Source organism: Nannospalax galili, unplaced genomic scaffold (assembly GCF_000622305.1).
Source record: "Nannospalax galili isolate Female #2095 unplaced genomic scaffold, S.galili_v1.0 scaffold1076, whole genome shotgun sequence".
Lineage (NCBI taxonomy): Eukaryota > Metazoa > Chordata > Mammalia > Rodentia > Spalacidae > Nannospalax > Nannospalax galili.
The window spans coordinates 255,777-323,109 of record NW_008338348.1 but is presented as its reverse complement, the minus strand read 5'-3'; the positions used below and the strand labels follow the sequence as shown (position 1 = coordinate 323,109).

General features: G+C 49.3%; 3 protein-coding genes across 7 annotated transcripts; 2 read left to right on the top strand and 1 right to left on the bottom strand.

Moving 5' to 3' along the window:
- Nucleotides 1-6,641: 6,641 nt before the first annotated feature.
- Zbtb49 (zinc finger and BTB domain containing 49) lies at nucleotides 6,642-28,609 on the bottom strand. Of its 5 annotated transcripts, XM_029563511.1 has the most exons (10): nucleotides 28,501-28,609; nucleotides 24,702-24,868; nucleotides 21,451-22,547; nucleotides 18,749-18,795; nucleotides 12,398-12,471; nucleotides 10,223-10,305; nucleotides 9,976-10,137; nucleotides 9,463-9,597; nucleotides 8,005-8,069; nucleotides 7,447-7,760 (listed from the first exon to the last, which is right to left on the bottom strand). In XM_029563511.1, the coding sequence occupies exons 2-10, from the start codon at nucleotides 24,851-24,853 to the stop codon at nucleotides 7,584-7,586; spliced, it is 1,992 nt and encodes a 663-aa protein (XP_029419371.1). In that variant the 5' UTR covers nucleotides 24,854-24,868; nucleotides 28,501-28,609; the 3' UTR covers nucleotides 7,447-7,583. The 5 variants fall into 5 exon arrangements, with proteins under 5 accessions (XP_029419368.1, XP_029419369.1, XP_029419370.1 ...); XM_029563508.1 differs by lacking the exon at nucleotides 8,005-8,069 and having other exon boundaries at nucleotides 6,642-7,760; XM_029563509.1 differs by lacking the exon at nucleotides 8,005-8,069 and having other exon boundaries at nucleotides 6,642-7,760; nucleotides 24,702-24,830; nucleotides 28,501-28,604.
- A 61-nt stretch (nucleotides 28,610-28,670) lies between these two features.
- On the top strand, nucleotides 28,671-42,048 carry Lyar (Ly1 antibody reactive). Its single transcript, XM_008833113.3, has 9 exons — nucleotides 28,671-28,815; nucleotides 34,112-34,286; nucleotides 34,990-35,104; nucleotides 36,823-36,930; nucleotides 37,037-37,120; nucleotides 39,405-39,825; nucleotides 40,134-40,220; nucleotides 41,096-41,181; nucleotides 41,743-42,048. Exons 2-9 carry the CDS (start codon nucleotides 34,165-34,167, stop codon nucleotides 41,875-41,877), a joined length of 1,158 nt encoding a protein of 385 aa, XP_008831335.1. The 5' UTR covers nucleotides 28,671-28,815; nucleotides 34,112-34,164; the 3' UTR covers nucleotides 41,878-42,048.
- A 15,635-nt stretch (nucleotides 42,049-57,683) lies between these two features.
- Nucleotides 57,684-67,151, top strand: Tmem128 (transmembrane protein 128). Its single transcript, XM_008833112.3, has 5 exons — nucleotides 57,684-57,837; nucleotides 59,862-60,003; nucleotides 62,720-62,878; nucleotides 65,590-65,697; nucleotides 66,769-67,151. Exons 1-4 carry the CDS (start codon nucleotides 57,747-57,749, stop codon nucleotides 65,687-65,689), a joined length of 492 nt encoding a protein of 163 aa, XP_008831334.1. The 5' UTR covers nucleotides 57,684-57,746; the 3' UTR covers nucleotides 65,690-65,697; nucleotides 66,769-67,151.
- Nucleotides 67,152-67,333: the final 182 nt, after the last annotated feature.

Here is a 67,333-nt window from a genome sequence, read left to right as displayed (position 1 = left end):
ATAAGCCCTGTAAGACATAAAATTGAATGAGTTTTTAACCTTTAACAAAGATCTCCATTTCATTTTAAAATATACTGTTTCCTACAGAAAAACTCATGCTTAATGCTACTAACACTTACATGTTTGCACATGCGTCTCTAATCTCTATGTATCTGATTATTACTAGTCATAGTTGGTTACACTTGGATCCTTGGCACCTGAGCATGGATATAAAGTCATTAGGTAGATTTCAATGGTAATGTTTTTCATATCTACTAATTAACATGAATCAAATTTTTATGCTTCTTCTTCAAATATAACTCATTTTTTTAATTTGTTAATTTTTTTGTGTGTATTTCATCAGAATATCCCAAACAATCTTATTCATCTATATACCCACTTCCCAAATGGCATCCTCCCATACCCCCCCCACTACTGGTACCATATACTCTGTCATCCCTGTTACTGTTCACTATGTTGTTGCAGCCCCTAGCCATTCCCCAGTTCTGATCCATCCGCTTAGTCTAGTCAGCCTATCTAGAGTTACTTGTTTTAGGAAGAACAGCTCTTCCTCATCAAGCAGCCATCAGTTGCCAATATTCCATGGCCTCCTTGATCAAGAGGACAGGTGACTCACCACAGTTAAAGGACGTTTTGAAAGATACTCCTAGTCCCCTGGAATGTAATTGACCTTGGAGGGCAAGGAGCAAAATCTGTCCTTTATTTGCCTCTGACCAGATTAGTATAGGCCTCAAAGTATGGCTGTTAAACATCCAAGAAGGATAGTTCTACCAGTCTGGTAGACTTTAATCTTTGGTTATAATTTCCTTTTGGGTGTTTAAGACCATACAGTTTGACCAGATAAACCAATTTATTTTTCCTCTTAAGGTCATTTGAGGATCTGTTCCTCAGGGGTCACGTGGGCTTGGGAGGAGCCCCTGGCTCCTTTCTTTTACCAGTTCCGCCTATGTGAAGATAAGTCAAAGGTCCTGCTTGACCATGGCTGGCTTTGCTTGGAAGCATGGAGGAGATGTTCCTCTGTGTTGACCCTCCTCTTTGTAGACTGGACACTGGTTCAACTCCATTTTTCTGTCATCTGCGTAACACAGATGAGGGAAGCCCTGCTGTCCCTGGGCACTGGACAGGGGTTAAGCATTGTTAGAGTGCTATTAACATCTATTAAAATTGGTATTAGTGTCAACAGTAAGGTTATTACATTTATATTAGGCACTCCTGACATTTACTTTCCTGTAAATAAGCAAACTGTTGGGAATGGGGCGATCTGACTCCCTAATTAGCAGCTATTGATCTCTTGCTGCCTGGGCTGTCACAAGCTAAAGGCTGGCCAGTCTGAGACCAAACTGAATGACCCTGGTGCCAGCACCAGCTGTCTTGAACACTCCACTGAACATTTGGAATAGCTGTGTAGGGATGGCCCCTGATGCCCCTGGCTCCTGAAGGAGTGGGCTCAGCCAGGGGTGTCTGAAGCAGTTTGTGCCAGCCTTCTGTAATCACAGCCTTCCTGAACCATTTCTGTCTTGGCCATGATTGGTCCAAAATACAAGCATTAATGATTGTGATGGGTGCTAAGAGGTAAGGCTGGGATTAGCCCAAACACTCCCTTCCTGGGTTGTAGAAGGAGGCTTCCCAGGCCACCGGTGAGCCGGCTGGGAGCTGCCCTCCTGTGCTGCCTCCCCCTGGTGTTGAAGATTAGGTCCTGGTGTGCCTTTGACCACTTTCCGTAGTTGAGCTGGTTACAAAATGACAGAAGCAGCAGAGAGTGGTGATGAGCACAGACATGGGCAGGGCCAGTCGGTGGCAGCCGTGGCCTGACAGCTGAAGGTGGCCAGCAACCTTGGAGGTAGTCCCCCTGGCTTGGCTCCCAAACAGCCTTGCCTGTGGCCAGAGCCCCGTTTTCAATCCCTAGGGCCTGGCTTCTCTGCACAGTACATATGAACGCCACTCGAGTCCTGCAGAAGCAGTAGGTGCCTGGATGCCGCTGAGGAGCTGGCCACAGAGGCCTCCCACGGGCAGCACAAGTGTCAGCTACAGCTTCGGACCCCTGCCCCCCACCCGCCTCCACCCCACCTAGCCGGTGTCTGTGGATGAGTGATCCCAACTTCACCTGACTAGTTCTTGACTGGCCCACACAGGGCACTGACTCCCAGACAGCGGCGAGTGCACCAGCTCACACCCTGTCCTAAACATAGTACCCTTACTTTGGGAGTGGCCTCAAAGTTGTGGAAAGGTCAGACAGTCAAACAGTTGGTGAGCGGCCAGGACAGGAAGGAGAAAGGAAACAGAAGTAGAGAGATGAGAGCAGATTGCTGATAGATGGCTATAAGGTCCCAGAAGAGTTCCAGAGAGCTGTCAGGTCCGAGAGCTCTGATACTGGCCTCTCTCTGCCAAGGCTCCCAGTGCTGGAGGAGGCCTTGGTGAGGACTGTAACGCTAGAGGACACCTCTTGACATTGCTGGCCTGGCTCCCCAAGCCACTGAAGGAAGGCTGCTGGAGAGTGCATCTGGAGAGCCTCTCCTTGCCTAGTCAGTTTCCATCTGACTAGCAAAGGAACCCTTGGCCAGATGACAGGTGACATACGTGTTAGTACTTAAGTGGTTTAAGAAGAAGAAGTTACACTAAAACAGAAGGCTGTAAGATGCTCCGTGTGCTACAGCTTGGATCTGGACTGTCCCCTGAGAGCACATGTGTTGAAGGCTTGGTCCCCTTTGTGGTGCTATTAGAGGTGGTTGAACCCTTAGGAGACAGAGTCTAGGAGGAGTAAGTTAGGCCATTGTGATGGGCCCTTGAAGGGGATATGGGGACCCCTGTCTTTCTCTCTCTCTGTCTGTCTCTCTCTCTTGTCTCTCTCTGTCTCTGTCTCTGTCTCTCCCTCTCCCTCTCCTTCCCCCTCCCCCTCCCCCCCTCCCCTATGAGGTGAGCTACCTTCTGTTATCGTACTGTGATGTTCTTTCTACAGATTCAAAGGCAATGGGGCCAAGTGACCATGGACTTCTGGAATGGTGAACCCAAATGAGCCTTTCCTCCTTGTAAGTTGATTTATCTCTGGTATTTTGCAGTGACGGCCAGCTGACTATACCCTACAGAAGAGTGAGTTTCAAGTTCTGTGTGCGTCATGGCAGCAGAATGTTCTTTCTGGGCCTGTCATCCCCCGGCAGGTGAGCCAGCCTTTCATCCCACTTGGCACTGACCATGGCCGTGGGCTTTGCTGCCAAGGTGCCCTGGGACCAGTGGGCCTTAACTCTGTTATTTCCTGGCTGGATAGTATTAAGTTTCTTGACTCTCAGGGCGTCAGTTTTCCCATCTGGAAACATGGCAATTGTGAGATCTACCTCATGGGGCTGTTAGGAACTGTGAATGAGTTGGCATGAGAAAAGGATTCACCATCATGCCCGGCACAGGACGGGCAGGCTCCGTATTGTTGTAGTTAGGCAAGTCCCATGCCAGGGCCCACGTCAAGGTCTATACAATGAAGAAAGACTAGGTCAGCATCCTCTCAGGTCCTGTCCTGGCCCTGACTGCCTCTGGATCTTGTAAAAAAAAAAAAAAAAAACTTGTTCAAGTGACCTTGATTCACAGAAGCAGCACTTGTAAATATCCACATGGTTCATAGACTTTACAGCTGGGCTCACAGAACTCCGAGACCCCCAGAAACAGGGCGCATTTCTAAGGTTCTTTCCAGCTCAGGCACTATGGTACTGGGACTCTGATGATCTCCCCAGTCTCAGCCTCTGCCCCCATTTTGCAACAAAGCCAGTGCTTGATCCTGACAAGATCCATAGGAACTCGCCACGGGCTGCTTGTAGAGGGTCACAGAGCAATAGAAATGAAATGTCACCGCATCCCGTAGTATTCTGGGGTGCTGAAGACCAGCGAGGAAAAGGAGTAGTTTGTCGCCTGGTCAGCAAGTGAAGGAACCCAGAACACAAGCCTGGTCTCCTGACTCTGGGATCAATGGATGTGTGTACACACATGCACACAAATATACACACAAGCATAAGCATACATACACAGAGTAGATGGCTTATGCTGTGTGCTCATCACAAAATCAAGGTCTTTTCATCTTGTCTGAACATTTTTTCATTTAGTGTAAACCTTGGGAATAAAGTGACAAAGGGAGACCAGCAAGGGACAGGAAGTATGTACTTAAAAGCTTTGGTCTCCGCCCCCACCCCTTTCCTATTTCTTTTTGAGATGGAGTTTTATGTATCGCAGGCTAGCCTTGAACTCACTATGTAGTTGAGGATGAGCTTGAGTTTCTGAGCCTCCTGCCTCTACCTCCCAAGTGCTGAGATTATAGGCATGTACCCTAATGCCTGGTTTTGTGTGATGCTGGAGATGGAACTCCATCTGGAATGTGTGCTAGATAAGCATTTTACCAATTGAGCTACATCCTCAGTCCAGCTTCAGTTTTAATTTTTTCCCTGAAGTTTTAGTCTATGAGATCTAATTATTGCCCCCATCAAGCAAATTTATTCCAGACCACTTACTGAGGCCTAGGCAGGTCTTATTCTTTGAGTCTATGGGAGAGCTGGCGCCTGAAGTCTTTCAATGAAAGTTCGATGGCTTGTACGGGTTTGGGGTGAGCAACTAGAATGGGATGGTGTTTAGAGAGGTGGTAAGAGTTGGGGAGAAGCGTGTGGGAGGAGGCAAGCTTAGCCCTGGAGGCTTGCAGCTTGAGATGTCCACTGGTCAATCAGACACAGATGCTGGAAGGCAGCTGCGCACAGGGGAACTCTGGGGTTCTGAGGAGAGGCCCAGGACAAGAGGGACATAGCACACGGGTGCACCAAGGTCACTAGTGGTGAGGAGGCCTAGGGGGTGGGCAAGAGCAGAGCATCCAGGGCCTGAGCTCTGGAGCACCTCATGTTTGAAGGTGGTTGGCATCGGCAAGGAGGGCGTCTGGTGCTCAGCCTCGTCATTGGAGCGGACGGCGGTGCTAGGGAGGAGGAAAGATCCATACACTGCTCAAGTGTATGGCCTGAAAGTCACCTCAGACGGGGACTGAATTGCAAAGGTGAGGTCATTGGTGGTCTGACAAAAGACGTCTCATGTAGCAATGGGCTGAAAACCTGAATGAACAAGATTGGGGGGCGGGGGGAAGGAGGATCAGCCAGGTGGACCAACCAACATTTCAATGAAAAGGTCTTTCAGAATGCCTCCCTGGGTAAGTGTCAGGCACTGCTCAGACAACCTTGAGCTTACAAACAAAAAGTGTGCTCAAGGGGGCAGCCTAGGGACAGCACAAGGGGTTGGGGGTCTTCAGTGAGTTGGGGTACTACAGATGCAGACACAGGCTGGGGGTAGCGGGGGTTGGGGGAAAGTTCCCGTTTGTTTCCGCATTCTGATGGCAAAGGGAGTTGAGGTCATCAGTAGATACAGTAGCCCAAGGAGCTGGAGGACATGCAGGACAGCACAGTGGCTGTGGGATGTGTAAGGGCTCAGAAGGGCTGTGTAGAAACCAAAGTCCAGCTGCACACAGGGAGGAAAGCCGGGCTGTACATCAGTGTGATGGATGATTGGGAAGAGAGCTGTGGCCTAAGGACTGTGGCGTGTTAGCCTGACTGGAGAGCTCCGTGGGGATGAGCTGAGGGATCATGGGAGTGTGTGACACACGGAGGTGAACAGCTACCAAAGCTGGGAGAGGCAATGGGAGGTGGGAGGGAAGTGGGAGGGCAGCAGGGGCCAGCATCCACTGACAACCATCATACTCCAGGTTCAACGCAGGCTGGTACCACACAAGGTAGCTCCGGCATGTCCTGGGGCAGGCCGCCCAACCCTCAGGAAGCTCTGGCCCTGTCCGCTGTGCCAGCCTTGGGGGACCATGGCAGTCAGAGGCTAGGGAACTGGGAAGGGAACCTGGATTGCACTCATGGACGACACCGTGCCGGGCTGCCTGTTCGCTGTGGAACCCTCACAGCCTCGCCGGGCTCTCGAGGGGCACCGTGTATTTCTGAGCTAGTTGCTAACATGAACATTCAAAGGTGCTCTCAAGCATTCTGACAGAGATCCACACTTGCTACAGAGGGCTGCATGTGAACACCCATGCTCACCTGGACATCCCAGCGACAGCCCTGTGGACACATGTTCTCACAGAGGCCCTCAGGTTCTCAGGGAGGTGAGAGGTCAAGGGCAGAGGCTGCAGGAGCTTCCAAGTGTGTCAAAGTATGAGCTCTACAAGATGCTCACCTCACACTGAAGTAGGCAGTCAGGAAGACCTGGTCCCAGGGGCCAAGAGGCTGGTGGAGACCCACCCAGGGGTGTCTGCTGGGCTGTTCTGACAGCTCTGCACCCAAGGCCAGGCTGGCGGCCCCACTGGGCCCAGTGCTTATCCTCCCAGCAGAGTTTTTGATACCGTTTTTGGGTGGTGCTGAGGATCAAACTCAGGACCTTGTACACTGATACTGTTTTTTTTTTTTTTTTTGGTCTTTTTGAGACAGGGTCTTCCTGTAGCCCCAGCTGTCCTGGAACTCACTATGTAGACCAGGCTGGCCTTGAACTCACAGAGATCCGCCTGCCTCTGCCTCCTGAGTGCTGGGATTAAAGGTATGTGCCACCACACCCAGCCCTAATACTTATTTTTATAGTGCTAGTCGTCAGATTAGCAAAAATGCTGGCAAAAATGACACAAAGTTGGATAGAAAGGCGAGCCCGTTTATTCACATTAAATTACAAGTTTCATACACAAATAGAATCTGTGGAAATATTTAAAAATATAAGATGCTAAAAATTTCAATCTTTTAAAATGCAAAAATAGTACCTGTATTATTATACATACATCTGTCATCTACCAGGACCAAACTGCACAGTAGTTGACACAAGGTATCTGTCTGTCTTATGTCCACCAGCTGTCTCTCACACCGAGGCTGCCAGGAAGCAAGCTCCGCCATCGCCATCCTCATCTGCCTCCTGGGGTGGGGCGGGTTCCTCCCAAGTTCAAGCTTATGGTCCTTCAGTTATGAGTGATCATCAGGAGGAAAGTCATCCAGCCGCTCTCCAAAGCTAGAGGGGAGCATCCCGAGCAGGACACTTCTCTCCTGTGGCTCAAGACCCAACGGACAGTGCTGGGGACACCAAGGTGGCATGTCACTGCTCCAGCTCATTTTCATTCTGCAGCGTCTTCATCGCCAAACCCCAGAGAGTCATACTGGAGAAAAACTGTCCCTCGGAGTTCCTGTATGTCACCGAAGGTGCCCGGCCACCCAGAGGGTCAGCGCACTGGTTGTCCAGAGCGGCCAGGGAGGAGCGGACCATGGCCGTGCCATCAGCCTGCAGGTGCTCTCCGCCCACCGAGGAGTCCACATCTGAGTAAGTGTAGGCCTGAGGCTGGCTCTGTAGCTCCTGGGGCTTGGCCAGCTTGGTGGGATCTAGACTCAGTTTCTCCTGGTCATTCATGCTAGGAGTGTGAAGCACAGAGCGTAGCTTACAGTAGGAGCCAGCAGAGTGACTATCAAATTCTGCCACAGAGCTCTCCACTGGGTGGACAGGAAGCTTGACTGACACTGGCATCAATGTGACAGACATGTCCTGGGAGAAGGAGTCAGAGCTCTGAGACCTGTCCAGGTCAGAGGTCTCGATGGCCTGGCTCAGCTCATCCAGCAGGGCTGGGCTCCTGGCGTCAGCTTTGCAGTGCATCTTCTTGTGTCTCCGGAGAACCGCGGAGCGGGTGAAGCACTTGCTGCAGATCTCGCAGGTGTATGGCTTCTCCCCAGTGTGCGTGCGGACGTGCCTGCGCAGGTCACCTGAGCCCCCGAAGCATTTCCCTGCACAGACAGAAGGAATGCTTTAGAGAGCCTTTCTAGAAGGATCTCTCCTCCCTCTCCTGTGATACTGACTCATCTAAGGGGAGCGGGTGGCCTGAGATCATCCTCACTTTGGGGAGTTGCCTCAGATGGGCCCTTGGGGTCTGAGACTCTCAGCACAAGTCCTCTAGGGCCTCATGGTCAGGGCCTGGCCACATGGCCAGTGCACCTGCTCCCACCTGGCTGAGGAGCAGCTCTTCCTCACCTGGTACTGAGCATTTGTGGTTGTTACTCTTTGAGTCTGAAATGGTCCCCCGCCAATGATGCTCTCTGGGGATGGTGTGCAGTCGTTAGGGCTTCACTGGTGAAGGCTCTACCTGCCCCTGTCTTCTCCCTTTCTCTCTGTTCTGACCCACTGTAGGTCGAACAGCCTCCACCACATACTGCTGCCTCCAGGAACAGAGCTGCTCCAACGCACCTTCCCCACCTTGATGAACTGCAGCCCTCTAAAACCTGGAGCCAAAACAAAGCTTTCCTCCCTTAAGTGGATTCCGTGAGGAGCCGTAGTCACAGCAATGCAGCAGTAACTACAGTGACAGCATGGCCCCGCCCACCTGGAACTGAACAACAACTTTCCTGAAGATGTGAATGTGGCCAGCTTCTGCCAAGACTCGATTCTACTCCTCAGGCTCTGCACCTTCTCTGTGTACATGGACTCCGTAATTAAAACAGGTAGGGCGGTGATGAGAGAGAACTCAGTAGATCCCCATGAAAGGCCTAACTTTCACAGAGGGCTACCTGAGGTAAAGCACCCGCTTTATATGGGACACAACTGGAACTTCTCACTCGCTGGATGTCACTCCGAGTGGCTCAGCTATGCAGACCTTGCACTGTGTGGGGGTCAGGGTGGGGCAGGACCCAGAAGAAAAGCCTTTGGATAAGCAAACTAGATGGGACTATCCAGACAACAAGCCGTGGATACTTCCACACAAAACCTGAAACAGCACCCACTGCAAATCACTGCCTGTGATCCTCCACCATGGTTTGCCCAACACCAGGCTCAGTGTCTTCAGGGATCGTCATAGCTACATCTGCCACACACTATGAATAGTGATGTTCCCCACCAGCTCTGGGCATAGTATGAATGCTTTGTCTCTCACTGAGCCCTCAAGATAACGCACACCTACAGAATTACGGGGCCATCTGGAACCACCATCTCTTTCTTTCTTTACTTTTTGTCTTTTTAAGACAGGGTCTCCCCGTAGCCCCAGCTGACCTGGAACTCGCTGTGTAGATCAGGCTGGCCTTGAACTAAGAGACCCACCTGCCTCTGCCTCCTGAGTGCTGGATTAAAGGCGTGCGCCACTGCTATTTCTAGGGTCCCTAGTGTACACGAACTAGTCATGGCTGTTACCTCTAAGACAGAACTGAATCCTGATCTCTTTTTGTTTTTGTAAGACAGGGTCCTACTATGTGTCGTAGTCCTGGCTAGCCTGGCATGTGCCACCACGCCTGGTGAAAGCTGATTTCTTGGAGTGATGGTGTGGATTTGGCTAATCTCCAAGCTGTCCCTGGCAGTGTTCCCAAAGCCTGTGATAAGTAAGATGTCCAGCGCAGTTCCAGCACTCAGTAGTGCCTGATCCAGGCTCCTACACAGGACTCTGAGCACCTCATCTGCTCTAAACAGACCATCGTAACGAGATCAGTGTCATTTCTCAGTCACCTACAACTCCATCAGCGTCGCCAAGCACTTGTCCTGGACACACACTGGTACATAGGCACGTGTCCTCCTCAGGGGAGAGCCTGGGGGTGTGTGAATCTTGATCCAACACTGTGGCCACAGGCTGTCGGTCTCCATCTGTAGCAAGGCACCTGGGATGAAGGGCTACCTGCTCACCAGTTTCCATGCTCAGTGCCCTCACTGAGGCCGAGACAGAGCCCCTGCTTTCTAATCTGTGACTCAAGTACCCAATGTGCTCTCCACACACTCCACACTTTTCCAGGGCCTACTCCCTCTCATCAGGACTGGGGTACAGTTCCTGATACCTCAAAGACACGCTGTCTGATATGTGGCATCATTCCTATGAATGGACTACGTGAGGAGGCAAAGACAGTATCACTTCCCCATGAGCAAACAAGTGACTTATGGAAGACACGGCTCAGCAGGCAAGAGCGGGCAGACTCCAGCACATGCGTGATGGGAGGCCCACCGGCTGGCAGCGGCAGTCAGACTCACCGCAGGCGGAGCAGCTGTAGGGCCGCTCGCCTGTGTGTCGGACACGGTGCTTCACCAGCTTCCTCTGCATGTTGAAGGACTTCCCACACTGGTCACATGTGAACACCTTGTCAGCTGTGTGTGTCTTTTTGTGTTCTTTCAGGTTACTGAAGTTGCTGAAGCCTAGAGAGAGCACAGGGTTAGCGGGCAGGACAGCTGCCTCCTTAAGCAGGAGAGGACCGGGCGTCCCTCTCTTACTCGCCTATACCTCGGCCGCACGTGTCGCACAGGTGTGGCTTCTCTCCAGAGTGAATGATGATGTGACGCTGGACATCACCAGAGGCCGCAAACCTGCAACGGCAGTGGAAAGTTCTATTGGGGCCTGGTGACACTGCTGAGACCTTGACAAGTGAGGTCATGCAGAGGAGACAGTCTATTTCTACCCCAGTTCAAATGGAGCCACATGTGGCCCGCCTTCCTCTGAAATGAGCACTAAACCCTGCCTGTTTCTGTCTTAGGGAAAGAAGAAAATGAAGCCAGCGTTCTGTTCAAACCCTTCTGCGTGCTTCATCACACACTGTCCCACTTGACAGCACAAGACCAGACTTCCTACAGCTAGGGAGGGACACAGAGTCTTGGAGTTCATTTTCCCTTATCTCTTTGAAAAATCATATCCATTTACTTAGTGTATGTGTATGTGCACCGTGGCTTGCATTTGGAGGTCAGAGAAACCTGGGGACTCTGTTCCTCTCCTCACACCCCATGGTCCCGGGGATGGAACTCAGTTGTCAGCTTGGTGGCAAGTGCCTTGACTCTGCCCCATCTCACCAGCAAGTCTCACAGCTCAGAGGACAGTGAAGCCCTATGGTGCTGCCATCTTGTTGGAATTATCTGGCTTGAAGGACAGCACCCATGTGGCAGTGCCGACCAAGGCCCATGCTGAGGGCTCAGGGTGAGTTCTGCCTAGCTGTGGCAGGGGCCCGCTGTGCTTGTTCCAGGGTAGAGTGCACAGAGGAGCTCCTTTGTAGACAGGGGACAGGCTGCCCTCCTGCACTGCCCTAGAGAATGGGCTTGCTGATCTCCCCAGCCTCACTGGAGACTCGCACATCTGTCCTAAAACGGGACACAGGGAACTGGCTGAAGAGGGACCCAGCCTTCACTTAGCACCTACTGCCAGCCCATAGCACACCAGGTATCACCTTCCCTCTCTCCACACACGGAGAGATCCTTTCGCCCCATCTTCTGATAGGAAACGGAGCATGTGCCAAGATGCCCGGAGTCTGGGCTGACAGTCACGCCCTCCTGGCCTGCTTTCCTGACTGCCACTCAGGACAGACACCGGGCTACATTCTGAGAAGGTGCTGCACAGAGATGATCTTACATGGAATTCACGGGATCCTAATTTTAAACACTGTGCAAAAGACACTCAGGGGCCCACAGCGAAGTGACGGTGTGAGGCAGCAGGTCCCGTGGGGCCGGGCCCCTAATGGGGCCAGATGATGGCGACTGAGCCCGACCTGACTGCTGAGGCGGCTGCAGCAGAAGGGCTGTGGTGGGTGGGTCAGCCTTTGTTCATTGTTTCCCACCTCCGTGGAGGCAGCCATATTCCTGAAGCCAACTCAGGGCTGGCATCCCCCTCTGCTGTGCTTAAAGCAGGTGCTGCAGACTGTATTGGAGGACTCTGACTCTAAGTGTCCCTGTACCCATCTCTGACCCTGAGGAGCTGCTGAGTTGAGTGCAGAGGCTTAGTACCTGCACTATCCTCCCCTCAGAGCACTGGGCAGACGGTGGGAGTAACAAATGCAGAATGATCAAGTAGTGAAATGATAGACTCTAAGCACGATGTGACGGGATGCCCACCAGGCTTGTGTGGTCCTGGCTGCTACCTATAGCCCAGCACAGCGGCTAGATGGTGAACTACAAGGGCCCTGGCTCGTTATCAAGAGGGGAAGGAGGGAGGGGAGAGGCTGTTGCCTGTGAAGTAATCACCTATCACACATCTCAACTCACCAAAAGAGGAAGATTCTCTGTTGCCATGTCAATGCTCACTTTCCAGGTCATAACCTACCTGCCAAGGCCATCCATCTGTCCTGGAGGCAGCAGGCCCGATCAGAATGGTGCAGGCCCCTTCTGCCACCACCTCTCCTGAGGTCTAGTCACTCAGGCTGCAAGCACTGATTCCCTGACTGCACAGTCCCCTCCTTCGAGGTCTTACTATCATGGGCATTTTTAAGATGAATGAATGTTTTAGCATAAGCTAATTTGTTTCGTGTGAAGTCGCTTTCCTTTCCCGAAACTCCTGTCCTAGGTTTTCTTTGCTCTTGTATGGGGCATGAACAGTCAGAGGTGCAGAGTGAGCCCTTATATGCCAGTGACATGAAATTACAACATTCTTGGACCACACACGGTCCCTCACAAACAGCACCAGGAGCCCAGCACTGACCTCTTTCCACAGACTTCACAGATGTATGGCTTTTCCCCAGAGTGCCGGCGTAAGTGAGTCTGCAGGTTACCTGCCTATAAAGAGAGGAAAAGAAAAACACCAATAACGAAAGCCTAGAAAAGCGTTTTATAAATTCAAAGGGGAAACTGACGATGTAGTCAGGTTCCCACAGAGCTTCAGATAAAGAGCAGGTAGGCTTAAGTCAACGGAAGCTCTGTATAAGGGAGCCAATTCAACCTCTGCCCAGCCACCTGCTGCACAAGGAGCCCTGGCTGTTGTCTTCCCAAAGGCTGCTGTGGCCCCCATAATAGGCTGCCATTGCCCCCCACAGGCTGCCATGGTCCCCGACAGGCTGCTGTGCTCCCCAGAGGCTGCCATGGCTTCCCACAGGCAGCTGTTCTGCAATGCCTCCTCATAAATGCACCTCCAACCCTGGGGAGGAACTCCAGTTCCCAGGCTTGTTTTTAACAGACCCTGATATATTTTACCTGGACCACCCACACACAGCATCATCTGGAGAAGAACTTGGACCTGCATATCTCCCCACTCACTATCTCTTTCTAAAACACATGCTTTCATTCAAAAGAAGGAAAAGACATTTCTAGAAAGTGTTTCCTCTGGCAGTGAGGTTGGCTCTGGCAAACTTGTCACATTTACTTTTGTATAAAAGCACATCGCTGGAGAGTAACAGCAGCATTATGGGTCTTTGTGTCCCTAATTTGTGCAACTAGCAGGGCTCGAGCCTGAAACAACTCACCAGATAAGTTCCATGTAACAATAACTACGAAATCAGCAGCAAACTAGGAAAGTACAGTGAGGTTACAGTGCAAATGCCTCCATATTTAAAAGGCTACGTGGTAACACGTCTGATTAAGGCTGGGAGGCAAAGCCTTCCGTTGCTGCAGTTGAATAATCTCAAGCTGTTAAAGTCCTGTTGCCAAACAAACCCACACAAATAAACTAATATACCCTCTGGCCGCACTCCCGCAGTGCGCAAGAGTCGGGAGGGACACTGAACAACAGACTAATTAAATTGGCTCTTTGTAAAATCTGTGAGTCATATCTTAAGCAAAATGCAAAGACAGTTATGGCACGAGTCCACCTGCAGGTCACAGATACAGAGATGTTGTCTGTGACCCCACCAAGGAAGACCTGAGTTAGATACCACATTTGAGACTCTGACAAACAGCTTAGAGAAAAAAGGGCTTTCAATAACCAAAGAGAATTTAGCAGAAGTTTGGGAAATAGCTGGCTTTTAGTAGAGTGGAGATTAATAATAAAATAACAAATGACAACAGCAAAATCCACTTGCTGAAATTCTAATTAGGCTTTTACACGCCACTGGCAATTGGTGTTCTATGTGCTAGCTGGAAAACAGATTTGTATGCCCAGAGCGGGTGTCCCAGTTACATGTTAGGCTGAGGGCTAGTAGCCTTGGTTCTTGTGAGGCTAAAGTCTCCTCTACCGTGGTGGAGACCAAGAGAGACTGCTCTGCTCCTGAAGTCAACATGACCGTCCTCTGGCAGGGACACAGCTCTGTGGACAGCTGAGGTTTCAAATACTAACTGCTTTAGTCAACTTCCAATTTCACAAAAACCAATCCTGTGTACCACGTTTACAACACTCTGAGCAGCGCACCTGCTGACCTGTTGAGTGGATCTCTATCTACGGTGTTCTATAAATATGTACTGTGATGGAAATGCAGTCTGAGCCAATTCTTAGCGAGGACCCCTCCCCCTGTAAGGTGTCCCTTATTTTCAAAGTAAACATAATCCAGCAGTCTTTCACCTTCTAGTGTAATAAACAGTAGGATGTGGTGGCGCACACCTGTAATTCCAGCGCTCAGGAGGCTGAGGCAGGAGGACTGCCCTGAGCTGTAGGTCAGTCTAGGATACATAACAAATACCAGGACAGCCAGGGCTACGTACGGAGACTGTCTCAAACAAAACAAAACACAGCGAAAGCAGCAGCAGCAACCTTAACAGTTTTCTTTTCCTGTTTCATACTGGAAATACATAACGAAAATAATGATCTTTTCCTCAGATAAAGTAGCGCACATATTGGGGTGATAAACAGTATAAACACAGATGAAATAAAACTGATCCAGACAAAACCACCAGAAACAAAACTACAGTGCACTTAGATAACTTACAGCAGACTGCATGGGAGACCCAGGCCTACGTCAGTGGACGCTAGGCAGCCTTTTGTTTTTGGTAGACTGCAGCCACACTGATGAGACCCCAAGTCACAGACCCGCAGCTGTGTCTGCGGACACTGCACTGAGCTCCACTAGCAGCTGTGTGCACGGCTCTGCTCCATCACTCATGGCTTGTGAAGCTCTATTACATTCATAGAGAAGTGAGCTAAAGCTCAGAGAGGGCAGGAAGTGGCACTGGCCTTGGGGTCACGAGCCTGGGACTGAATGAGTTAACTGGGTTTAGCTACTGACCTAAAGCAAACTTTGCTGAACATATATTTGTAAAAAAAAAAGGAATTTTATTTGTAATTACTTTTAAATTAAGGTAGAATTTTTTAACAGAAAACTCTACTAGAGGAAAGAAGTTAACATCTTATGGGCCAGTGAGATGGCTCAGGGCTAAAGAAGCTTGCCACCAAGCCTGGGAACCCCCGGGACCCACAAGGTGGAAGGAGAGAACCAACTCTCAGGAATTATTCTCCAACCTCTACATGAATGCAGACTCCCCCCACCCCCCAACAAATAGATAAATGAAATATAAAATATTAAAAAGTAACATCTTAGTTGAATATTATTATCAACTTTCTGGTACAGATGTGAACATCAATGTTTGGCCATAAAGAACCCTACCTAGCCTCCCTTCCCGCCAATGGTGGCTGAGTGCTATGTGACAATCAAGGGCTCACAAACCCAGAGATGGGAGGCACCTTGGACATTAAAGTCATCTAGTTGATGAGTTTCCAGTCTTTAGGATTTCCAATAATAGTAAAATTAAAAAGAAACCAAGGATTAACACATTTCCCCTAACAATATTATACTGACCAAATGCCAGGACTAAATGCACGCTAAGTGTGGGAATGGCCTAAACTGAAGGTTTAGTAACCCAGGACATGATCACCCAGATGTCCTGCTTTTGCATTTTTACCAAGAATGAGGGTGAGTGGTCACTCTGGCATTAGCCCAGCACCCCAGGACCCTGCCTCTGACTGCACCAAAGGCTTCTGGAACACACTGCCTGGTCCTGGGGAGCCGTCCCATCTAAACTCTCCAGTAGCTCTCTGCCTCTTAGAACACTCCTGCACCAGCTGCCCAAGGCTTGTCCTACCCCCCTGGGGAGAATAGCTCTGTTCTTCTCCAAAGGCAGCTGACACATGCTAGGCTTCCTCTCTCCTGTGGTTGTCCTAAATGTACTGGGTCCTTGTGTGCCTCACAGGAAGCACATAGACTCAGCCACACCCTAGGTGACCAGCTGTGGCATGAAGACCTTATGAACAGCTGAGCGTTCCATCATTGCAACTCAAGATGATAGTGGCTGATGGGATACAGCGCTGGTTAACTCATTATTAAAGCTGTGGTTAGCTTCAAATAAACAAAAAGACTAATCCTTCTTACTACCAAACCTTTAGGAAACAGGATCAGATTCTTACCAGAAAATGTTTTCTAATTTTTGAATTTTTAGCAAGGAAAGTCCTTTGGAGCTCACTAGTACTGGGCTCTCTGGCAGACCAGGAGGTGGCACCCCAATGTACTGTGACTGCCTGGTGCTCCTGTCATCCCCAGAGCATCTAGGTACCCCTGTGCAAACAGCACTCTCACCTCCTGCCCTGGCACACCGACGCTAGATGATCTCCAAGGCTCATCCAGGCACACTCAAGTGCTGCCCCAGACTCCCCACCTGCTAAGTGGGCATGACCACCTCTTCTCTCTGCCTGCACTGTGCCTACACATGCTCTGAGGGGGCATGGCAGCATGTCACTGTCCTTGGTCAGTCAACTTCTTCCTCTAAATGTTCCATCCCAACACGTGGCAGAGCTTACGGGCAGCTCAGCAACACTGCAGATTACAACACACACTCGCTGAATTAAGCTTTTTTAAAAGTTCACTTATGGGGGCTGGTGAGACGGCTCCATGGTTAAGAACACTGGTTGTTCTTGCAGAAGATCCGGGTTCAAATCCCAGCACCCACATGGCAGCTAACAACTGTCTGTAACTCCAGTTCCAGGGAATCCGATGGCCTCTTCTGTCCTTCGTGGGCATTGGACGACACGGGTGCACTTACCTACATGCAGGCAATACACTCAGACACATTAAAAAAAAAAAAAGTTCACTATGAAAATAAAACAGCAAGACCCACTTGAAAACCACAGCTAAATACAACTCTGCATTCATAAAAACCAAGAGCAAACACCGTCCCAGAAGAAAGCATGGGTCTGCCAGACAGAACCACTGGAAAGGATTCAGACCATGGGCGTGGACCTAAAGCAAAGTTCTCAAGCTTGGCTGCACATCAAATCACTGAAAAGTAACAGTCAGGGCCCTATACAAAGCAGGAACGAGGCATGTGGGGTGGGGGAGGCAGCTGCCAGGGTCCCCAAGGGTCCCATTTACTCTGCTGGCCCAGGGGAGCTACAGAAGGGTTCTGAGCAGTTGGAGGGACTCCCAAGTACAGGTGAAAGGGACAAGACTCTCCCACCTGCCTTGTCACCTCATCTTCCAACAGCCCCACAACGTGGCACTGTGAGAAGAGGACCAGGCCCAGGAAAGTGAAGGCTGCTGAGCACCAGTGCTCATGAACATAGACTCAAGGCTTTCTCTATTTTTCTTAATATTTATTTATTGGGGGAGAGGTGGCATGCACATACCAGAGCACTTATGTGGAGTTCGGAGGACAACTTGCAGCAATCAGTTCTCTCCTTCACCGTGTGGTCCCAGAAATTGAACTCAGGATGTCAGGCTTAGCAGCAAGCCCCCAGTGAGCTGTAGCACCAGCCCATCTTAGGCCATATCAAAGTGGCTAGGATGGAAATGCTGGGGGTGGATGGGCCACAGAAAGACTGGGGTGCAGAGCCATGAGGGAGGGCAGGTGAGAGAGCAAGGTGAGGCCCAGAGCACGTGCTGTGTGGAGCCTGTTCTAAAACCTGGCCTCATACACTCCTTATTCTCACACACTCCCCAAGACAAGTAATCCTTTATACTTGTCTATAGAACAAGAGACCATCTCATCTAAGGCCACAGGGCCATAAGCCCTGACAGAAGAAGTTCAAATCTGGGCCCCTCAGCTCCAGAGGCCAAGCTCTGCCCCTCAGGTGCCTGGGTTGGAGGCAGCAAATGTCTCCCCTGGAATGGTGGTAGAGAGATTCAAACTGAACATGCCAGGAGCTAGGAACTCATGATGGTGCCGCGACGTGGTGCTGTCCCTAAGTCATCACGTAGGGAGGACTGGGCTAACCACATGAGGCCTCGGAGCCAGTGAGGGCTGAGAGTGAACCAGGTGCGTGGGAACTTAGAACTGACATACTTGGTGGACACAGGGGACCTGGGAAGCTCTGGGGGAAGGGATGTATGACAAGATAGCGCTTACCACCCTATATTCTACAGGGTCTGCCCTCTTAGCCCCACCATACCACTCCCCAGTGGGACCAGCCCAAGGCCATTTCCCTGGCCAAGCAGAATTTCACACAGTACTACCGTGGATCTACAACACTGAGTGGACAGCAAGTCAGGCTCTGTCCCCTGCAGAACGCTGCTCTGGAAACCTGGGGTCCTGACCGTGGCCATGAACAGGACACTCAATTTCAGACAGAAAAGTAGGTGCCAGCCACCACACAATGGCACTAAAGATTTCCTGTGGGGGTGGGGACAACCCTGGATGCCTTTGAGTCCAGTCTAGCACAGCACCTGCCACAGGAAAGCAGATCGAATGTGAGACAACCCCAACGTGCCCACATGGCCTTCCTAGAGGTCAGCTAAACAGCAGCAGTCAGAGCAGGAAACAAAACAGACTCAGTCTGTTTCTGTCCAATATCCTACCTATAGTCCCCATGATAACAGGACTGTTTGACTTGAACCTAGCCCAGTATACTGTGTGGCTCCAGTAAGCCATGCTGGGTGTGGATCACTGGAAACTTCATGCACAGAAGGCACAGACTGGGGCAGGGCCATCATCCGTGGGGAGAAATAAGAGCCTACTAAGGGTTCACTCATATGACAAATCCCCCCATGAGCTACAGGTTTGTGTTCTTCAAAGCTACTTCCTGGTTCAGTCTAAAGTCTTGAAGTTTCTCTCCCAAGTACAAAAGTGAGTCTTATTAGTAATAAAGATAAGCACCGGGTTCAGGTTTCCAATTATGAACAGTAAATAAGAGTATTCCCACCTGAGAGAAATGTTTCCCACAAATGTTACATTCAAAAGGTTTCTCACCTAAAACAAAACAAAAAAAACAGAAGTTTGTCAAGTCAGTACTAGAATTTGCACAATCATTTAAAAAAAATTTCATCTCTTGTCTTCCTTTCAAAGTCAAGCACTGTGTTCTTTGGTTGTTGTTTCGAGACGGGGTCTCACTCTGCAGCCCAGGCTGGCCTAGAATGCTCAGCAATCCTGTCTCAGCCTCACCAGGGCTAGGATTATAGATGTGAGTGATCACTCCTGGTCCATGACATTCTTGATCCCTAGTCGGGGCACCAGAAACTTCCACTTCCTTCCACTTCTCTCACCCTGAGATGCTCCAGAGGGATAAAACTGAAATCTGTGTGTCTTACTCTGAAAGTCAAATGGTTTTCCAAATACAAACCTATAATGAAGTCAAATGCATTGGGTTACATTCAAAGAATGCCCAGTTTTCCTTCGGTAATCAAATGTTTTCCTGTTGCACGAACTTGCTCACCTATCTTCAGCCTGACTACATGACCTCTCTGTCTGACTCCTATAACACAGTGGATGGTCCCTTTACAACATGTGAGCTGTGAACAGGGGAGCCCAAAGGGCAGGGCTCCGGTGGTCGGAGGAGTGGCCCCAGGGGCACTGCCTCCCAGCTTCGGGTGAGAGACTCATGGAAGGAGTGGATCTCACCGTGACAGGACAGGTGTGCCTGATTTCAGTGCTAAGTCATCACACTGACAGTCAGTGTAGACTGCTATAAGCGGCAACAGCTGTTCTGGACAGAGCCAGCAAAGGGCGCTGCAAAAGGTACTTTAAAGGGCCACCTTTAGTCCATATGACCCTAATAGACTTTCAACTGACATTCCCAGCCCATGAACCTAATGGCCTCACTGAGACCCTCTTTAAGAGAGCCCTCTGCCTCCTACTGGACCACTAGGGCTCAAGACCTTGACAGCACAGTTTTGTGGGCTCATGCTAAGCTGGCCTTTTGATTTTTTTGTTTCCTGGCTTCTTTGGCCCTGAAAGATTGTAATCATGTAAGTCTGTGTTCTGAGACTGGCTTTGTGTCTATAATTACTGGGTAATAGAAAGCAATGATAAGTTCAAGCTCCCATAAGAGTGGGTTTAAAAAAGAAGCCATGGGTCACTGGACACAAGGCCAACAGCCCTACACCAGTGGCACTTAGACTTTTTAGCCTCAGCTCCCTTGACACTGTTAAATTGAGGCTTTACAGAGCTTCTGTCCCTGTGGGCTGTACCTATCAATACACACCATGGAGATGAAGGCACAGTCAGTTTGAAGACACAGATCCATACTTCAGTGGCCATCAGAGCAACACCATCACACACCATGTAGCCCTGGCAGCTCCATGGCTCATGAGAAGCAAAGGCTAGCCACGCCTTGTGCAACTGTGAGACAACTGGCTGCACAGACCCCTGGGGTTCCCAGGCCACTCTGCTGCCATCTCAACACAGCTTTTATGTCCCTGAGTTTCTGTCTGACTATCTTTGTCACTTGGAGATGTTCTCCCAGAATAAGCAATTTACTTTTGCTCCTTTAAAGCTAAATAGGTTAAGTTTCTAAAAGAAAAAAAAAAGCCAAAGGTTGGAAGGAATTGAAAGAAACAAAAGGACTGAAATCAAGTGTTTTTTTCATAGCAAAACTGAGTCCAGGATGTCTTCACATGGTCTAACTCTGAACTACTAGTAACTAACAACAGCCTTTACACTAGAATGCACCGACGTTTATCATGACGTTTCCACTGACACAATAAGGTAGAGATCCCCTGAGCCAACGCGGGGTTCAAAGAGTCAAGACCGCCACGGCAGTGAAGGCAGCTGGACAAGCTGCAAACACGCTACTCTGGGAATACTCCACTGTGTGCCACGTCTCGTGACTCTGCAATAACTGTCACTAATTTGTAATACATAATGAATGCTGTTGTATTTAATGACAGGGAGAGTAATGCACAGGCATGACACAATGCGATGTGCAGGTACTGTGAAGCACCTTTTAAAAGTCTGTGGGGAGAGGCAAAGGGTTGAATTAAGAGGACAGAACTGCAAGTTCAGTATCTTGGAGTGGAGAATTTTCCGCTGTAACTATCAAATGGGGAGTAGTGCTGGGATGCAGCTCAGCAGCAGAGCACATGTCCAGTGTGCTTAAGGCCCTAGGGTCGATCACAGTACCACTAAAAACAAGAACACAGCAAACGGTTAAAGCTGGTTCTTATTTAAAAGTTTATCTCCTACCCCCCAAACCACAACTTTTCAAATAAACATTCAAATTACTTTAGAGAGAACTCTGAGAATGATTTAAACTGTTATACTTCACAATTATCAGTCTACATTATGCTTTGACAAAATAAGCTTAATCTACTTCTAGAAAGATATCTGTTAGCCTGAGTTAGAAACCCTTAGCACATCAAAGTAACTGACTACACTTTAGAGACAGGCAGCTCACCAGACAGCCCTGGAAGTGAAAAACAAGTGTCACCTTTTAGGGCAGCTCCGCACAACCATGTACAGAGCGTGGGGACGAGTTGCCAACAATGCAGAGTAAAAAGCAGCCAGCACCCTCCAGTCTCCATTCAACCATCGGTGGCTCCATCAAGGAGGAGCCAGGCTTCTTACAGACAAGGCAGGTGGGGCACAGGGCTGCTTCCTCCTCTGTGCCTGCGGCTCGGGGCAGTGTACCTGTATGAGACCGTTTGTGCAGCTCCAAATTGCTTGGGTGTTTAAAAGGTTTCCCACACAATTCACACGCATACTGTCTCTGGGACTGTAGGGCCTGGGACTGGTCTTCCAGGACGGCCGGGGCTTCGAGAGGCTCCACTTCGCTGCTGGTGCAGCCAAAGGTCTCCGGGCCCAGGCCCTCCGTTCCCTTTTGCTCAGGGCCTCGGCTTCCAGGTTGATGTCCTGACCCTTCCTCAGCCGACTCCTCCTTCCTTACTGACCCGTCATCTGCGGTGGGAAGGGATGTGTGCTCAGCTGACTGCTGTGACTTGAGGAGGTTTAGTTTCTTCAGGTGAATGGCCTTCTTCAGCCTCATCTGCTTGGTAGGGAGCTGGCAGGCTTCTGCCTCAGGGTCAATGCCCGAGTCCCTGGGAGGTGGGGCCAGGAAGGCGGAAGGCAGGTGCTGCGAAGACTCCAGGATGCATTCGGGATGGCTGTTGCCAGAAGGCTGCGAGTCCGCCGTGGCCAGGTCTGCGGAGGCACTGAAAGGGAGCGGCTGGCCTGCGGCACGCTCGTGACTGGAACAAGCAGCTTGTTTGTAGTACTGCTTGCTGTACAAGGCTCTGAGCTTGTAACAGTAGGTAGGCTGTCTGTAAGGCAGCTCTGGGCAGCTGTCCCCTCCAGTTTCCGGGGCCGGTTTTGACACTTCTCCTGCGGACCTATGAGGACCGGCTGACAGAGCAGGAGGATGCAGTGCACCCAGAGCTTTAGCAGGCTGGGCCTCTGCTGAGCACTCCTGCAGTGAGGACGGAGAGGAGGGCTCATTCATGACACAGGTGGCATCCGGGCTCAGTGTGCTCTGCAGGGAGAACAAACCTCCACAGGGCATGCTAGGCGGCTGCTCTGTAGAGGTTGACTTCAGGAAAGTGTGGCAAAGATTCAGAACATTCTGGACTTGCAAACACTGTGCTGTGTCCAGCATCACGTGTATATTGTCCTGGTTAAGATCCAGGTGCGACGTGTACATGAAGTCCAGGATCTGCCCTATGCCACTGACATTTTTCACATCCAAGTGAAAAACATCATTCTTCTGGCTGGAAGAATTCTGAAAGAGGCTCCTGTCAAAACAAAGAATATCCTTACAGCGTGAGCACTTCACATCCTGCCAACTTTTTCTTGTCTGTGTGCATGCACATGTGTGGACACATGTGTGTGTAGAGGCCAGAGGTCAACCTTGGCCTGTTGTTCCTTAAGTACCATCCCTTTGTTTTATGAGAAGAGCTTCTCACTGGCCTGGAGCTTGCCAAGCAGGTAAGAACGGCCAGCTAGTGAGCCCCAGGGACCTGCCTGTCTGTCTCCCCAGCTCTGGAATTACAGGCAAGTACCACCATGCCCAGCTTTTTATCTGGGTTCTAGGGATGGAACACAAGTCCTCAGGCTGCACACTACAAGCACTTTACTGAACGTAATCTGCATTTCTGCAAATGTAGTTATTCATATATATTAACCTCATCCTAACAATGTAGAAAACTAAAGGAAACATTATATATTTCAGTATTTCATGTTTAATCTGACAATGACAAATTCATGCCATAAAACACATACACAAATATTTATATATCTAAGTGCCTTAAAAATGTCTAAAAATAAAAATAGCTATAATAACCAAGCCTTATCTTCACTGTGTAACCCATAATTTGGCTGGTAGGTTTTGCAGTAACTCAATGGTTCATAAATCAACAGAATGAATGCCCCATGAGTTAATGAAGAGGAAAAAGGCACCCCAGGGCCCAGGCTTTTGAAGGAACTGGAGTTGGGCACAGCTTCAAAGCTGAGATAGTTAAGGTGCCTCACAAATTTGTTCAAGACATTTTGTCAATACAGACATCTGCTTCCCCAAAGCCTTCAGTACTGCTTTTACTTCAGTTCAAAACAGAAAACAAATCACTGCCAGAGCTAAGTGCCCTAGGAAGACAGAAGAGTGAAGCAAGCCATGGGCTAGAGATCCCTGACCTGAGTCATCATAGTATATAATACAGTGCATAAAAGAATTGAGGCTTGGGGCTGCAGAGATGGCTCAGTGGTCAAGGGCATTGGCTACTCTTGCAGAGGTCCCAGGTTCAGTTCCCAGCATCCATATGATGGCTAACAACCTCCTGTAACGCCAGGGGATCCCAATGCCTTCTTCTGGGCATTGTACAACATGGGTGCACTTAAATCATGCAGGCAAAACACTGATATACATTATTTTAAAAAAAACAAAAAAATGCCGGGTGTGGTGGTGCATGCCTTTAGTCCCAGCACTTAGGAGGTAGAGGCAGGTGGATCTCTGTGAGTTCGAGGCCAGCCTCGTCTCTACAGCGAATCCAGGTCAGTTGCGGCTACAGGGGGACCCTGTCTCAAAAAAAACAAGAAACAAAAAACCAAACAAACACCGAGGCTTAGTCCACGGATGTGGGATTACCAGGGCAGGAGTCATCACGTTCTACGTACTGCTTACTAGAGGAGGGAAATATGCAAAAGGAGCCTGGCATTCAAAGAGCAACAGACCTGTTAACCAAGGAGCTCACTTCTAAAGGGTACTCAACTGTGTGAAGGTCAACTATATTCAAACACAACTGGTAATCAGTGTATGTAACTAAATCACAGAGCCAGGATAGTGACAGGGAGAATTAAGATGAATTTAAACCAAAGGTTGTTGTGGTTTTTCGTTTTCTTTTACAATGAGAAACACAAATTGAAATGCTTTAACTAGGAAGGAAGGTAAAGGGGGAGACAGAAGGGAAAGGCAACGCATAAAGAATGCTTTCCTGTCTTATTTCTCTCTCTCCCCCTCCCTCCTCTTCCTCTCCGTCCTTCTGTTCCTCCTTCCCCCTTTCTCTGTCCAGACAAGATCATCCCTGTGCAGCCCTGGCTGGCTTGGACTCTCTATCTTCCTGCTTTGGCCTCCCAGGTGCTGGGACGACAGACACGCACAATGTCAGTCAGCACCCCTCAGTCTAATTTCTTATTGCAGAACAACCTCCTGCCATTAGATGCAAGTCCTCACTCATTACCCTGAAAGGAAGAGAGATACAGATAGGGGACTGAAATTATTTTCAATTACCCCAAATACACTTTAGCTAAGACTCTCCTTTCATGTTATTCTAAACACAAAACAACACTAAGTAAACTAGAAGTTGAAACAAATATAACTCCCTACAACTCCCCTAGCAAAATCCACGAAGATGGTGAAATCGGGCCCACAGTCAGCATGCTCCTGAGGCACTTACCTGAAATACTGGCTGAAGGCTGCCAGCACGTTCTTGTGTGCTTTGAAGCAGACTCCCCTCACCACCAGCATGCAGTCACAAAGCAGGCCTTGGATCCGCTGCTCACGAAGCTGCTGGAGGAGGTGGCAGCTGTGGGTAGCAACAGGGTCCATGCTAGACCATGAGACCTGCAGAGAATGTGGGTGAGAGACTCTCAAGGACACCACTGGGACAAAAGGGGCCCCATGCAGGAATGCTGGGGTGTCAAGGTGTGCATCCGGGTTACAGCTTAACACACACACGGACTCTTTAAACTGCTTCAGCAGCACCGAGACCAGAGCTGGGGAAGTAATCATCTGTAATACGGAATCGCCTCCTCCCACCGCTTCAAGACTGGAGCAGACAGCCACGTGAAACCCTGAGCGCCTGAAATGTCACCTCACAACACTCAAATGGCCTCTAGATTATGGCAGTGATGGTACTAGATATATTTCTTTTTTTTTTAAAGAAATATTTATTGTATTATATTTATTGTATTTATTATTTTATGTGTACGAGTATATTGCCTGCATGTAGGTAAGTGCACCTGTTGTGCAATGCCCGCAGAGGACAGAAGAGGCTGTCAGATCCCCTGGGATTGGAGTTATGGACAGTTGTTAACTGCTATGTGGGTGCTGGGATTTGAACCTGGGTCTTCTGCAAGAACAGTCAGTGTTCTTAACCGCCAAGCCATCTCTCCAGCCCCCCAGATGTATGTCTTTTATGACCAATTAGGAATAGCCAAATTAAAAACTGATGCATGGGGGCTGCAGAGAAGGCTCAGCAGTGAAGAGCACTGGCTGCTCTTGCAGAGGACCTGGGTTCAGTTCCCAGCACCCACATGGCAGCTAACAGGCAATCATAACTCCAGTTCCAGGGGATCCAACACCCTCTTCTCACCTCCAGAAACACTGCATAACACAGGTACACTTAAATACATGTGGGCAAAACATTCACACGTACACAATAAAAATCAATACATTTTTTTAAACTAATACATATACATAAACATGTGTAAACCTTAAAAAAGTCAACGAGTTAAGATCAAACCCATATTTAGTGAACACCTTGTGGTGCCTAATCTTGACGGTCAACTTGGTAGAATTTAGAATTACCAAGAACACATGGCTCTGTCTGTGAGGCAGCTTCCAGAAAGGTTTAGCTGAACGAGGAATACCCACCCTGGATGCAGCACCGTCCTGTGGACTGGGGTCCTGCTATGCATAAACAGGAGATAGTCTCTGGCCCCGGCACTCCTCCCTCAGCTCCCTGACTGCAGATGCTCATGCTCTGCTGCCAGGCCTGCCCCACCATGATGGACTGCATCCTCAAACTGTGAGACCTGATAAGCCCTTCCTCCCTCGAGCTGATTTTCTCAGGTGTTTCATCACAGCACCAAGTCACTAACACACAGCTATACATAGTCAGTGAATTCAAAGCCAGAGAAAACTGGGAGTCCCGTGGGGAGACACGGTACAAGCTGAAATAACCAGCGACACCAGACAATGAGCCAAGAACAGTCACAGCAGCATGCTGTTCAGGGGTGCCTCTACCTCTGAGAAAAGGCTACCCTGGCAGACCCGGACGAAGCCAGGGTATGAGTGTGCAGGTTCGGGTGTGTGTGTGTGTGCGTGTCTGTGACCAGCAGGCATGGGGGCCCAGGGCAGGAGCTTGCTGGACTTCAGAGCACAGATGAGTAAGGAAATGGCATACCAGAGAGGCAAGGGTGGACCACACTGAGCCTCACAGGCCTAGGACACCCTTGACTCTGACTCTGAAGGAGACAGGAAGCCTGGCTATTGCACATCTACTTAGCAAGAGATGTCTATGCTAAACTCCAGGGCAGCAACAGTGAATGTAACACACAGGGTTCCATTCCCCGGAACCATAAATTCTAGTGGGGACAACACAAAGTGCAGAGCACACAGCTATATCCATGTGGTAGCCACGGAGCACACAGCGAAGTAAGGAGTGGCCTCTAGTGTCCAGGAAGGCAGGCAGGAAAGGGAAGACCTGCAGAAGAGAGTGGTGGGAAACAGAAACAGACCAGGAGGGCTACGGGGGTTTCAGTGGCAGCATGGTACACTAAAAATCATGGTTTTCTTACACTTCCTAGTCAGTGTGTAAACACTACTGACAAAACCACACTCTACCAGGCAAACTACACTTTTGTGTCTTGTTACTCCTGGTGTAGTTTGGATATGAGATGTCTCCCAAAGACTATACAGTTAAGGCTCAGCCCTCCATGCAGCACAGTTCAGACATGGGTCGTGACAGGTGGTTGGGTCCTGAGGGTGTGGACTTGATCTGTGGGTTAATCTACTGACGAGTGCATGGCTGAATGGACCATCAGGTAAGGCCGGCTGGACACACAAACCTATGCTTTCAGCAGATTGTGTCCTTCCTCCTCCTCTTCCCCACTGTCTTCTCTGCTTTCTGGCTGTCTCAAGCAGGCATCCTATGCTGTGCGTGCCTGACACTACAACAGTCTGTGTCTCCTTAGGCCCAAAGCAACGGATCCAGCTGACCTTGGCCAGAAACCTCTTAAGCTATGAGTCAAAAAACCCCTTCCTTATTTTGTTTTTTGTAAAATTTTGTTCTATTTGTTATGTGTATGAGTACTTTGCCTGCTTGTATGTAAGTTCACTCGTGTTGTACAATGACCACAAAAGACAGAAGAGGGCTAAGGCTCCCCTGGAACTGGAGTTACAGATGGTTGTTAGCCCCAGGAATCCTCTTGTCTCTGCCTGGGATTCACAAGAGCCTGCCACCACAGTGGGCCTTCACCTATTCCATTCTGTTCTCTAGAACCTCAGCATTTGATTGCTGATTTGATCAGTGTGATAATTAGGTTAAGACGAGGGCCCTAGTCCAATCTGACTGACTTATATAAGAAGATCTGGATACAGGCAGAAATGCCAGTCACCGTAGGAGCAGAGCAAAGGGCATGTGAGGGTATGATGATGGGCACCCACAAGCCAACACTCCTCAGAAGCAAGCAAACCTGAAGACAGCTTGATCTTGAACTTCCAGCTTCCAGAACTGAGAAAACAAATCGGTTGTCTAAACTACTCCATTTGTATCCTGCTGTGGCAGCCACAGCAAACACACACACACTCTCTTCTCCTCCCTCTCCCTCTCTTCCTCCCCCCCTCCCCCCTCTCACTCACTCACACACACACACACACACACACTTGCTATTCTAGGCCAGACACTGTTCCCATCACTTACAAAAGGAAATGCCAGGGTCGAAGTTTCTCGCAATACTCTGTTCATTGCCTGTTCAACCGTCATTCACTTGTTTAAGCAACAGTGACCACTATCGCAAACCAGATGCTGTCTTAAGGGCTGAGAACGTTTATTGAACACTTACTAATGGCAGATACTGAGCAAGCCCCTTACATGCACCTACTCACGAGGTCCTACAAGGTCCCGAGGAGTGGGCACTGCTGTAATACCATTCTGCTCAAGCAAATGGAGGCACAGGATGCTGTACAGGATGCTCATACCGTCAGTGAGGCCGAGACGGGCTGAGCGCTGCGATCTGAAGGCCACCAAGACCACGGAGATGCAGAGACCGCGAAGGGTTGGGCTGTAGCCCGGGGTGATGATGGTGGGCGTGGTGGCCGGGAGGCCCGGGGCTGCAGCAGAATGGAGGCCCGGCCTCCACGCCCCGTCCGGCTCGGCGTCTAGACGCCCGGTGCCCGGGACTCGCCGTCCCCTGGGGTCCCTGCCCCGCCGCGCCCCAGGCCCGTCCGCCCCGCCCCCGAGGCCGTCTTACCCCCGGAGGCCGCTCCTGCCCGGCCGTTCCTCCTCACTCGTCCCTGCCGGGGCCTCAGCGCCAACGCCCGGCTTCTAGCTGCTGCGGAACCATTCTGACGATCCCCCGCCCCACCCCCTCACCCCCGAGCCGAAGGCAGTCAGCGACTTCCGGTCCGTCACTTCCGGGGGGCGTGACCTCCGTTGCGCCAGGGCGGCTCGGTGTGAGTTTTGCGCGCGGAGCCTGGAGAGGCCGGCCGTGGCGGCTGCACTGGGCGAACGGGGCTCCACGTGCTGCCCGCGGCCCGTTGGAACCGTTGACGGCGTCGGCTGAGAGGTGAGGACGGCGGCTCGGAGCCAGGGCCGAAGGGAGGGGGCGACGGCGGCCCTGCTTGCCGGCACATGGGCCCCTCGGTCCGATCCGCGCGCCGGGGAGGCGGCGAGTCCCGGGCTCAGGGGGACCATTGCGTCCGGACTTGAAGTCAGAAAGGCCGGCACATTCTGGGATCTGCTCCCCACCTCACTGGGCCTCAGGCTGACAGCCTGTGGGGACGACGCCCCTCTCGGAGTCTCGAGAACTCAGTCCCTAAGGAGGGGCCTTAGGGCTCATGGAGCACCGAGGACCAAGCATCCCATAACAGCGTGCGATTCCGTCTGCACCGCATGGCATGCAGGCCACTTAATCTCTTTGCGCCTGGCTCCACGTCTGGCAAAAAGGAATCATAGAGGACTGGTTGGGAGGACCGATTGGGGGGACTGGTGAAGACTGCAGGGCTAGAAACTTGTTAACCACCCACGCGAGGGCTTGGCGCGAAGTAGTTGCTCAGCAAACGTCAGGGCTCTCTGCAGCACTTGCCTCTGAGAAGGAGGTAAGGCAGTCGAGGACTGTGTGCTTCCAAGCCTCACTTGGACAGAGAAGGGTCACAGCACGGACTTGCTCACACTGTCAGCCCCCCAGTGTCTAGCAAAGTGCCCGATAGATGACGGTTGGTCAAGTGAGGCTGTGCTGTGTAAAACAGCACAGGTAGTGTGGTGCGGAGACCGGGGCTGAGAGGAGGGCATGGCTTAACTTATTTGAACATAGGTGGGGAAAGGTGTTCATGGGCTTCTGCAAGCAAAAGGTACTCTGTGTGTGGACATGCACCCATGGGTAAAGGTTTGGGCATGGTGCTGGAGGCAAGATGTGTGCTTCCTTTCTGCACTGTACCCATGATTTCTGGGAGTCCTGGAAGGGCCTGCATCCAGTCTGGTGGGCTGACCACTTGATTCACAGATGAGAGGACTTGAAGTATAAAGGGGCAGGCCGTGCTTGCTCAGTGGGACTTGGGTTTGAGTTACCAGCCTGACCTTTAAGGTGGGCTGTTTTTAGGATGGACTTAGTGAGTATACATGAGTAGAAGTATGTTAAGCATAGTTCAGTCTGTAAAGTGCTTGTCACACAAGCATAAGGAGCTGAATTCCATCCCCAGAACCCAGGTAAGAAGCAAGGTGTGGTGACGGATCTCGGGGCTCCCTGGCCAGCCAGCGGGACCAGAGCCCTTCAGGTCCCAGTGAGAGAGCCTGTCTTGAAACAAGGTGGATGGCTCCCAAGGAACAATACCCAAGGTTGACCTCCACATGCTTGCGTGCATGTCCATATACGAGAATAGAGTGTTCTTGGGGCTAGAGACATGGCTCAGAGGTTCAGAGTACTGACTGCTCTTGCAGAGGACACAGGTTCAGTTCCCAGCACCCATGTGGTAGCTAATAACTGTCTGTAGCTCCAGTTCCAGGGGGTCCAATGCCCCCCCTTTTTTTTGAGACTGGGTCTCCTTGTTAGTCCTAGTTCGCCTAGAACTCACTATGTAGACCAGGCTGACCTCAAACTCACAGAGATCCACCTGCCTCTGCCTCCTGAGTGCTGGGATTAAAGGCATGCGTCACCACGCCCCGCTCCAGTGCACTCTTCTGACCTCTGCAGGCATTGCACCACATTGGTGCACTTATATACCATGCAGGCAGTACACTCATGCACATAAAAAATAATAAAATGCTTAAAAAAAAAATAGAGTATGCTAGCTGGGTGTCATGGTGCACGCCTTTAGTCCCAGCAGTGGGGAGGCAGAGGCAGGCGGATCCCTGTGAGTTCAAGGCCAGCCTGGTCTACATAGAGAGTTCCAGGACAGCTGGGGCTACAGGGAGACCCTGTCTCAAAAAAGACAAAAAATAAAAGACAAAAAAAAGAGTATTCTTTATAAGAAGAGAATAAATACTGAGAGCAATGAGAAGGAATTTTTGAAGAGAACCTGGTGTGAGAGTTATATTTAAGGAAGCCAGAATCGCTGGGGACTGATAGAGTACCACGGGTGTAGGTGTTGCCAGGCCAGAGAGACCATTCTACAGTTAGGGAAGAAGAATGAGTCTTCCACACAGTGCTTTCTGATAAGATGTTAGACCTGTTTTTCAGATAACAGATTCACAGAAGTTAAGGCATCTTGAGGTTTTTAATGACTTTTTTAAAGCATTGGTAGATGCAGGCTGTAGCTCAGGCCCTTTACCCCTGCATCCAAGCCCAGCCCAGCAAAACATGACTGCCATCTTCCTAAGAGAAGACTCGGGGGGCGGGGGCCGGGGGTGGAGCAGATCCTGTAGCCTCCTGGGCATTGCCTTTCTCACGGACAAGGGTATGTGGTAGAACTAAGGTCCTGTGCTTCGGCGTCATCTTCCTTTCTGGGTTGTGGCATATGCTGACCTCAGCTGATTGGTGAGCTGAGCAGGCAGGTGAAGGCTGGCAGAGGCACACATCTAGGACTGGCCTGCGGGAGAAGGGGCCCAGATGTGTCTACACAGCGTGGCTCTGGCATGCGCTCATTGTTGGACAAGTGAACCCAGTTTGTCAGGCTTGGCAGCAAGAGCCCTTTTGCCAGTCCTTTTCTTTTTAACATGCACATATGTCTAAAGCACATGCAGAATTCCTTTGACTTTATTAGGACCCACTCTGCCTTGGGCACAGGGAAAATAAGGAAAGGAAGGGACAGGACAGGGACTCTGTGTAGTCCAGTCCGGCCTTGTTAAAAACAGCATCTTAGAGCCGGGCGTGGTGGCGCCCGCCTTTAATCCCAGCACTTGGGAGGCAGAGGCAGGTGGATCTTTGTGAGTTTGAGGCCAGCCTGGTCTACACAGTGAGTTCCAGGACAGCTGGAGTTCCAGGACCCTGTCTCAAAAAAACAAAAAACAAACAGAAAAAAACCAACACCATCTTATGCTTAGGGCTAGGTCGGAATGGATCACATCTAAGCCTAGTGTGCATTGTGGGCCGAGGGTCTTAATGCAGCTTTAAGCTCATCACATCAAGAGCACAAAAGCTGAGCGCAGCACAGAAAGCATCATTTGGAGTTTTGTTTGCCTTTTTGAAACAGGGTCTCACCACGTTGCCCAGGCGGGCTTCCGACCTGAAATCCTCCTGCCTCAGCACCCCCACCCCCAAGGACAGGACTTCAGCTGTGCACGGGCATGCCCTTCATATTGTCTGCACTTAGCCCAGGGTTCCCGTTTGCAGCCTGCAGCCTTCACATCTCTTAAGACGTGGACCCCTCCTTGCTCCGCACTTGAGCTGCCTTTGATGGTTCTGAGCCTTGATGTTCTTTGTAGCCCACGAAGAAGTTTTCACCTCATAAGTGAACAGTGCTTTCCCTAGGGACTAGGTTGAGTGTGAGGCATAGTCAAGGTGACTCGGGCTGGGGCTGGGCTGTCCCCTGGGCTCTAAATAAGCTCATTACGAGTCTTATCTCATTAGCCAAGCAAGTGGCCACAGCTGCCATTCATGTCAGTTGTGAAAAGTGCGAGAACGGCAACAAGAGCCTGTCCTCAAATGAGTACATAGGAGACCAAAGGAAGGTGATCGCTCCAGCTGTTTTTGATGGACACGTGGCCCCTTCTAACCCTCTCTGAATTGGTACTTGTACTGTGGCCGATCCACAGGCATCTCTGAGCATCTCTCTTGTTAGCACCACTGGCTTTCTTCAGGTCTTATATTTTGTGTCTAGGTATCCTCCTCAGGCCTCTTAATTCCTGATCTTTTGAGACACTGTCCTGTGGATCTCAAGGTTTGCTGAAGCCTGTCCCTCCCTCTGTCCTTGGTCAGAAAACGGCAGTCCTCGGCTGCAGAGGGTGCAGGCTGTAAGTGAAAGAGCGTTTTCTCTGTTGCCCTCACCGTGAAGATGCTTTCTGACTTCCCAGCAGATAGTTTAGCCCATTGCTGCAGCTGCTCCCTTGTCCACTGTGCATCTACTTCTCGGGAGTCAGCTGACTTTGCTCTTGTTGTTGTATAAACCGGCACCCCAAGACTAGCTGGCAAGTGAGGTGGACTCTTGTTCCAGCCTTTTCCTTCCTTTGGGGGCATCAGAGCTGCTCTTGTTGACGTTTCCTCAACTCCATCTGTGAAAATGTAAATATCACAGAAGGGGGCTGCAGAGACCTGACCAGCTCCTGGGCTCGATTGTCACGTGTCTATAAAAACAAGACAAGACAACTGCACTTATGCAGCCTGACGAAGCCTGGTCAGACATGCTTTCCTCTGGCTCAATGCGCAGCTGTAGCTGCCCGCATACCTTCTGCTAACCAGCCCTGCTCGCCAGCTCAGGAGGAAGACCCAGGCCACTGTAGCCAGGGCCTGTGGTTTGTACCCAGCATATGAGAGGACCTGAGTGCAGCAGTGCCTCACAGAGCAGGAGCCTGCCTCACCTGGAACACCCGGGACCTGCGGACAGGATGGACATTTCCATTCCAGGCAGAAAGGAAAAGCACAGCCCTTCCCTTGCTCAGGCATGACTGCCTCAGTGTGACGTGGTGGAGGCAGTGGTGATTCGTGCATGAAGACTCACTAAGCCAAGCATGGCTGGTGATTAAAACGTCACTGTGGCTCCTATAGCTTTGCAGGGTAGGGTCTGGAGCATCCATGCAGCGTTGGGCATCCGAGTACATGCAGATACGTCCTGCGAGGTGGGTCATGGGGTGGCTGGCAGACCTGGGTTTGGAAGCTCCTGTGATCAGCACTAGCAGTCCTGGACCCAGATGACTCCACTTCTTCCCGTGAAAGCCGTTCATTTGCTCCCTGTCTGCTGACGGGGCTTCCTCATTGTGACCCAGTGGCTCCATCACAGTGCACTGAGGAATCAGTTTTAGTCTCAAAATTTGTCCCTATCATCCCCTCACTTGTCCATGTTGTATTTGCAGTGATCACCTGTGGCGCATACCTACAATCCAGTTACAGTTTGATTGTGTATCTTTTATGGGGTATATAGCTTGAGAGCATTGGAGAAAAACGTATCACACAGCTTTATCTGTACCGTGTCTCCACCAGGCTCAAGTCCTGGTTCTGTTACTCGGGCCTGGGTCAACTTCCTCAGTTTCTGTATCTAAATTGTGAGCCATCCTTCCCTCTCATAGGCTGGTGAGAGCCAAGCACATGAATACTGTAAGCCCCCGAGAATAGTGCTGAGCACCTCCGCTAGCACTGGCCTTTGCCTCAGCGGGAGTTGATGTCCCTGGGCAGTGGAGTTCTGTGGGGATGACGCATCAACAGTTTTTGTGTGGGATTGATCTGTTGGGAGGACTTTGAGCTTACTGTGATAATTATCTTTAATTTTTTTTAGGACCAGAGTTTCAGCCTGTCTTGGATAGAGTATATTTCATCATTTCGCTAAAAATGGTATTTTTTACATGCAATGCATGTGGTGAATCAGTGAAGAAAATACAGGTGGAGAAGCATGTGTCTGTCTGCAGAAGCTGTGAATGTCTTTCATGCATCGACTGTGGGAAAGACTTCTGGTAAGTTCTGGGTAATTCATGTGGATCCACGGTCTTAGGAGTCCTGATCCCACAAAGCATGGGAAAATGGGAAGATGTGGGAAAAGAAGCTAGGAAGTAAACCTTGCGGGTTGGTTAAAAAAATCGGTGTGTTCTTTGTAATGCGCTTTATGAAGCCATGTGACTTTTAAGGGTGTCCTAAAGAGAAGCCTAGAGGGAGGCGATGAGGTCGTTAAAGAATTGGGGCCAGCAGGTTAGCTCGGTGCCTGCCACGTGGCATGACACCTGAGTTTGACCCCCAGCACCCAAGGGGGGAGAACTGACTCCAAGAGGTTGTCCTCCAGCCTCCACATGCACTCACACATGCAGTCAGATGTGCACATGTGCACGCGCGCAAACACACACACACACAAATAATAAATTTAAAGCAGTTCTTTGGGGCTGAGAATAATATGTCCAGTGTCAGAATTCTTGCCTAGTGTCTATGGGGCTCTAGGTTCAATTCCAACACCACCAAAATGTAATGATTCAACTACCTGCCCTGGAGTGAGCAGAGAAAGGCGGGGGGCGGGGGTGTTGCTTGGAAGAAAGGCACGTGTAAATGGGTAAGAATGACACGTGGTGCAGTGCCAGGTGTAGAATACATGGGCACGAGTGATGTGCTGTCGTTGGTGAGCGCCTCCAGCATGGGTGTCAGCCTGTGATGTGACGGGTCCCTCTGCAGGGGCGATGACTACAGACACCATGTGAAGTGCATCAGCGAAGACCAGAAGTACGGGGGCAAGGGCTACGGGGGCAAGACCCACAAGGGTGATGTGAAGCAGCAGGCGTGGATTCAGGTAACACTGCCACATGTCCTGTCGCTCTTCCATACCTGCTTCCTTTGAAGGCACAGTAATAAATGTGCCATCTATGCAGATGAGCCCCAGAGATACCATGGACTGGAAGAGGAGTGTCAGATCTTCATGAAGAGAGTTGTTAGTACGATTGAGGTGCTTTTTACCCTTGACCTATACGTTTTACAGGCTTCTCCCAAAAATATTAGAATTCCTGCTCGCTTTCTTTTGGCTCTAAAACCAAATCAATCCATCTAAGGATCTTTCTCTCCTACTGCTAATTTGGCTCTTACAGCTCCAACCATGTCAGTCTGTCACGTCTGTTACCAGAACTGAGCACAGTAGACACTTTGACAAAGACAAAGAATTGCTATTTAAAATGAAACTGTGCAGAAGCAGTCAGATCCTGGTTTGAGTGAAAAGTCCAGTTTCTAGCACACCACTGACCACCTGCAGGAGGGAAAGAAGGTAGAGATAGGTGGGCAGATGTTACTCCTGTGTAGAAACTGAATTTTCAGATGAGTAGTTCTGCATGCTCCTGGCTTGGCTGGTCTTCCCTTCAGGAAGGACTTGCAGTGTCTACCTGGTACAGGTTGAGAAGCCACAGAAACCTTTGCTTATGAGATCGGCAGGATGGCTGAGTGGTTTAAAGGTGCTTACTGCCAAGCCTGATGATCTAAGTTCAGTCCATAGGGCCTACGGGTTTTAAAGAGAGAACCAACTCCCACAGGTTGCCGTCTGACCTCCACGTAAGAACCTTTAACCCCTGAGCCATCTTGCCAGCCCCTAATACTGTTGTCTGTTATTTGGTGTCACATGTAAGAAAGAAATCACTGCCAATTGGGTGTCTTAACAGTTTCTTCTAAGATGTTATAGTTTTATCTCTCAAGTTTAGGTCTTTGATCTATTTTGAGATAATTTTTTGTATACAGTATAAGAATCGAATTTCGTTTCCATGTGAATATCCACTGTTCCCAGCACTGTTTGCTGAGAAGACAGTCCATTCTTCCATTGACTGGTCCTGACCTCCTTACCAAAAAAACATTCGACTGTATTTGCAAGGACTCACTTGTGCGTTTTCTGTTATTTCCATTGCCCCGTATGGCTGTAGCAGTACCACATGAAGCTTTATAGTGAGTTTTGAAATTAAAAATAAACTATTTTTTTTCAGATTATGTTGGCTATTTGGAGTCCCTCGAGAGTCCATGTGAATTTTAGGGTTGGTTCCCCTTGACCATGCATCACATAACTAGGTTTTGCCAGGGCTTTCAGGTTGATGGTTTAATATTAATTGTCAATTCATGAGCACAAAATGTCTTTCTGTTTAATTCTTTTACCTCTGGTTCTGGTTCTTTGTAATTATCTAAGTTACAAATGGAATTATTCTCTAGTTTCGCGCTTCTTCGTTCTTGTGTAGAAACGCAGCCTGTTCTTAGGAGTTGGTTCTGCCTCCTGCAGCTTTGCTGGGTTAACTGTTCTGTCTTTAGAAGTCTGTTGTTCTCCATGTGGAGGCCATACTTCTTCCAGTAGGCTCTGTGTGCAGGCGATTAGACCTGAGTTTGTCCTTCTGATCAGGAAAGTTTGGGCTTCCTTTTCTTCCCTGCCTGTACTGTTCCTGTGCTGTGCTGACTCTTTGTTGTCAATATCCTGTCGTGCATAGATGCAAATGGATAATCTGAAATTCATGTCATGTTGTTTATTGTCCTTTTTTTTTTTTATAGAAAATTAATGAATTAATAAAGAAACCTAACGTCAGCCCCAAGGTGAGAGAACTTTTACAGCAAATAAGTGGTTTTGACAACATTCCCAGGAAAAAGGCGAAGTTTCAGGTATGGATTTGGTTGGCTTTTCTGAGTCAGGGTATAGCCTATCAGTGACCAACCTGTGCACCTGTCAGAATGGGAAGGTGGGTCTTTCTGTTTTGCGTCCTTGCAGAACTGGATGAAGAACAGCTTGAAAGTGCAGAATGAGTCTGTCCTGGAGCAGGTGTGGAGCATCTTCTCAGAAGCTTCCAGCAGTGTGAGTCAGCGCCACTCTGGGTTTGCCATGTGACTGATGATCGTCGGTAACAAAATGGGATGCCATATGCCTGTATTGGTCAGGATGGCTGTTTCAGAGAGCCTCTCTGCACCTTCATGATTGGCACTCTGAGCTGAGTGTAGTTCAGGGGAGCTCCTGGTGACAGAAGGGGGCATGCCGTTCCAGTGTGGCCTTTGGGACTGACACATGGAGTGATTGGTGTGGAGGAGTGAGAGGAGTGACTGGGACTTTGCTGCCTGACAGACCTGGTTCTGGGTCCTCTGTGGCAGCTGTTAGGGTTCACATGTTACGTGCTGTGGGCAGAGGGGGACAGAGGTGCTCTGCTAGGAAAGCATCGGGGAAGCATCACTCAGGAGGGGCTGGGTGGGAACAAAGCATGGAAGACAAGCTACGGAGCTGTCGTGCGCCTTACATCAGCATCCTTGAGTCCTGCATCCCTCAGCTGTTTGGTGTCGGCGCAAGACCACAGCTGGAGACTTGGTTCAAGCCGAGTAGAAAGAAGGCTGGAGGCTCCAGCACAGGGATGTGTGCTCCAGTTTGGATGTTGAATGGCCCAAGGGCCCATGTGTTGGAGGCTCATTGCTGGCCTCTGGCACAACTGGAAGCTGGTGGGACCTTTAGGAAACAGGGACTAGTGGGAGGACATTGGGCCTTTGGGGTCATGCCTTTAAGGGGGGACCCGGGCCCCAGCCCCTTCTGTTGTTCTCCTTGCTTCCTTGTTCTTGAGATGACCAGTTTGCTTTGCCACACACTCCTGTCATGTGCCACCTTGCCTGAGGCCCAGAGTGTTTCAGTCTTGGGACCTCTAGACTCGTCATCCAAGACGAGCCTTCTCTAAGCTAGCAGCCTTGAGCATTCCTTACAGCAGTGGGAGCTGACTGACACATTCTAATAAGGCCAGAGGACACATGAGCAAGGTAGAGCTGAAGTCCTTGTCTCCTGGCTCTTTGTGGATTTACACCAGGTGTCTTTTCCCCAAAAGCTCCCTCACCCCGGTATCTCGGAACTAGAGTTTAGTTGCGCTCCTTCCCCTCGCTGCCCTCCAGACACTGAGAGCCGAGGGCTGAGCTCTTGCACAAGTGAAGGCATTGCAGAGAAGACTAGGTAACTTGTCGTCATCTTTCCTGTGGCAAATGGAGCGGGACTTGTAGCCAGTCTTGCAGGTGCCACAGCCCAGGACACCAGACCTTCAGTTTCGACAGCAGAGGCTCGGGGCTCACCATCTAGTTTGGTGCATTGGTTCCCACCCACCCTGTAAGAAGTTGCTACAGTGGAGAGAACAGCAGGAGTGGTGGTGGGAGTGGGGCTGTGGCCTTCTCATAGCGAGCACAGTCGGCAGGAAGTCTCTTAAACCAGTGCATGTCATTCCCTGGTTTGATTTGGTTTTGTCTTAGTCTGTTTACTGTGGCTATAACAGTCTCTGAGTCTGGCCATTTCATAAAGAAAAGCTTAGTTGGCTCAAATTTGGATGCTGGAAGTCTAAGATCAGACAGTCCATTCAGCCTCTGGTAAGCACAGTAGACATGATGGGGCTAGTTTTGGAAATGAGGCAGGAAGCAATCAGGCTCAGCTGGGCACTTGGCCACACCAAGGTCTCCAGGACTGGGGACTGAGTTATAACTCACTGAGGGCCACACCCCCAGTGACCTAACCTCCTGATTTTGAAGGTTCTGCCCCTTGCAAGACACCACATGGGGAGCCAGGCTGCATCAGCATCCCTGTGACCATTGCTCCAACCCCAGCAGTACCATTCTCCATACTGGTGGTTGTCCCTGACTGCCTTCTGGGGTGGCCATCCCCTCTGGAAAAGGTGACGGTGCCTTAGTCTAGAATGCCATCATTTCTAAACCACATGCTCAGTATCTGATGTTCAAAGCACAGAACACTCCTGGTGTCTACATTGGCTCTACGCCACAGTTTTGAAGAAATGGTTTCAGAGTGACCTGGGTAGCTCAAGGCAGAACTGGACCTTGACTGGATGTGCAGTCACACACCTTGATTTCCCCCAGACCTGGCGACTCTTTTTTCATCTAGATGAAAGGTGAATGATGAGCCAGAATCACATGGCTTTATCCCTTGTCATCCAGTGTCATGAGAGTCATCTGTTCCATGAACAGGGCTGAGGGCTAGGGGGTGTGGTTTTCTCCTCATTTTGCTCATTTTGTATGTGTTTTTGATGGATTTTCTCTGTGGGGTATCACAGTCATGAACTACGTGAAATAGGCCATGGCTAGACCAAATATTTCTTCTTTTGCTTGATAAGGAGCCAGCCAGTAAGGAACAAGATCAGCAGCCACCAAGCCAGGTGGCCAAGCCCCATGCAGAAATCCCTGCTAAGGTTCCGTCCTCAAAAACCAACGGCACCACAGAAGAGCACACAGAGGCGAAGAATAAAAGAGAAAGGAAGGAGGGGCGGCAGAGGAGCAGGAGGGAGAAGAAGGAGCTGAAGTTGGAGGGCCAGAAGCCGAGCAAGCACAGAAAGGGGCTGGAGGCCCAGCTGGTGGCTGACGGGGAAGAAGCCCCCAAGGCCAATGGCTCAGCAGGGAAGAAGGGCAAGAAGAAGAGGGTCCAGGACCAGCAGGCCCCAGAAGAGGGAGCAGACAGAAGCGGGGGCCCCAGGCACAGTGCTGACGAGGCCCAGGCAAAGACAGCTACGGGAAAGAGAAAGCGGAAGCACTCAGAAGGTGTGTGGCCCCTTGTGGGCTGGGTTCCAAGACTGGGCAGGCCATGTGCTTACGTAGAGAGATCTCTTCACATTTTGGACCAAATGGGAAAAACTGAAGCTTTGGAGGTCCAGAGGACCTTGCCTCTCAACCCTCTGTTGCTCATCATCCGTATGTGTGATGATGGATCCCGAGGGGTGAGGATCTGGAGAAGAAAGTGATCCTCTGGGTGCTCAGCCAGGTCAGGCCTTTGTGAGGGCAGCGCCTACCTCGACTGTCACAAAGTGACAGACTTCCTTGCTCTTCTAATCTGGAATCTTTCCCAACAGTTGAGTCAGATTGCAAGAAGAAAAAGGTGGTGCTGCCTGGACATCCTGAGGAAGGAGAGCCCAGAGACCACGAGGCTCCTGCAAAAGGTAGCGCTGTCTTTGTATTAAAGCACTACCGGGTGTGGTGGCACACACCTTTAATTCCAGCACTCGGGAGGCAGAGGCAGGCGGACCTTTGTGAGTTCAAGGCCAGCCTGGTCTACATAGTGAGCTCCTGGACAGCTGGGGCTACAGGGACACCTGTCTCAAAAAGACCCAAAACAAAACAAAGCAGTGGTTTCAGAGACTAGCGCACAGTCACTAGGCCCTGTTGCTTTGGGGCCTGTGGTGTCAGAACACCATGGTAGGGAGTGTGTGTGGAGCCTGGCTGCTCACATAACCAAGAAAGGGAAAAGAAGACACTGGGTCCCACTAACCCCTCTGAGGTCACACTCCTATGACCCGAGGACATACTAGTGCCTTACCTCTTAAAGGTTCCTCTGCTTTCAGCCACACCAGGCTCAACCTTTAGGGAACCCTCCAGAACCAAGCCATAATAATAGATTGGCCATGATCTTGGCAGTGAACCTACTGTGACTTTCCAAGGCTCGTTCTGCCTCACCCTCCCCTGCCATGTGGCCTCTTGGTATCCACCAGCATGGACAACAGTCCAGATTCTCCTTGTCTGTCTCTGACATCATCTCTGCCACGGCCTGTGGAGGGCAGAGTTCTAGCCCCTCTGTACCTCTGCCTGTAGTGGGTGCTGGTAGGGCTGTCTCCTCACTGAGCACAAGTGCTCTGGAGGGCAGTGGGTGCATGGGGCCCTGTGGGTGGGCGGGTGAAGGACTGTCAGCATGGCGCTTCCATGGCTTGTTGAGGTTGGCTCCTTTCCTGGGAATGGCTGTGCCAAAGTTGCTCCTTTGCCTTTGGGTGGCAACAGAAGACAAAACCAGGCATCTCAGGCATTGCGTTTTACATCGCAGGGAAGTTCAACTGGAAGGGAACGATCAAAGCAGTTCTGAAGCAGGCTCCAGACAACGAGATACCAATCAAAAGGCTAAAGAGAAAGGTACTTTGTGTCAAAAATGAGGCCTGGAATGGCTTGGGGGTGATTTTTAAATGTATACTTGTGCTGTTTAACTTAAAACACACAAGGGGTGGGGAGCCTTTCAGAGTTCCTCCAGTGCTCCTCCGTTAGGGTGTGGATTGGAACGCATCATCCTGCAGCCTCAACAGGGGTGACTTTAGATTCTAGACCTAAACACTGCACTGTCCACCTTTTATTATCTCGGGAATGAAAATTCTAGATGCTTTGCTCTTGTCCCACCGTGTGGGTCCTGGGATCAAACTGCAGTCCTCAGGCTTGCACCGAGCTATCTCGCTGGCCCTTTTTATTTCTGATACAGCTCTGACCTGCAGAGCTCCCATGTGGCCAGCCCAGCCGCTGGTTCTTCACAGGCAGTGCACACCTGTGTGAGCAGCCCCGGGGTATCTTTCACCTTGTAGCATCAGCCCACAACTGGGCCTTGGTTGCATTTCACCTCATCTCTACGAAAGAACTTGTAAAGGTAAATGGTATAGGGCAGATCCCACCATGACTTGCCCTCAGCCTCTGTTTCTCTTTGCAAAGGTTCTCAGTCAGTATCACGCGGTGACAAGTGACCATCACAAGTCTGAGGAGGAGCTCCTGGCCATCTTCCACAAGAAAATCAGCAGGAACCCCACCTTTAAGGTGCTCAAGGACAAAGTGAAGCTTTTGAAGTGAGGCCACCTCACATGCCCACTCCATCGACACCTTCCCTCCCTGCTGTTTGTAAAATGCCATGAATCATAACAGCCCGATCTTGCTTTCTAAAGCTGTATTTTTAAGTTAAGGGAAAAAAAAATATTTTTGTTAGAACTTTTATGAAAAAATATATTCTTTTCAAATTCTAAATCTATGGCTACAAATTATTATACTTTTATAAAAATTCCGAGGAAAACTTGAAAATGTACCACAGTGACAAAATTCCTTCTTTGATCAGGTTGAGAAGTACTCTTAGACAGCACTTTTAGTATTAGGACCCCATCCCAAATGGCTGTGACAACGAGCTGATCCTTTTTAGCCAGAAGTGACACCAGAGGAGGTGACTTGGACAGTCGGCCCAGGCACTGCTCTCCTTTCAGACATCCTGTCAGCATAACACCAAACGAGCCTGGCTGCCGGGAGAGGTGGGGAAGGGGAAGGGAGGGGATGGAGGCAGGAGGCTGAGTCCAATGTTCAGCGGCTGCTGCCCCAGCGCTGGTCAGATCACAAAGCTCAGCACCAGTATTCAATACCTGGGGAGAGGGTGCTAGAGGAGGCCTGTGCCCAAATCTTTTAGAACTACCCTTTGGTAGTATCCTTGGTAACTCATCCTAGGGGTGGAAGCCAGATGGAGACAGGACAAGTAACACGGGGATGGTGTGTTGCCAGGGAGAGGGCAAGGACTTGACCCTGTGTGGGCTTCCGCTTAGCTGCTGGGCTCACCGTGGGGATGGATCATGTGGCTCTGTCCTTCCTGGCTTGGTCCCTTCCCTGTCACCCTTGCTGGACCTTACTTCCCTCATCTGGACGATGGGAATGGAAAGGTCCCCCTAGGTTTGGAATGAATGAGGTAAGTTAGTACCCTATGGCAGACCTACAGCCCACTTGGCTGCTGCTGGTGTTTCCCTGTTGAGCTGGGAAAATCCTTAGACCTTCCAGAAAGCAAAGGGGAAGGTGGACACTGGCCCAGTTCACATCCCAGTGATAGTAGGAGCCAAATGCAGCTATGGTGCCACAGCCTGTGGGACATATCCTCCACCACTCGGAGAAGTGCACCCTGCTGTCTGCACGTGGTGGGCGGAGGAAGTAGCCCATAGAAATGTATGGACACCACAGTGCTTGGGAGCATTCTCAGTCCTGTCACCGGTCTGTTGCACTGTGACCCCTTCAAGGTAGATTTGGTCAAATGGGACAGAATTAAGCCATGTGATCCAGCCCTTTTCTCATCTTCAACCATTCCTCAGGCTCTCTGGAGTCAGGACTTACAGGCAGAGCAGCTCTCACAAGAGGCAGGAGGATGTGGACTCAGTTCCCTTGGAGAAGCAAGGCTGGCCATGTTGATTCTGGTGTGTGGCATCATGGCCATTGTCTCTGCTGGACACCACAGCTGGAAGGGCTGGCGGTGCAGGCACCCTGGGAACCTGGCTGCACGGTGAGTCCCCAGGTCAGCCTTGTAGGCTGTCCATTCCAGGTTTGGCAAGGGGGACTGCCTGCCTGCCTTGGACTCTTAAACATACATGACCATGAGGTTCCAGGACCCTTGAACAGTGAGTACTTCCTGTGAGGGCTCCAGCTCCGTTGTTTCCAAGATGATTTTATGTGTATGCCTGTGTTGCCTGCATGTATGTGCGTGCACCCATGTCATTGCAATGCCCGGGGAGGACAGAAGAGGCTGTCGGTCCCCAAGAGATGAAGATGTGTGGCTGTTGCATGCTGGGATATCTTTTGTGTTGGGCACGGGCCACTAGGAATTCTGGTGATCATCAGGCTCTGAAAGGTGAGTGTGGGAGCCAGAGGGCCAGGCCGCCCTCCCTCTGCAGTCGGGCCACAACAGCCAGACCAATGTAGAAGCAGAAGAATTTAAACAGTTGGCAGCAGAGAAGTGTTTATGTGGGGAAAGCTGAAAAATTACAAAATCACGTTGTTTTCCTTTAGCAACATAGGTTAGTACCTCTTAGGAGCCAGCCATTCCAGAGTCCTGTTCTAGTTGTCAAAAGTATTTTAACTGCCCTCACAGGATGATCACAAGAACTAGTTAAAAGTCAAGTTGCTTAGCATCTTTGCCGATTTGCACATTTTTCTGAATATCTTTGAAAAGCTCCCATATTGTCTTCTAAGAATCTCAGTTTTCTTTCAAAGTTAAGACTCAAGCTGACCAGGTCCTAGGTAAATGGTTTTCTTTGATAAGCTCCTAGCCTGGGATTGCCTCTTTCCTGAAATTTCCTGGAACACACACACACACACACACACACACACACACACACACACACACGAAACACAAATTCTTTAGGATTTGAAAAGCTTAAAATTATGTGTATGTGTGTGTCTGTATGTGGGTATATGCGCATGAGTGTGGGTGCCTGTGGAGGCCAGAAGAGGGCATTGGATCCCCTGGAGCTGTAGTTACAGGAAATTGGGAGCCACTTGATGTGAGTGAGTGTTGGTACTGAACTCTGGTCCTGTCTAAGAGTAGCAAGTACACTTAACCATTGAGAGAGAGAGAGAGAGAGAGAGAGAGAGAGAGAGAGAGAGAGAGACTCTCCTCTCTAAGAAAAAAAAAAAAAAAAAAAGAGAAATAAAAAAAGAGAGAGAGAGAGAGAGAGAGAGAGAGAGAGAGAGAGAGAGAGAGAGAGAGGCAAACACTTGCCCCTAAATAAGAGTTTTACACCAGTGTTATTCAGTTTGTCTCCATAGTGACAGCTATGGGTAGCTGCTTCCACTGGGAACCAACCCTTGCTGATTTTATGCTGCTTTGTCTCTGTGGTGAATTTGGACTCCAGGGTAGATAATTGTGTGCTGCCAACAATGGCAGAGCCCAGCTGTCACTCCATCCCTTGAGGCAGGAAACTGGAGACAAACTTCTGGCCTCATCTGAAGTAGGAGGAAAGGACTGTTCTGTGTCTCTGCCAGCGCCCATGGTTACCAGATCCAGAGGTGGCTGGGATAAGCCTTCTATGTTTCTGTTTGCAGAGCCCAGGAGAGCATATTGTAGTTCCCATTTACTAGAAAGTTAGTTTGTAGTGATTTCTTTTTGTGTGTGTGTCTGTCTGTCTGTCTGTCTGTTTTTTTTTTGTTTTTTTTTTTGAGACGGTCTCCCTGTAGCCCCAGCTGTCCTGGAACTCACTATGTAGACCAGGCTGGCCTCGAACTCAGAAAGATCCGCCTGCCTCTGCCTCCCCAGTGCTGGGATTAAAGGTGTGTGCCACTACTCCCGGCCAGTTTGTAGTGATTTCTAAATTGCACATGTTGGCAATGTCGTCAGTCCCTGGATTTTGGCAGACATTTCCCCCTCTCCATCTCAGAACCACTGACTGCAGCATGTTGGGGGGGTCTCAAACACATGTGCACACACCCATGCATACCACACACACACACACACACACACACACACGGAAAGAAGAAAAATTACCTAGAAGATGGAGAACATACAGTGTCTGCCACTGGCCAGGGCTCTGGCCCAGGGGAGAGTCGGGCACCTTGCTTTTCCTGCATGAGGCCCTTCCCAAGGGGGCTCTGCAGCAGGCAGGAACCATACAGCCAAACGGTAGCATGGCACTGCTGGGACGACGTTCTTGGATTTTGAAACAACGCTCTGCTTTACAGAGCAGGTGCAGCGATTTCTGGGGACAAACATTCTACTAGCTGTCAGACAAACCTATGCAGGCTGTCATTTTAATACAGGCGCCTTTTTAAAAGATTTGTAACCGAAACAAACAGTTCAGTGCTGCCCACTGAGTTCCACACAGCGCACACATCTGTGTCAGTAAATGCAAAGAACTAGATTATGCGGCCCAAGTGTCCCCTCAGCCTCACATCAGCCTGGAGTGGTTTTGACTTTGAAATCAATGGCATCACATGGTAGGCACGGGCTGTGCCTGGCATCTTTCACCCAACATTGCCTGCGATTCCTCCCCATGTCTCCGTAGAGAAGAGTTTACTCTTGTTTTATTGCTGTACAGCACCAATCCCCCCTGCTGTCGATGAAGCTTCCTTTTCTATACTGGGCTCATCAGGTGCCTGAACTGTATCCTCACTACCGAGTGACAAGAGAGGCTTCTTTAAACTTCATCAAAATAGCTCTGTTCTCGGGGCTGGAGAGATGACTTAGTGGTTAAGAGCACTGGCTGCTCTTGTAGAGGACTCAGGTTCAGTTCCCAGCACCCACAGGGCAGCTAACAACTGGCCTTAACTCCAGTTCCAGAGCATCTGACACCCTCTTCTGACCTCCAGGGGCATTGCATGACATGGGTACACTTACACACGTGCAGGCAATACACTCATACACACATAAAAATTAATATGTTTAAAATTTTTTTTATTTTTATTTTATGTATATATGTGTATTTGCCTGCATGTAGGTAAGTACACCCGTGTCGTGCAGTCCCCGTATTGGTCAGAAGAGGCTGTCAGATCCCCTGGGACTGGAGTTAAGGGCAGTTGTTAGCTGCCATGTGGGTGCTGGGGTTTGAACTCGGGTCTTCTGCAAGAACAGCCAGTGTTCTTAACTGCTGATCCATCTCTTCAGCCCCAATAATAAATATTTTTTAAAAACAAATAAAAACCAAAAGCTGAGCATGGAGCACATCTTGTAATCCCAGTACTGGGGGCAGGGCAGAAACAGGCAGATCCTGGGCTCCCTGGTCAGTCAGCCTAGTCTACTCAGCCAGTTTCAAGCCAGTGTCCCCCCCCAAAATGTAGATGGTGGTTGAGGAACAACACTCAAGGTTGTCCTGTGATCTCCACATGCACATATGTGCACCCACACACATGAACACACACCATACAAAGACACCAGCAGTTACTTGCTTAAAGATGGCATCTTCACCACACTACCTTGGTTCTGTTCATATTTACAGAAACTCTCCCTCAGCCCTTCTTAGCCTTCCACAGTTTAGCTTCTGTGATATGGGGCTGGGCCTAACTTTTGTGTGTCTTAGTTACAAAACAGGGAGGATTTCTGAGGGAAAAAAGTGTGTGTGCTAGAAGAGAGCCTCATTGTGTGCTTTGTGGGCAGATGTACTCTGCCTTCTTTTGTTATGAGATCCTGGCAAGCCTTAATTTATTCCCTTTGATACACTGCCTCTTTGGTACTTTAAAGTGTAATTGCTCAGTAAATACACGTTTGTGGGAGTTTAAAGGTCAGGCATCACTCAGGAGGCCAGGCCTTTGTTGGGCCACAGAGGAGCTATTGTAAGGTGCTGTAATTCCCCTTGCTCCTCTACACCCTTCCCCGTGACCTCAGGCCGACTTCTGTCTGAGGTCCACAGTTGCCCATATATTAGATTTCTCCACTGTAGATCAAAGGGAGGTGAAGAGCCAGCCCCAACAGCATGGCTTTGGGAATTTGTCATCCAGCCTGAGTCAGGAGACTGATGGTCCTGTCATAGGATAGACCTTCAGACTGTCACACACAGGGAAGAGTTAGCCAGCTGAACCTGAATCAATCTCTGGAAGGTTCCAGAAGAACATTAAGGTCATAAGACTTTTACAATGCCTGTGGGGTGTGTGTGTGTGTGTGCATGTGTGTGTGCATGTGCATCCATCCATACCTCTGCTTGTGGAGGCCAGAGGTTGATACTAAGTGTCTTCCTCTAACACTCTCCACCTGATACAGGTCTCTCACTGAGCCTGGAGTTTGCTGTTTCGGCTGGACTGGAGGACTGGCAGGACAGCAAACCTCTGGGATTCACCTGTTTCTACCCCCAGTGCTGGGGTCATAGATGTGTGCCACCAACTTGGCTTTTTTTCATATGGGTGGTGGGGATCTGAACTCAGGTCCTCTGCAAGTACTTTGTCCACTGAGCATCTCTCCAGCTCAATTTCCACAATTCTAAGGTGCCACTGCAGAAAGCCGCCTAATCCCCTGCGGTTGCGAGGTCCTGGCTGATGTGCTCAGGTGGCATTAGCATGCGTGACGCTCACTTAGTGGGCTTAATGCATGTGTATCGCATGGTGCTGCTCAGAGCCTTCCTGGCACGCCATCATCTGGACGAGCCTGAGAATCTCCGGCAGCAGTCCCTGTGCTCATCATGGCAGTGGCTACCATGCCTTAAGCACTCTGTGTCAGGGCCCATATGGTCAGCCCCTGAATTTGGTTTCCTCTGCACCACACCATAGCGTTAGTACTGTGGCCCAGGGCATGGGCACCTTCCTCGTACTCTCCTTGTCAGTGCCTGTCGTACATTGCGGTTCCACACCTACACAATCTTATTTCCTTTTCCTTTTCGTTGATATTTAGGGAGTGTGTGTGTGCATGTGGGAAGGGAAGTATCTGTGTAGGTGCATGTGAGTGTGCATGCATGAAGAGGCCAGGGGTCAACCTCACATGTTACTCCTCAGGAGCCATCCACCTTGTTATTTGAGACAGAGCCCCTCAGTGGGGCCTAGACTCACTGCAGAGGAGGCTAAGCTAGCTGGCCAGTGAGCCCCAGGGGTCCTTCTGTCTCAGCCTCCTCAGCACTGAAATTACAAGCACTCTACCACACTCAGTCTTTTTACGTGGGTTCTAGCTTGAACTCAGGCCCTCCCTCATGCTTGTGTGGAAAGCATTCTACTGACTGAGCCATCTTCTTAACCCCATGTTTTTATTTTATTAATTTTTTAGGATAGAATACAAACTTGTTTTTCTTTGACAGAGGACCAGAGGTATCCTAGGGAGCTATGTTGGTTGTCTTGGGGTGATGCCCAAAGGGAGTGTAGTAACTAATACACTTTCACATTGTTGTGACTGTGGTACCCATGATAGAAACCACTTATACAATGAAAGATTTCCTGGGGGTGGGGAGCTCACAGCTACAGAGGGTCTCAGTCCATCACGGTCAGGAAGAGGCGGGTAAGCTATCACCTTCAGAAGCCCTTCCTAAGTGACCCACTTCTGCCAAGCAAGCCCCTCCAAGAGGTGCCCCAGCCTCTCAAAACAGCGCCGCCCCCTGGTGAACAAGTGCTTACACACGAGCTGGTGGGGGGACATTCTGGATTCAATCCTAGCTTGGACAGCCCAAAGAAGCAGTCTGATCCCTCAGACTAGGGTAAATGAGCAAAAACTCATCTGGGTCCTATGATAAAAACATGCTGGGCCTCAGTTTCCTCATGCGGAAAATGTGAACCATAAGAGTAAAGACATCAACAGTTGGTGGACTAGAGAGATGACTCCACGGTTAAGAACACTGGCTGCTCTTGCAGAGGAACCAGGTTTAGTTCCCAGCACCCTCATGGTGGCTAACAACTGTCTGTTACTCCAGTTCTGGGGGATCTGACACCCTCTTCTGACTTGGCAGGCACATGTGGTACACATACATATATGCAGGCAAAACACTCATATACATAAAATAAATGTCTTTTAAAAAGCAGCTGGCATGTGGGAAATGCTCCGTGAGGCACAGTTTCATTGTGTTCCTCCTTCTCCTCTGTTTCCCACCTCTTCCTCCCTGCACTCACTCCAGCCTCAGCCCCTTAGGACTGTCCTGCTGTTTCTTGTTGCACGTAGTATTGACCATGAGCCACTCCCCGGCCGCCTTTCCCTAAGGCCTGGATTTCACCTTAATAGCCATTACAGTTGCTTCCCTTATGGAGTATCCCTCACATGCCAGGCACAGTGCTAGTCCCTTTGTGAACTCTTCCAACCCCCCTCCCCAGGGAGGGCGATGAGACAGCTCCTGTACAGAGCAGGGCTGCAGAGAGCTTGAGGGTCCCGTTACAGGTCACACTACAAGAAGCACAATCGACTGTCTGGAACTTTCTCTGCCCCAAATCTTCCTTAGGTCAGTACCCCCATCCCCCACCGCCCCCCCCCCAGTGCCAGATCTTGTCTCCTCTTGCCTTTCTTTAGCACAAAGGATTTAAATATTTGTTTTTGTTCCCCACTGCCCAGAGCAGAGGATCCAACCCAGGGCTTTGAGCTTGCTAGGCAAGCACTCTACTTAGCGCTGAGCTGAATCCCCAGCCCTTTACATTTTTATTATAAAGGTCTTCCAAGTGGAGCTTTTTTGTTTTGTTGTTGTTTTTAATATTTTATTATTTTTTTATTTTATGTGTATGAATGTATTGCCTGCATGTATGTGAGTGTACCCATGTCGTGCAATGCTGCGGAGGTCAGAAGAGGGCTTCGGATTCCCCTGGAACTGGAGTTAAGGACGGTTTGTAGCCACCATGTGGGTGCTGGGAATCGAACCTGGGTCCTCTGCAAGAGCAGTCAGTGCTCTTAACCTCTGAGCCATCTCTCCAGCCCCATTGTTGTTTTTAAAGAAAAATGACCCAGGCTGGAGAGATGGCTCAGCAGTTATGAGCACTGACTGCTCTTGCAGAGGACCCGGTTTGGTTCCCAGCACTCACCCGGTAGCTAACAACCATCCTAACTCCAGTTCCAGTGGATCCAACATCCTTTTCTGATATCTGCAGGCATTGCACAACGCGGGTACACTTACATACATGCAGGCAATACACTCACACACATAAAATAATACATAAAATATTTTAAAAAGAGAAAGGACCAAGCCAGGGTCACATGATCAGAAATCTCATTTTGTCATTGTGGAGTTTTTCTTTGTGTATGTGTTAGGGATGGAATCCAGGGCCTTGCAAATGCTCCCAAGGGCTCTGTCACTGGACTACACTTTCTGTCTTAAAAAATTTTTTTCATAGACAATAACAAGAGGTATGACCATTCAAAATTATTGAGTTTGTGTCTGTTGTGTACTTGTTAGTGTGGATGTACGCACACATGCATGTGTGTGCGCATGTGTGTGTGTGTATACGTGTGTATGTAGAGGCCAGAGGTGGGTGTTGGCATCTTTTCCTCAATGGTTTCCACTGTTATTTTTAATTAGATATATTTTTATTTTTAATTATACATATTTTTTATTTTTATTTTATGTGTATGCGTGTATTGCTTGCACGTATGTGACTGCACCCGTGTCGTGCAATGCCTTGGAGATCAGAAGAGGCTGTTGAATTCCCCTGAAACTAGAGTTAAGGAAGGCTCATAGCCACCATGTAGGTGCTGGGACTCGAGCCCAGGTCCTCTGCAAGAGCAGTCAGAGCTCTTAACCACTGAACCATCTCTCCAGCCCTATTTTTAGTTATATTTTAAATTGGCTTACAAAGGAGTGGTTTTTGTATGGGTTTTTCATACAACCTTAGTTTTGCCCACCTTTATTTTTTGAGGTAGGGTCTCACTGAACCTGAAGTTCAGAGGTTTGGCTAGGCCGAGTGGCCGGTGAGTTTCAGGCAGTCGCCTGCCTCCATCCCCACCCCCACCTGCAGTGCTGGAGTCACAAGCACATGCTGCCATGACTGGATTTCTGCGTGGATTCCAGGTAGCTGAACATGGTTTCTTATGCTTCCACAGCAGGTTCTTCATCCATTAGGTCATCTCCCCAGCCCCAGGGATTTTTTATTTTTATTTTTGGAAGGGAAAATTAAGTTTATTCTGTTTGGTCCTGTGCACAGGACTGGCCTCAGCAGCCCGAGGTCTGGGTGTGTGGGGAGGGTCCTCAGGCAGGGCACACCCTCATATCCTTTAGCTCTGCCAGCCCAACAGTGGCTCACAGCTTGAATAGAAGTAGTTAACAGTAGAAACTGTCCTTTCACAGAACTGGACACCAGATTGAGCCAGAAATCTTGGGGGCATGTAGACAGGAGTGCCTGCCCAGCAGACCTCCCTGACCCCCAGTTTCCTGTTTCCCATCTCCTCCTTTTCCTTCTAGTGTCAGGAATGGCCTTTTCCCTCTCTGGTCTGTCAGTCAAGTCCAACACCTTCCTCCTGAAATGGGAGCAGCCAATGGAAGCTGCCATTTTTCTCCCCAACATCTTACTCCAGAAACCTCCTGCCACCTGACCTGGGGGTTGGTGCTGCTCTGCCACTGCAGCTGGTGTTTCCAGGCTCATGGCAGTTTGTCTCCACCTAACCACCTGCGTTGGGTGTATTCACAGAGAACACCACCACCCCCAACCTTGCCTGGTAGCGCATGTGCTGAGAGTCAGATGCAGGGCTGTTAGGGACTGAGATGACTGGGCCAAAGGAAGACGCTGGTGACAGACCATAGTGCTCTCACCATGAGCCAGTTCTGTGTTCCTGCAGCAGGTGCAAGAGCTGGGAACACCCTCACTCCAGCCTGATTAAAACTATTTTTTTTAATCTTTTAAAATACTTCAGAGGAATCCCAGTATATTTCCTTACAAAGTTATACATGCGTTTTATGACTATAATGTTTACTATGGTGGTCATTATCATTATTATTTGCTTACTCTGGTTGGAGTTAGTTTTAGTTGTGGGTTAAAGACTGTCTCCTAATATAGCTAAGCAAGTAACTAATGGGAAGTAAAGAGCACGTTCATGAAGAGTGTCTATTGGTATTTACCACATATTGTGTCCCTGAGTGACACATAGCACTGCCTCCTTATCCATGGGTGATATGTCCCAAGACACTAGGGATGGATGCCTGATGCAGGTGCGATTGAGCCCTTACGTTCTTCCTACATGTGCCCATGTTAACTATTAGTCTATGTTAGGCACAGTAGGACACTACAATGACACAACAGTAAAACAGAACAATTATAATAACATATTGTAATACAAGTTATAGAAATCTGACTCTTCTCCCCAGGGTGGCGAATGTATACAATGCAGATATGCTGAACAAAGGGGTGATTCATATGTCCTGGGCAGAAGGGGGTGGATGGTGCAAGAGTCTACTGCTTGGAAGGACAACTGAAAGCTTAGGAACTGTTTGGTCTGGAACTTCCATGAGTATTGCTGGATCATTTTTGGCCACGGATGAGTGAAATCTCAGAAGGTGCAGCCACAGATCAAGGGGAGCTATTTCTTCCTAACCCCCACTAGGCATGGTCCGTGCACTGCCCTTTTCCACTCTGACCCTTCAGGTGAGCAAGCCCAATTAGATGCTGTTCATCACAGCTCTAAAAGGTGAGAAACAGCTTGCGACTTAACATGTGAAGATGATTGAAACGATAAACTAGGAACATATACGTGGTATTCAAATATATGGTGATCCATGAAAATAAGGAAAAGTTACGTGTGTGTGTGTTTGTGTAACCAGTTAATGTGGAAAGTACGTTGCAGAGAAGAGTGTTAAAAATCACAGCTTTTATCAAAATGGTAAAATTTCATTATTGGTGGAAAAGCTGAAGCCGGCGTTTCCTGCCCCCTGCTGGTGGGAATGTGAAGAGCCAAAGCCTGGGCTTGGGTTAGTCTATTTGACCCTGCCATGACTCTAGTTTTCATCAGGGATATGATCACATAAGTGCATGAAAAGAGGCGCACACTTCATTCATTTTTATGAGTGAGACAGTTCTTAGTCAAGCTTTCTTTTTGGAATGAAGGGCTGTATTAGCTTTTTTGGGTGTGCCTCAGTTTCTGTTCATTTTAAATGGGGCAATACAATACTTACCTTATGATAGAATTGTGCAGATGAAATGACATTACGGATGTACTGTGAAGTGACAAGCACACGTGAGCCACCATTGTTTCATCTCTTGACACTGGAAGAGGGGTTATAGAATTTTGGCAGGTAAGGACCTCAGTCCTCGGCTCATGAAGCAGCACCAGCAGAAAGCACTGGGGGTTGTCGGTCTCCGTGTGGTCATCTTCTTGCGTCCCAATTCCTTGCAGTTGTTGTTCTGTGCAGACCTGGCAGTACTTGAACCAGGTATTAGATATTTTATTTAAATATTTCCATCAGAATCTCTTTCCATTACGTCCTCCCTCTCCTTCTGTGGGAAGCCCATTTTATCTCTTCTCTTTCTGTTGTGAACCCAGCCATGTTAACTTTTACTGAGCAGCTTCCATGTACCATATACTTAGCTAAGAGCTCCACATGCATCAATTTCCCTACGGGTGCTCACAGCCCATCTGAGAATCAATGGCACAGCTCAGGGCCCAATGAAAGCAGAGGGCAATATTGGTCTGGCCATGGGATTTTACGGACCAGAAAACCACTCTCATTTTTCTTATTGTTGGGACAGAATAGCTAAGAGGAATGACTTAATGGAAGAAAGATTTATGTGTGACTCATCGTTTCAGCCCATCCTTCACAGAAGGCATAGTGAAGTTCATGACCATGGACCATGCATCAGAAAGCAGGGAATGGGACCTGGACCTGGTGTAGGGCAGGCTAAAACCTCAAAGATTCTCTCCATCAGATATGCCTCCCATCATAAAGGTTCCACCACCTCCCCTGACAGCACCACCACGTGGGGACCAAGTGTTCAGACTCATGAGCTCATTGGGGGACACTTCATACTCAAACCATATCAGTCAAATTAACAGCTAGGAGTGGGATGAGATGACCCCATTGGTAAAGTGCTTGCCTCACAAGCATGAGGATCTAAGTTTGATCCCCAGACTCCATGTTGAAATGCTGGGCATAGTGATGCATGCATGAAACCCCAGCACCGGGGAGACAGAGACAGGAGGATCATTGGGACTTGCTGGCCAACCAGTGGACTTATTTGTCAAGTTCCAGGCCAGTGACAGACCTTGTCTCAAAAGAGGCTGTCACCATTCCTGAGGATAACACCAGAGGTTGTCTTCTGGCCTCCATGTGCACCTTCATACACACACACACACACACACACACACACACACACACACACCACACATTTTGTGTGTGTGTGTGGGGGAATCTGTGAACTCTCAGATATGGATAATGACAACAGCTAAAATGTATTGCAAGTTTAGTTGCCAAGCATTTTCCTCTCTATACGCACTAATACTTTTTATGTTCACCCCATGCTGTGAGGCAGGTGCTACTCTGAACTCCTTATTGCAAGTGAACAAACCAAGGCAAATGAGAAGGGAGAGTCATAAGGTTGAAAGACAGCAACGACAGAACAGATAGCCACAGCCAGTGAGGCTTCTGGCTCCAGAGTGCATGTTCTTAACTGGGTTAACTGGGGCTTGGAAGGATCCATGAGCTGGAACAAAGCTATGAAGACCTTGTAGCTTGCCTTTCATAGTGTCCTTCTTAGACAGGGCCCTCATGTTTCCAGCACACAGCCCCAAGTCCACCTCAATCTCACAGGCCACCATCCCAAAGCAGCAGAGGATGGCTTCCCAATGACTCAGCCCAAGTCCCAGGGACTGAGCAGTCTGCCTGGGTCATGTTCTCTCCAGCGGCACAGGGGAAGACTCCTGAGAACTGAACAGGACCAAAATAGAAAGGACGAAGGGAGAAAAGTTACCCGAGGTCAGGCCAAACTAAAAGTTGGTTATGGAGTTTGTACTATGTGCTAGACACTTTCAAGGCATTGGGGACATGCCTGTTCCCCCAGTCAACTGAGGAGAATGATGATAAAGCTTGATTTTTCCTGGAAGAGTTACATGAATGCCAAGGATCTGGGGTCCAAGGGCATGGAAACAGACTAAGAATTGAGCAGGTGTCTCATGGATGGGGTGCATCTCAATGGTTAGAGCACTTTTGTGGCATGTGCAAGACCCTGGGTTCAATCCTCAGTGCCAAACAACAACCCTCCCGCCAAAAAACAAAAACAAAAACAAAAACAAAAAACAGTTGTCGATCTTGCAGGCCGTCAAGACAAATGCAGTAATAAATGGCAGTGAGCACGGTCTGGATGCACAGGCCACACAAGGCATGGAACTAAGATATCTGTAAAGACTAATCTCCACCTCAGTATCTGCTAGGTGAATACACTGATATTTATCATTGTGAAATAACTTGCCCAAGAACTCACAGAAATAGAGACAGAATTCAGTAGTCTATAAACACGTGGACTTAACCAGATGGCTAAGGGGAGGCCAGTAAAGGTCACAGTCAAATTCATTTTCTCCCACAAGAAATTACATTGGAAACGAAAATTTCTTTGTTGGTAGCAACCTGGTATCACATATCTATAATTAAGGTGTCACGGTGAACGAGCTTATGCAATGGGCCCCGGCAAAGATGTCATTAAATGCTGGATTTTTTTTCCAACCAGCTTTTAAGTATCATCAATATAAAAGCAGTGCCATTAAAAAATATCAGGGGAAAAAACTGGAGGGATTTCAGGTCTAAACACAAAGACCCTGAAACCACCCAAGGGGAAACTTGACCTGACCTGAACATACCATGGAAATTCTGGAGTGGCTGGGATGCCCTTGGGAATATTCAGTTACAAGGGAGACCCAGCGGTGACCCCCCCTTTCAAGGAGACAAACAGAAGTCTGTATTTGATGGGAGATGGGAAGAGCACACTTTCCTTTTAACAAGACTTCTAACCTGCACAAGAAGAGAAAAAAAAGGAGAGCACAGAAGAGATGGATCTCGGTCTTCAGGAGTCTGGAAAGAAAACAACAGGAAAAAAGAGTTACTGTTTTGGTTTGAAAGGCCATATGATCAGCTCAGCTCTTAGATCTTATGCTCTAAAGGATGCAGAAAGCTAAAGCAGTAACAGAAACAAATTCTAGAGGAACTTGACTCGTTCTTGAACATTTTTTATACTGTCCCTTCACAAGTCCCCACAACATATAGATGCTCTTAAAGCCTCTAGTGACTAATGAAAATTTTCCATCTTATGCAGCTTTCTGGATGTGCCACCCTGTATTCAGTTCACTCCCCTGGCTTCCTCCCACGTCCCAGGAAAGCAAACGACCCTTTATTCTATACTCCCACCACCCCATGTGCAGTGTTTCTATTGTGCCCTTGTGTGGATGTTGTCTGTACCACTACATTCGTCACTCTGTCCCCACCATCCTCCTATAGGTATCTGCTCAGAAAACGCTGGGTTAATGAAATACATCTGGCCTTTTGTAAGTGTTGTATTGCACTGTCTTGATGTCTCTGAGGTCAAGTGCAAGGTCAGTTCTTACTCCTCTCTATTTCCACAGCTTGGCATGATACACAACAGTTCCTAGCAAACAGCAGGTACAGTAAACGCTTGAATGATTAAGCACAGAATTTCTCAGCTCATGACTCACGAGGGAAAGGGAAGAATAAACAATAGGATTATTGATAGAGGAAAAGTTCAGTTCCCCGAGTCCAGAGAGGACCGGTGTTCGCAAAAAGGGAGAAGAGGGCTCACAGGAACACAAACCTGTGGTCTTCCCTAAACCACAACAAATCTACAGGCAGATATCAGGTAGATGAGGAAACAGCACCAGTGAGCTTCCTTTCTCGCCCAAGGTTACCCAACTGGCATCACCAAGACTCAACGGATCCACCTCTCGGTGGGAATCAAACAGAACACCCAAAATAGCTGTCACAGCAAAATTTAAGGGGGGGAGGGGACTGCTTCTAGAACCGTGACTCCCAGGGCACAAATGGCAGGTCATGTAGAAGGGAAGGTGTATCATCACGTGCCCGGGTGGGACGGACCCTGATGAGTCACAGTCGGGCTGCATGCGGCTTCATACTTCCACGTTGTGAAACCAGGATGTAGCTCTTCCCTGGGTGGGGAGTTTGGGATTATACCCAGGTAGTGTCCTCTCAGTCCCGGCTGCATGCTGCTGGGGTAGCTTTCTGCACAACTTTCGAAAGTTTGTTAGAGACACCACACAGGGCGCTGCCTGGGGCCTTGTCCATTCTGCTTGCAGGACACCAGCGGGGAGACCCCTTCCACCTTCCTGGGTGCTGAGCGCAGACGCAGGGACCCCGGCTGCGGCCCTGGTTGAACCCCGGCTGCCTTCACCCTTTCTAGGCTGGCAGGGCAGCAGCCACCGAGCAGTGGTCAGCACCTGGACAGGGAAGCCTGCGCTTACGGGCGCCGGAAGTGGCCAGTGGCGTCACTTCCGTGCCATCGCGGGCGGCCTCAAGATGGACGCTCCGTGGGCCTGAGAGCAGGCACCGGAAGTAGTCAGTAACGTCACTTCCGTCGCGATTGCCGACGGTGCCAAGATGGAAGCTCGGCGGGCCCGGGAGCAGCTGCGGCGGCGTTACCTGCTCCCCCCCGAGGCCGGGTTGGACCGCGAGGGCGATGCCGGGCCGGGTGAGGCTTCCCTGGGCTGCGCTCCGAGCCGTGCCCGCCCAGGGGAACCGGGGGCGGCCGTGGAGACTGGGGGCCGCCGCGAGGAAACAAGCCCATTACTTTGAAAACTACCCGGAAACGCCCATTAAGATGGACGCTCCCCAGGGGTTCAAGTAGTAGGAGTTTTCCAAGAACACGCTTAAACCGGCACCCACACAGGTGTGCGCAGTTCCCCGACACGGTACGGATGGAAGTACCTAGCTGCCCGGCAGCAGGAAGCTAGCTCAGGAAGTCGACTGGATGATGTCCGTCTGCAGGCCACGGCAGACATCGTAGCCCGAGGGTAGTTTTCAGAGGGAAGCTCGCAGGACTGTGCCGTGCTGCCGTGTGGGCACAGGAAGAATGCACTGGGAGTTGATCGTGGTAGTGGCCTGTAGACCGGATCGCTGTGGGTCCTGTATGTTGTAAAACCCTTGTTTATTTGTAGCTTTTCAGAAATAAACACGAACGACATGGGGCCCACGCGTGACGGTTTAGAACTTTTGAGGCTGTCTACCAGAACATAGGTAGGAATCAACTCTCCAGAGATCCCGATGATCATCTCAGAGCCTGGCTTGGAGACCAGTGGTCCTCATGAGCCCCTGCCACAGTCGCCCTTCGTTTTGGTTGGCAGAGGGAGGAAATGACTCCCCTTACTGTCTGTGCAGGCCATGCAGTGCTGGGGGCTAGAGGTCTGCCATTCCCCCATTGAGCTGTCTCAAGAGCTGGTGGTGCCTATTTAAAATATTTTGGTATTAACGGTATTGGACAATCACAAGACCATTTTGTATTACATTTACATTGGGTTCTTTTCTATCTCTGTGCGTGTGCTTGCACTCCTGGCACATGCACATATGGAGGCCAGAAATTGACTAGGTGTCTTTCCCTACTGCTTTCCACTTTGAGCCCCCACATCCCCCAGTCTCTGCCCCAGTGCTGGGGTTACGGGAACTCACCACCATGCCCAGTTTTATGTGGGTGCTGGGACCTGAACTCCTGGTTCTTGTGCAGGAAGCATTTTACTCATTGGACCATCTTCTCACTTCCATACATTTGACATCTTCCTTAGCATGACTACTTTCCTACAGGAAATATGAAATAGTATTAAAATTTCCATACTTCCTGGTGGTGTTATTGTATCAAAAAGGTTATGAGGGGCTGGAGAGATGGCTCAGCGGTTAAGAGCACTGACTGCTCTTGCAGAGGACCTGGGTTCAATTCCCAGTACCCACATGGTGGCTGTGAACCGTCGTTAACTCCAGTTCCAGGGAATCTGAAGCCCTCATCTGACCTCCACGGCATTGCACGACATGGGTGCACTCACATACATGCAGGCAATACACTCATACACATAAAATAAAAATAATCATCTTTTTTAAAAAAAGGTTCTGAAAGTGATGGGACTGAAGAGATGACTCAGCAGTTAGGAGCACTTGCTGGTCTTGCAGAGGACCCGGGTTCGATTCCCAGCATCCACATGGTAGTAAACAACTGTCCATAACTCCAGTTCTAGGGGCTCTGACATTCTCTTCTGGTCTGGCATTGCACAACACAGGTGCACGTACACACTACCACACACATAGAGGCACTACACACATAAATAACAATACTAAATAAAATATTTTAAAAAGATTATGAAAGTGTAAATGTGATGCCAGTGTTCATTTTAAATGTATTAAATATTTTATAGTAAGCTCCTATTAACTATTTCACAATTTGCAATTGTGAAATTGTAAATTACCTTTCTGTTGTTATTGTTGGTATGTTTTTGGTGCTTGGGATAGAATTCAGAATCTCATGCATGCTAAACATGTACTCTGCCACCAAGCTACATCTCTGACCCAAATATAAACCTATCTTGATGGTTTTACAGAGAGAGTTGGTACAATAATGGTGAGATTCTGGTATTTAGAAGGCTGTAGGACATGATTTATTTGTCATAAGATAGGGTTTTTTTTCCTCATAAAACTGGCTAAGTTTGTAAGTTGAAATCTCCCGTTTGGCAGAAACGTCCACACCTGCTGAGAAAAAGGAGAAGCCCCTCCCAAGGCTTAACATCCACTCTGGATTCTGGATATTGGCGTCCATTGTTGTGACCTATTATGCAGATTTCTTTAAAACCTTTAAAGAAAACTTTCACACCAATAGGTAAGAAAGCTTTGTTGTTTCTTCTTTTGCATGTCATATTTTGTTAGATGAATTCTCAAAACAGTTAAGAGACAGGGAGACGGCTCAGTTGGTGCAGTTGCTATGCATAGTGAGGACCCAAGTTAGAGCCTAGAACCCATATCAAAACATAAAGCCAGTAGGATGGTGTCACAGAGCTTGTAAGCCCAGTGATAGGGAAGCGGGAGCAGGAGGATGCTGGGGCTCCTTTACCAGCCAGGCTAGTGGAATTGGTTAAGTTCTAAGTTCTGAGAGAGACCCTGTCTAAAGAAATAAGGTAGGTTGGGGCTTGAGAGATAGCTCAGCAGTTAAGAGAACTGGCTGTTCCTGCAGAGGACCCAGGTTCGGTTCTCAGCACCTACATGACAGTAACACCTGTCCTTAATTCCAGTACTAGGGGACCCAGTACTTTATTCTGACTTTTGAGGGCATTACATGAACATGGTACATTTACATATATGCAGGCAAAATACTCAGAATAAATAATAAATTTTTAGCTGGGTATGGTGGCTCATGCCTTTAATCCCAGCACTTGGGAGACAGAGGCAGGCAGATCTTTGTGAGTTCAAGGCCAGCCTGGTCTACATAGTGAGTTCCAGGCCAGGTGGGGCTACAGGGAGACCCTGTCTCAAAAAGGGAAAAAAAAATTTTTTTTTTTTTAAAAGAAAGAAGGTGGAGAGTGAGAGACTCCCAGTGTTAACCTCTGACCTTTACACACAACTGTGCATATACATGCTCTGGTTAATTCTTAGTCTCTGCCAGGCATTATGTCAGAGTTACTGATGATACAGAGAAGAAGACATGTTGACCAGAGGGTACAGAATTTCACTTATAAACATAACAGGTTCTGGAGATTTAATGTATGTAAGGTCCTGAGTGTTTTTTTTCCTGCCCACACAGTGCCTTCTATGTAACTCCCCCCGTATACACACACAGTGGTAATGTGGGGGTGGATGTGTTCACTGATTATAGTAGTTGCTTTACAATGCATGTGTATGTTAGGTCATCTCATATTGCACCTTGTATATATGCAATTTAAATTTGTCAATTATACCTCAGGAAAGCTGGAAAAAAAGAAAAAGAAAAGGTGTGTATTCTGGGCGTGCACAGCAGAGTGCATGAGAGCTGGAAATGGTTCCAGTGTGATTTTCCAGGACAGGTGTGCTGTAGAGTAAGGGAAGTGTTGGATTTAAGAAGGTCTTAATCTGTGGAGAGCACTGGAGGGAGAGACTGACTGGCAGTCTGTGAGGACAGAGGGACAGTCTGTGCAGGACTAGAGGAGGGGTGAGGATGGTGGTGTGGGTGGGTGGTTTCAGAGCAGTTACGGCTGACAGGGCAATTAGTGGGTGTGACTCAGAGTTGCAGTGAAGGCCTGTGGGAGGAGGCCTGGTGTCAAATAGCCCTTCATTCCCAGGAGCTGAGGTTCCTTTAGTCCAGTCTCAGGAGTTGGCCATGGGACAGAGGTTATGAATCGTGTCTGAATAACTTGGAGACCACCAGATAACAGAAAAGGGGGTGATGCTGGGGAGTGCCAGGTCGGAACTAGCCTCTGCGGGCTGACATGCTTAGTGTTGAGAGCCGAGATGGAAGTAGCACTGGGGCCATAAAAGCTGGAATGTAGAGGACACAGTCCTCAAGAGGCCTTCAGGAAGAGCAGTAGCAGCTTGGAGGAGACTGAAGTGACAGGGCATGGCAGCTAGACACAGGGGCTCGTTCACGAATGGGGAAGAGAACACTCATTCCTCTCCCCTATTTCCCTGAGGAAGGGAGGAGGGCTCTCCTCAAACACCCCATTTCCCTGTCCCACTCACCCTTTTCCTGGTGGTGTGGCATGCCAGAGTGAGTTTGAGATGAGGAACTGGGGCCCAGCATCACCTCCTTGGGAGTCAGATGCCTACAGGAGCCAGATTCTGCTCAGCTTTTCATTTTACAAAGGGAACCCCAGCAAGGTAGTGCTCCCTAGTTTTCCTTGTGCTCTGGAACCTAGGAAGAAGTCTGTCTGTCTATGGGGTTAAAAGGCTTGTTACACTCCTCAAAGCCATGCGTCCCACAGCTCTGTCAGTGACCAAGCTGACATTTGGTTTTCATCAGCCTGAATCCTTATCTCCCAGCTGGTTCAGAACTTGGGCTGGGAGAGCAGAGGACCTGAAGTGTCCTTTTCACTACCAGAACTTCAAAGGACCCAAGAAGGGCCTGGTAGTGGGACCATTCCCGCCCTTCAGCACCTCACAGTCTGCTGCAGCAGACTCCTGACCAGGCTGCGGGTGCCCGCTCTGGCGGGGGGCGTGGGGGGTGGGGGGTGCCAGGAGCGCTGCCTAGTCCAGCCCGTCCTCAGGAGGTCCACTGCCCGGGGTTGTAGGCTTGCGACCTCCCATTGGGTGCTCTTAGTATTTGAATGAGAGAAATGATAGAAGCAGTCCCACAGGATGGTGTGTGGGGCAACTCCAGCAATGAGTGTAGGATCTGGGACTGCGTGCTCTTGTGTGGCAGGGACAGTACAAAGACACCAGACATGGAGACCAGGGCTGAGGGAGAGGGGCTGGAACTCAAAACTACAGGCTTGTCTGCCGCAAAAAGGTGCACTTAGAGGCAAGAGACAGGAGCTCAGACCCAGAGGCAGCATCGGGTACTGAAGGCTGTCAGGATCTCTGCTGATTCACTAGCGCTGCCAATGCTTACATGGTGTTTGTCTCCACAGTTGGTTTCTCTTTGGCGGTACCCTGCTGCTCATCAGTCTGTCCATTGCGTTTTACTGCATAGTCTATCTGGAGTGGTACCTCGGAATTGAAGAGTATGACGTCAAGTACCCCACGCTGGTTCCCATCACAACCGCAACTTTCATTGCAGCAGGAATTTGGTGAGTGAATGTGGAAAGGCTGGCTGTGACGAAAGCAGCCTTCTTGTGGCCAGGTGCTGGTGAACGTGGTCCAGGACAGCAGCAGCGCGGACAGGGCGGACCTTGTTCTCCATTTTCCTCAGGACACGGATGCTGATGTTCTGTGTTCTGTACATGCTCTGTGTGTGGCTTTTACATCTTTTCCATTGTGATATATAATGTGTACAATAAAGGTAAACAGGAGAGATGGCTCAGCGGTTAAGAGCACTGACTGCTCTTGCAGAGGACCTGGGTTCGATTCCCAGCACCCACATGGCAGCTACGAACCGTCCTTAACTCCAGTTCCAGGGGAATCCGAAGCCCTCTTCTGACCTCTGCAGCATTGTACAACACGGGTGCACTCACATACATGCAGGCAATACACTCATACACATAAAATGAAAATGATAATATATTTTTTAAAAAGGTGCTGCTAAGGAATTAATCACGAGGTGAGTGCGGGTGCAGACCTCACCAAGGCAGGCTGGGCCGAGCCAGCATCTGGGTCACTCCTTGTTTTACCTTCCTGCCACGCAAACACTGTCCCGGCCTTTGTGGTAGTGACTTCTGAGTCCCATGAACACCGTTCGTGGTAGTGACTTCTGAGTCCCATGAACACCCTTCGTGGTAGTGACTTCTGTGTCCCATGAACACCCTTCGTGGTAGTGACTTCTGAGTCCCATGAACACCCTTTGTGGTAGTGACTTCTGAGTCCCATGAACACCCTTTGCCTTGTCTCTGGTTTGGGCTGTGGAGAAGCAGATCGTGTAACCTGTTCTTGAACACTTGGTGGAATGGGCAGCACGTACCGCTCCTTCATGTTTTCTCACTGCCCACTGTCAGTCGCTCCATTGTGTGTCTGAACCCCACTTATCTGTTCCTCTGGACACATTTGGGATGATTCCAGTTAGAGGTTACTTTGAAGGCTATCTTTGGGAGCATTCCTGTTCCCTGTAGGGAGGCGAAGTTGAACCACAGGGTATGCACCCCAGCCTCAGTGTAGTACTCGCTCTTCCAGAGTGAGGGGACTGTCTGTCAGCTCTCTGGGGTCTGCATCCCTGGATTCAACCAGCCACTGACCCCACACAATGAATTTCATCTGAACTGAGCACATACAGGGTTTTTCTCTCATTATTCTTGAAACAACATAGTGTAACAGTGAACTACATAGCATTTACATAGTATTGGATATATACGGAATCTTAGCGATACCATTTAAAAGTTATGTGGTTGAATGTATGTAGGATATCTGCCCCTGCCATTCACTGTAAGGGACTTGAGCATCTGGACCTTTTGGTATCTCGGGGATCCTGGAGTCCGTGCACCCAGATACCAAGGGGTGGCTTTCCTGGTTTTCTAGCAGCACCGGGATCATGTGCAGTTCTACTGTGCTGGTGGCTGTGCTTTTTAAGGTGGGGGGTTTTCAGTGTGGGCGTGCCGGGGCTTGGGCCTTGTTCCCTGTCACATAGAGGGACTTTGACTCTCACATCATCTTCCCGAGTTCATGGGCACTCCGAAGAGAAACAGTGTGTAAGGGAGTAATGCTTGCTCATTGAATAAAAATCTGTAAGTTATAGAGAATAGAAAAATGTCCCAGTTGGAGACAACATGCTTTGGCCTTTGCTTATGTAAATTGGGTTTTCACTTTGGAAAAGTCATAAAGCTTTATATATATTCAGGTTAAATGTGCTTTCTTAATTTTCACTGTTGTTCAGGGTCATTTGACATTGTGATGTGGTTTTATTAACCCTTTAGAGATACAGGCATACTGTATCCAAGGTATCCTAAGAAATGTTAAAATAGTTTTCAGACTGGTAGATTGTGGTTTTTTAAATTTTATATTTATCCAAAGTATTAGATATTAAGACCAATAACTGGGGAACTGATTTAATTGTTTTATTTTCTTTGTTAGCTTTTGCATGTATAAATTCAGTCATTTGCTCTTGGCTGGGCATGGTGGGGCATGTCTTTAATCCCAGCACTCTGGAGGCAGAGATAGGTGAATCTCTGTGAGTTCAAGGCCAGCTTGGTCTACAAAGCAAGTTCCAGTCCAGCTGGGGCTACAGGGAGACCCTGTCTCAAAAAGAAATAATTTTCTCTTAGAAAGTGTTTTAATTTTATTTGGTTACAGAAATAGTGTTTTTTTTTTTTTTTCCAATAAAGAATTTAGCAGCATCAAGTTAGTTTTTTTAGTATTTAAAAAAGTATTTTTATGTGTATGAATGTTCTGCATGCATGTATGTAAGTGTACCACATATCTGAGGAGACCAGAAAAGCATGTCGGATCTCTTGGAACCGGAGTTACAGCCTGGGTCTTCTGTAAGGGCAGCCAGTGCTCTCAACCACTGCGCCATCTCTCCAGCCTTGTCACTATTGTAATTTAGCCTTTGTTCCCATGACATGTGGTGACAAGTGGCCGCAGCCATTTTAGTTCATGGCGGATGCCAACTTTGAGGGACTCTGCACTGTCCTGAGCTTGTCAGCTTTCTCTAGTCAGGGGTCAGTAGCAAGCCCAGTCAGAGACCCTAGTGATCCCGGTTCCAGGTGCTTTTTGAAGAGATTGGGCTGGTTCTGTAGGCACATAAAGAAGTTCCCTTCCCTCCGTCAGTGAGCTCCTTAACTCTAGTTCCAGGGTGAGTGTACCTGTGTCTGCTGCAGCTGCTGTCGCCTACTATTTGTTTTGTCTCTCTCAGCTTCAACCTGGCTCTGTGGAACGTGTGGTCATTCTTCACACCCTTGCTCCTGTTCACCCAGTTCATGGGGGTCCTGATGTTCATCTCACTCCTCGGATAATCTCCAAGGTAAAGTTCCTGGATGCCAGTTCTAATAGTGAGCTCCTGTAAAGGCGTCTGCAGTCATTTTGGAGGGCACACTGACAGACTGCCTGTGAATTACCCTTGTGCTGGCACCGAAGCGTTCACCCACTGGACAGAGCCGAAGGGGCTGAGGCCTCTTTCTTAAAATTCGATTCAAAGAGGTTGTTTTCAAGACTCCCTGCCTTTCAGAGACTGTCCAATGTGGGCAAGTTCACATGAGACCATTTTACATTGAAGTTAGCTCTGTCAGCATGTGCACCGTGACTATTAGTAAAATTGTTCTTGGAAAGGAGGAGTTTGAGTGAAAATACTGGCTGATCTTATCCAGTCGGGGGAAGTTCTGCCATTTTCTGTAAATTCTGGATGAATGGCACCCCAGCCCCGTTTTCTCCTCAGGCTGTTTGTAGAATCTGTGTTCCTTCAGTCTGATTCGGGTAAGAAGACAAAGATGGCCCCTCCCTTCCCGCCATTCCCACCTGAACTTGGAGGAAACAGACTTTGTAGAGCAGTTTGCAGACATGGGAAGTGAGGTTCAGAGAAGTGGAGATCATCAACCAAGTGTTGGGGTGCTGAGGGGGCACGTTGTTCTAGCTAACAAGGAGCCAGTGTGTCCTGTGGCTTCAGGGAAGCGTGGTGTGGCCCTGCTGTCACCAGTCTGAGAGGAGCTGCTAGCACGTGAGCCTGCTGACATAGACGGTGTCCCCCAGCCATCGTGCCATGTCCTGGGACCAGAGGGACCCTTATGGTGGACTCTTGTCCCTGTGCACACGTGACCTTGAGCAGTTCTGGAGTCATCGTCGTGCACCTCAGCACAGCTGACTGACCTTGACTGCCACCACGGTCCCCTGTCCTCTCTGTATCCCCCTGCCCCCACAAAGTAACTGGCTGCTTGGGTTGAGTTTCCAGATGTTTGGGAGCTTTTGACTTCCACTTGCCTGGGTTCAGGATTGGTAATGGCAAGCCGTGTAGTGTTGGGGGTTAGTGCAGATTATACTTTGTTTTTTATATAAATTCATGAGCTTAAGATATTTTACTTGTTATTGCTGTTTTCTTTAGACTTAAGAACGTGACATTTGGGCTGCAGAGATGATGCAGTGGTTTTCCAGAGGACCCAAGTTTGAGTCTCAGCACTCACACTGGACAGCTCATGACCACCTGTGACTTGAGTTCCACAGGGATCTGACATCCTTTCTGGCCTCCACAGGCACCCCCACACATGGCATTCACTCATACACGCACACCTGTAAACATAATACTTAATATTTTAAAAATTGAAGAACATGGCAGTTTAAAGTGAGTGACTGAACATCTGGTTTCCTGGCAGCATCACTGCAGATGAAGCAGCTTGGTGTCCCTGCTGTCTCTGATAAGAGGGATTTCCTTGGAAAAGTGACTTTCAAGGTCTGTTGTTGAAATCAGAATAAATTATCTTTCGTGAGCATGGTTTCAAAGAAGTGATTGATTTTCAGCACTTTGTGTTACACAGAAGTAACCATTTTGCAGTGCTAATCTGTCTGAATCTTTGGAAAGTTGTGGTCTTCAAGAACACGTTGCCCACAGTCTTCCTAAGCCTGCTCTTCCTTCCACTGAAGGCTTAGGTTGTCAAAAAAAAGTGTCTGGA

What these genes read in the sequence shown, in the direction of transcription:
- Lyar (XM_008833113.3), top strand. Translation starts at nt 34,165, where the DNA reads ATGGTATTTTTTACATGCAATGCATGTGGTGAATCAGTGAAGAAAATA. An exon ending in CCACGAGGCTCCTGCAAAAG is followed by an intron (nt 40,221 to 41,095) that starts GTAGCGCTGTCT and finishes TTTACATCGCAG; the next exon opens with GGAAGTTCAACTGGAAGGGA. An exon ending in TCAAAAGGCTAAAGAGAAAG is followed by an intron (nt 41,182 to 41,742) that starts GTACTTTGTGTC and finishes CTCTTTGCAAAG; the next exon opens with GTTCTCAGTCAGTATCACGC.
- Tmem128 (XM_008833112.3), top strand. Translation starts at nt 57,747, where the DNA reads ATGGAAGCTCGGCGGGCCCGGGAGCAGCTGCGGCGGCGTTACCTGCTC. An exon ending in GAAAACTTTCACACCAATAG is followed by an intron (nt 60,004 to 62,719) that starts GTAAGAAAGCTT and finishes TTGTCTCCACAG; the next exon opens with TTGGTTTCTCTTTGGCGGTA. An exon ending in TTCATTGCAGCAGGAATTTG is followed by an intron (nt 62,879 to 65,589) that starts GTGAGTGAATGT and finishes TGTCTCTCTCAG; the next exon opens with CTTCAACCTGGCTCTGTGGA.
- Zbtb49 (XM_029563508.1), bottom strand. Translation starts at nt 24,853, where the DNA reads ATGGACCCTGTTGCTACCCACAGCTGCCACCTCCTCCAGCAGCTTCGT. An exon ending in GCCTTCAGCCAGTATTTCAG is followed by an intron (nt 22,548 to 24,701) that starts GTAAGTGCCTCA and finishes TTGTTTTGACAG; the next exon opens with GAGCCTCTTTCAGAATTCTT. An exon ending in TGTGAAGTCTGTGGAAAGAG is followed by an intron (nt 10,306 to 12,397) that starts GTCAGTGCTGGG and finishes CTGCCGTTGCAG; the next exon opens with GTTTGCGGCCTCTGGTGATG.